The 72,089-nt window shown below is 38.8% G+C and overlaps 1 protein-coding gene across 3 annotated transcripts; it reads right to left on the reverse strand.

Annotated features, from left to right (window-relative positions):
* Positions 1-210: 210 nt before the first annotated feature.
* On the reverse strand, positions 211-47,739 carry smarca2 (SWI/SNF related BAF chromatin remodeling complex subunit ATPase 2). 3 transcript variants are annotated; one of them, XM_079351026.1, is made up of 35 exons: positions 47,572-47,739; positions 47,410-47,475; positions 46,331-46,594; positions 45,612-45,741; positions 44,805-45,224; positions 43,415-43,516; positions 41,235-41,487; positions 40,322-40,448; positions 39,972-40,145; positions 38,874-39,047; positions 37,729-37,896; positions 36,693-36,743; positions 33,400-33,530; positions 32,249-32,306; positions 29,908-30,005; positions 29,516-29,663; positions 26,622-26,785; positions 24,654-24,720; positions 24,440-24,550; positions 23,225-23,467; positions 22,808-22,921; positions 20,903-21,007; positions 19,722-19,808; positions 19,323-19,369; positions 18,255-18,421; positions 16,356-16,519; positions 15,691-15,918; positions 15,327-15,404; positions 14,076-14,294; positions 12,810-13,033; positions 9,164-9,269; positions 8,655-8,756; positions 6,946-7,072; positions 6,167-6,300; positions 211-2,087 (listed from the first exon to the last, which is right to left on the reverse strand). In XM_079351026.1, exons 3-35 carry the CDS (start codon positions 46,562-46,564, stop codon positions 2,058-2,060), a joined length of 4,785 nt encoding a protein of 1,594 aa, XP_079207152.1. In that variant the 5' UTR covers positions 46,565-46,594; positions 47,410-47,475; positions 47,572-47,739; the 3' UTR covers positions 211-2,057. The 3 variants fall into 3 exon arrangements, with proteins under 3 accessions (XP_079207152.1, XP_079207153.1, XP_079207154.1); XM_079351027.1 differs by having other exon boundaries at positions 47,410-47,478; XM_079351028.1 differs by lacking the exon at positions 43,415-43,516 and having other exon boundaries at positions 47,572-47,738.
* Between the last annotated feature and the right edge of the window lie 24,350 nt (positions 47,740-72,089).

Below are 72,089 nucleotides of genomic sequence, written 5' to 3' on the forward strand. Positions count from 1 at the left end.
CCCAGGGACTACAGATGTAAATTAGCTTAAAGCTAACTCTAGCACAGGTAAGTGGTTGTGTACTGTCCCTGTCAAAATAAACAAATACATGAAATGTGTGTAAATAAGAGTTATCTCCCTATTGTTAATGGCTGAGCTTACGTAGCCTACCGAATTTTTTGAATAATTCTTCAATAATGCATACTTGGAACTTGAGTCTTTTTAAAAAAAAATTGAATTCTTTTCAAGAATTTGAATACATAAAATATTAAAGGACACGGTCATAAACATTGAAATGTAAAAAGTTTGTCAAGGACTTGTTCAGAACTTGTAGACATCCTGTTTCTCAAATACACTTGATCTTGTATAATTAAATTACAAACAGATGGTAGCAGATGGTAGGAACGTTTCTAAGGACAAGAAATAAAATAAACATTTTCTGTGCTGAAAATCTGTCAGATTTTATTTGCCCTTGGCCTTAAAATACAACCACAAAGACACTGTGCAAAGAAAGCAAAGGTTAAGCCACACTATGGAGAGTCGGCAAGCACGTTACACAAACAAAAAAGATATAGCTGCATGTACAGAGGATATCGTCAAAAGAGGTCATGCTACAAGCAACATTAGAATCAATAACATGAGGGCTAATACAGAAACACAAACACATCAACAAATGCTTAAACCAATACAAAGTTTAAAATACTGTTATATTCAATGTTATTTGAATCTGTTTCTAATCCCATAACACTGTATTTATTGTTGTTTACCATCTTTTAAGTCTGAAAAAAATCCAGCAAAATTTTTGTCATCTACATTCAGGTTGTTGCTGCAACCATCACATGGTGCAGCAAGCTCTCAGAAGCTTTAAAAAGCTACATTGACTGCTACTGAAAACGCTGGTTTTATTTAACAAGACAACTTGTTTCCCCCGTTAATGCGCTACCAACAAAGAAATAGATTCTTCTGAAGGTCTGTCAATCAATCTAAATACTCCAAACACTTCTTTTTAAGTGAAGAAAACTGTTACAACAAAGTGCAGAGCTTCAGCTCTGATCAACAACAACATGAAAGATACATGGGTACTCACCTTAACAATGTGCCACCTACATAATACAAGGTTACACTCATTTTAATAAAAAGCTGTAAAAACAAAAGCACTTTGAGTGGAACAAATTTCATTGGGCAAAAGTGACATTTTGTTGTGCTGGCTGTAAAATATAATAATTTGAGAAATAGTTGACACTTTCAAAATTGTGTTGTTTCAGTCATGACTGTCAGCTAAGTCACACTCCCCATAGTTACTGATGCAAAGTCAGTCAAGCTTTCTATTTTTCTTGGTAATAACTAGATATTGTTTATTAAACTTATATAATACTTTAAAACAAACACTCATTTGCAAAATATGTTAAAGCAGATGACACTGTTATCAGTGTCCTACACCTTCCTGCTCCTTAATGTGGAGCCCTGAGACATGACAGGACTGCAGAGCTAAGACACAGTTGTTTACCTTTAATTGGATTGGTGTAAATTTGGGGCGGGCTTTAGTAGACACTTCTCTATGTTCTAAAATGTGGTTCTATGCAATGTCAAGCAACTGATCCAAAAACGTTAAACTTGATTGATTGCCATCGTTTTCATCACCAGCAGCTCTTCAAATTGACTTAGTTGTTCTTGACTATATATACTTTTACATTTTATTTCTAAAAATCTGGCGAGTCATATTTAATTCTGCAAAAGTGCAAGCAAATACAAAATGAGCAAAGCGCTTATGAAAAGACCAAATCTTTTTCTTTTTTTTCCCCCGTACACAATTGAAATCTTCTTTGAAGCACACAGTTAAAAAATATACTACAAAATTGTCTTAGAAACAGGAATACAAGCTGATTGATATTGCTGTAGCTTATTGATTATTTGTAATATCTTTCCAAGCTGGGAGGTGAAGGTGCAACGACACAACAAAGACTGACACACAAGAAGACAAATTAAAAAAAATAAAATACAGAGAATAACCCGAAGAGACATTGATGGAAAATAACGTCCTTTTGTCTGTAAGTGACACAAACAACATCCTCACGTCCTCACTCGTCGTCACTCTTGTCGGACTGATCCTGCAGAGAGGGAGAGATGAAGAGCACGATAAGAGGGGAGCGATTTACCAGGCAAACAATGGAGAGAGGGAGAACGCTGTGTGATGAAGGTTTATCATCTGTGAAAAGCATCAACATGAGGTGGCATAAGGTCAGCACAAGATGAATTTATGAACACCCTGAAATAAGAGAGGGCTCTCCAGATGATGGAAAGTGTCTGAAGGTGAAGCCAGTGCCCTTTCCTCACATAATACTCTTTCTGGATGGACTCTTTTTTTTTTCTCTATGGAGAGGCTTGTTGAAGGAGCCTACAGGAAGAAGAGGACTTTAAGAGACTCAGCTTTAAATGCATGATAAAAACTTCAAGTATAGGTAGATATGCAGAACAATAAAAGGACTTTGCTTAGACCAAACAGCACCAACGCAGACTATGTTACCATGACTGACAGGTGAAAAAAATAAAAACACTATTTTTGTATTCAAAGGGTAACGTGGCTTTTGGCTCTGCTCAGGTGAAGGTCTAATTTTGGCTGAGCTGTTTCTATTAACCTCATGCACCTTACAGGCCACTATCACTGCCGGCATGAATAAAATCTCTGATCCTTCACAACAGTTCAAGGTCAAACTGAAGCTCCTCTCTTAAGCTGAATATTGACCCAGACTAACTGGAGGGGATTCTTTTCAGGTCCGTAAACGTGTAATATTAGAATACAGCTCCTTTCTGTTTTTCAGCTCTTAAGATGGATTTATACCTCTCCTGTCTTAATGATGCTGTGTTAGCGAGCAAACTTAGCAATACCAGCCCCAGCTTTAAAATGATGCTCAAGGTTGTGTTGGCAGGATCTGGATCATGTTGGGAATGTAACACTCAGACAAATAATTACAGTCCAGGAAGTCAAATTTGGATCTTAGACAGTGATCATCAACTGGCGGCCAACGGGCCACATCCAGACCCCCAAAGCTTTCCATCCAGCTCCCAAGAATCTAAATGATCTCAGGTGATGAAACGCAAACATACAATCATAAGGCTCAAACACTTGGATTAGGTGACACAAACTTCTTCACATTGGGCTTTGTTGAGCTGTCAGGCCTATGTGGAGGGACGTTTTGAAGTCCGGCCCTTCTACATATGTAGTTGATGACACCTGGTCTACATTTTAAAAGGCTTAAAGCCAAAACACTGCATATACTGTAAGAGGATTTAAGAAGTTAGGACTCGGGACAGTTGTCAAAGAAACAACTATTTTAACTTATGGCTGTGTTTTTCTTTACAGCATTCAAGAACTAAAAGTCAGAACTGCAATCACCTTGTAAATGTAACCACGAGTTAAAGGGAAACAGTGGCTACAGAGGTCCTTGGTCCTTCCTTCTATAGACCCAGATTTTCATTTTGGGAGAAACCCGAGAGGGACAAAATGAATAAAGTTATCAGCTCTCAGCCTGTGGTAGTCAAGTATCACTGTGGAGCAGATGGTGGTCTGAATTAGGATTGTTTGACAATCGATAACGATAGTAAATCTTCAGTAAGTTCTATCTGAGTCTTTACATGTAAGCAAAAATCATTTTCATTCCTATTAAAACATTCACCAGAGTGTTTCGTGCTAAATTCAATTCAAAAAACGTTTTTTGTCCCCGGGTCATACTAACAGCATTCCATTCAAAATGATTAGTATGAACTAGGTTAAGAGATAGATGTTTAAGTTTTACTTTGAAGGAAAAAGACTTAAGAGTCAGCAGGACCGAGTGCGACGTACTCTAATCTGACTGTGTGTCAATGTGATTTATTACAGCCTCATTGGTTGACCTTTTACTCACACATACGATACTTCAAATGAAGCACCAATTCAGAATCCAATTTGAACTGAAGAAGCTGCCAATCAATATATCCTCAACAAGAGGCTGTCTCTGATGGAACGCACTCAGCTGTCGTTATAGAAAACAAATTCCATCAGACCAAAAGGGAAGGCTTCGAAAAGATGAACAGACCTGCGTTTCTGCTTGTGCTTACTTCTACTTTAAAAAGGGTCGCACTAAGTCATGGAGGACAAACTCTAAATGAAAGGCCTGTAAGCAAAAGACTGTGGTCATGTATTACAAGCTATTAATACGCGTGTAATAACTAGCAGCCTGTGCAGTATGCTACCAATTATCATGCTAATAAGAAGTAGTTAAAGGGATAGATAGATAGATAGATAGATAGATAGATAGATAGATAGATAGATAGATAGATAGATAGATAGATAGATAGATAGATAGATAGATAGATAGATAGATAGATAGATAGATAGATAGATAGATAGATAGATAGATAGATAGATAGATAGATAGATAGATAGATAGATAGATAGATAGATAGATAGATAGATAGATAGATAGATAGATAGATAGATAGATAGATAGATAGATAGATAGATAGATAGATAGCTAGATAGCTAGATAGCTAGATAGATAGATAGAAAGTTGGTGAATATGGTGACCTTATTTTATGCAAACACCTTGAGCAAGACATCTGGATCCTGTCCACCAGATGTGTCCTTTAGACATGTTACAAAAGTATGGGGGCTCTTCATGGCCACACAGAATTTAGAGCAGAATATTATTTCACTATAAACTTATAAATCTTACCTACTTTTATATTCTCTGTTGAAATGCTGTAAACACTGGTACGATAATTCACATAGGGCTAAGGCTAAATTTTTCCAGAAACACAACAGGACAAGTTAAGCAGGTGATAGTAAGAATTTCTGTGAATACGTTCAGTTTGGTTACACTTTGTAGAGGTGACTTTACTGTTAGCAGACTACGTTCTATTCTGAGAAGCTATGACCATATTTGAAGAGAAGAATGTCATATGAGGTATTCCAAAAGTATAAATGTATGGCCTCAGTTGACAGTAGAATGAGGAATTGTTCTTCAAATAGAGGTTTGACATTTAAAGAGTAAAGGTGATGTGATTCTCTAGACCATGTATAGAAATATCCAAAGTGGGAAGGAATTTATGACACCTGTTGAACTGTATATAATGGCTCCACACTGAACATTAAATTGTCTATCTTTCAGCCTGCACAGAGTCTCAGTGTTGTCTGTTAGATTAGAACCACGGTCGTGATATGCTGCGTTAATATTATCCAGTCTGTTGATAGATTCAGCTTTAGGGACATTTATATCATTCAACCCATCAGCAGGGAAAGGATCTGCCTGCAGGGCTGTGAGTGAGGTGCCATGTTGAGTCTTACTCTGTACAACACCTGCATGTGCTGAGTAGCACGCCTTGAGAGGGCATCACCCTTAACTCGTGGTAATGTATGATCCCTATTATCATTCATCCTCCATTCAGCAAGATGAAAAGGGAAACTAGGGGGTAATTATATGAAGAAAGGGTCATTAGTGGTGGTTACTATGGCTTTAATTTGTAATGAGTGGTTTAATTGTGTGCTGACGTAAAACGAGATGATGGTGGACCGTCTTTAGAAGTGCGGAAAGGAAGCGGAGAAGCACAATACAAAAAGTGTGCTTTAAAACACACTAATGACTAAGAGATGGATTCAGAAGAGAATATATTTGATGGCTTACGGAACAAAAGCTTGTTTAAGGTCACTTTGCCATTCCCTTGATGTTTCTCTTTTTGTATTTCAAACCCTTCAGCTCTTTTTTCACATCTCGTCTGGATCCTTTTACGTTTAAAATCCTTTGTTTATTTATACGATGTGGAAAGGGTTGTTATAGGTTTGGGCTGCAGTATGTACTCGTGCTCTGTACAGCTAGAATAAGCTCTTAAGAGTATTTCCTAGAAAGCATAATTAGAGTTTAAAGATACCATGATTTAACAGCCTGTGACTGTCAACTAAAGTGTGAATACTGGAAGAAAACTAGTGGTGCTCTGAATCTTGAGGACCAGAATAGGTCCAGAGTTTTGGATGAAGATTTTTAAACAGTACTCAGGCTGTTTAAATCTTTTACTTACAAATGAGTTTCTCCCCTGTTCGCGTTCATAATCATATTTAAATGAAGGAGACCCGCTGAGGTTGAAACACGCAAACAGCAAGAAGTTATTTTGGTCAAAAGATATGCTGATGATGCAGTGAAGTGAAATGACCTACATTGTCATCCTGGTCGTCTTCGCTGTCGTCGTCACTGACCACCGGCTTGGCTTTCCCTCGGCTCTGCCTCTTCTTCCCTTTGTCACTGCTGCGTCCCTCCTTATTCAGCTTGATCTTAACCCACACTGACTTGGCTGAAAGAGAAGTGATTTAATCTCCTACCACACAAGTCAAGAGGACATGATAACATCTGCACTTTGATGTTTAACTTTGCTAAAATGTAAAGTTCTATTCAAGCTTGTTTGTTTCATCAAAGAATAGATCTATGTCAGATAGAGCTGAAACACTAAGACAACATTTTTTTTTTAAACTTTCCCGTTCTATCCTTATTTTTTTCCTCTTGAAAACAAACATCATTGTTAACCGTCTATAACATTTTCAACCGAAAGTCTTTCTTTTTTCATAAAATGCAGGTGACAGGTATTTAAAGTTCCAAACAGGTTTTTATCCCCCTAATATTCCCTCCCCGAAAAGAACAGCTTTGAACAAACACTGAGTGAACCTTGAAAGGAGTTTCAGCTGTTTTATACTTCTTGTCTTTATCAACATCTTTTCCTGTAGCGCAGAAACACAGGATTTAGTAGTAGTGTCGATCGTCTCTAAACTCGAAGGTTGGTGTGAATCGGAAGGTTATAAAGCACTTTGAGTCGTCAGAAGACTTGAATAGCGCTATACAAGCTCCAATCCATTTAACAGTGGAACGTGTGTATACCTCGACTAAAACAACATTCGGTGTGTGTAGATGTTTGTGCGTCTGTATAAATGTCCTGAAGGTTTACCATCTGACTCAGACTCCTCTTCGTCATCATCATCCTCATCGCTGTCGTCTTCACTCTCTTCGTCCTTGGCAATCTTCTGCCTGGCACTCTTGAACACGGACTGAAGGACAATCGAGTCTTCATATATCTGTAGGGGGGGAAAAACAGTTTGTGTGAGCATCCTGTAAGGCACAAAGTAAAGGGGATGTGAGAGAAAATGAGGTAGTGGGCAGCGTTAATAACAGAGGAGAGATTAAGCAGCATTGGAGAGATGAATGGTTCAGGGGTAAATCTTTTGGGTGGGGGGCTTCAAAGAGCACTATCATTATTTTTATAAGTACAAGGCTGCATTTTATTCTATGTTCAGAGACAAAGTCTACTACCGTAAATTCCGGACAATAAGCCTTTTTTGTCACATTTTGATCACTGAGGCTTTTACAAGGATGCGGCTTATTTATGGATTTTTGCACCATCATGATGGAAAACACACGGAGAAATGCATATGATGCAGCTTTCAAGTTAACGGCGATCGAACTGGCTGTCAAAGAAGGAAATAGAGCTGCTGCACGTAAAGTTGACACTGACAGCGACAACGAAAAAGAGACTGAGGAAGTGAGTAATGAAGTCATTCTGAGCCAGTGAATGGATGGACTTTTTCTTGTGAAATATATTACGGTCATCTTTTTCATCAGCCGTGTTACAGACATGTTCGATAAAGGATTTCCACTAGGCTTCGTATTTGCGGATGTTACCGGTAGCCTACGTATTTAATTAAAAGTTAAAACAACGTTTTTGTGTCACGTCTTTCTGTGTAAATAGCTCTTGTTATAGCGTGGACACCTGCGGCTTATAATCAAGTGCGGCTTATATATGTACAAATACATTTATTTACCTATTTTTAGCCGGTGCGGCTTATATCCAGGTGCGCTCAATAGTCCGGAATTTACGGTACTTTTGAACCTTTCTCCGTCTTTTTGAATAACTAGTAGCTAGTGAAGACAGAGCTGAACAAAAAAAGAAAAAAAAACAAGGAAAGGGAGCAGAGAGAGTACCTCTCAGTGTATTAAACCGTGTGCAATCAGCAATTTATTTGGCAAGAGAAATCCCTTTCGAGCAGAACTTTAATAACAAATGTTCCTTTTCTATCCACACAGAAACTGTTGTTAAAAAGTGGAGAGAAATGAGTCAAAAGTGCACGTCACGAGCAGTTCAGACCATAGACTGTAAAAACAAAGTGTATGTAGCCTCATGGTTTGTAAGTGAGATGAATGCAGAACTGCCTCAACTTTTATTTCTTTTTCACAGTCAGGAGAGAACAATTTTATTGGCTGCATAGAAGTCTCAATGTTGTGTGCTGTAGAGGAAAAAAGGGCACACTGCCCAGGATAGATGATTTGCTTCTGCTGCCACCTTCAACATGTGATTCTTTGCAGATAGATGTTTTCATTATGCTCACTTCTTGTTAAAAATAAAAGTAAGGATAGCAATGTGACACTCCACCCTCTGAAAACTAACGAACTGTGATGGTCACTCGAGTGTTTTTTTAAACTCATCAATGTTCAGTTTATGAAGGATAAGAGTTATTTATAATATGGGGTTCATTTGACTGACAGGTGGCTCTAAAGGTCCGCTTAAGATAACAACTGGTTTGTACAGTCTATGGTTACACACCACGAGGGTGCACACAAAGATATCAAAAACAAAAAAAATCATTCTAGAAGCGAAGAGACCTGAGATCCCTCCAGGTTGAAGGTTTGGGCGTTGTGACACAGCAGCATCACATCCTTCTCCAGGTCTCCAACGCTCCGATATTTATGGTTCCTCACTCGATCCTGTTGAAAGAAAAAAAAAACAGCAGCATGGATCAACAGGCTGATTCATGCTCAAATCTTTAAATGTTCAAACAACATGAACTTTCTAAAACTAATACAAGCTGGAAATGACTCAAAGGACACATGATAGAGAGCACAACCCTGAGATTTATTCATCAAGTCGGACTATATTCACGTTTTATTGATTCATTGATTGATCCATCAAATGTCAGAAAGTAGATAACTTTGGCATTTTAATATTTTTTAAAGTCAGATTCAATTTATTTGAAAGAACTTTTGTTTTAAATCAGTGACCCTGAACGTTCGCCTTTTCTTTTTTTCCCTTTTTTTTTTTTTTTTTTGAATCAGATGCATTATTTTGCTTTCCCCTCCCAAACACTCTTCCTGTGTCATGGTTGAGAGCACACCTTGATCTTTTTGAAGTCCACAGGCTTTCTGATGAGTTCATAATATTCTGGGAGCTCCTTCCTGGATGGTAACTGCACAAAGACCTCACTCAGTTGTCGTCCGGCCCTGTAACACAAAATGTCCTAAATTTTAAACTGATGCTCTCAACTAAATGTATCAGCAAAATATAATTCACACGAAAATCACACGGGAGAAAGTTAGGTGTAAAACTTTTCGCTTTAAATATCTGGTCTTTTCATATGGAAATGACAGATAAGCAGATGTGAAGATGTGGGTGACATTCACTGAAATGGAAAGTGAAAGAAACTTTTGGGTGAAATTCAAATCTGAACTTCAATTCATCTGTGCATAAAATAAAAAAAAAAGGTTGATAAGAAGTGTGAAAGGCATAGCCGTTGGTGGCTGTGGTTCAGTTAATAGAGCCTGAACAGGAAAGTCGAGTGCATGACCGCGAGCTCCTGCAGCAACATGTCCGATGAGTCCTCGGGCAAGACTCCTAACCTCAAATTGCTCCAGCTGCTTCATCGGCAGCGTATGAGTGCGTATGAATGGGATTAGTTACTTCTGATGGTCACTTTGCGTAGCAGCCTCTGCCATCAGTGTGTGAATGTGTAGGTGGGACTTGCAGTGTAAACGCACTTTGAGGAATCAGCAGTCTAGAAAAGCGCTCTACAAGCTCAGGTCCATTATATCGTGAACACAAGTGAGTCAAACAAGAATACAGAGCGACCTCTGATCAGTTCACATCATTTTATTTATCTGCGTCTCTTCTCTTAATTAGGACCTATAGACTGGAATAGTGATGACGTATTTTTTTTAGGCAAACCCGGAAGTAGGTTTGCCATGGGTTCTATTGAGAATCCTCCTATGGGATTTCTGAAGCGTTAATGTCGTCGAGAGAAGTAAAAAGCTAACGTTATGCTACGAGCAAACTACAGCGCGGTCACTTTATTTTGACGTCACAACCGTTATGCTTCTTCGATCTATTCAGCGGTTTTGACAAGCTAGCGAGACCGTGGCTTACATTTTTTTTATTAACCTAATATTTGTAAGAGCACTGAAAAATATGACTGGAGACTGTAAGGCGGAGGAGTGAGAGAGATTTTCCAGTGTAAGGACGTTTAATGTCTCTCACAACCCCTGCAGTCTCATTTAGCTTCTTGTTAGCAACTGCTGTTTTAAGGTCACGTAATAAACAAATTCACAAGTCGGGGTCTTAGCTAAAGTAGTTTATCTCGTCGAACAAAACATCAACATCTCTTAAGCTAACCACAAACCAAATCAAAAACCCCATCGACTTTTAGAGGTAGGAACCCATGGCCCTAAAATACTGAACTCACTTCCTGTGCCAGTCCATTAACGTTCGTGAAAATAGATCCACGATCAAAGTCCTACAAAATGTTAAATCCTGACCTGAAACTTTTCTTCGATATACTGATTGTAATTTGTCAGGTGTATTTCCTGTTTTTGTATCCGTATGAATAATGCTGCATGATCAATAACAAAGTGTTTATGCTTGAGGCCAATCTGCCGGTGTCAGTGCGTACGGGGAAAGAATGGCAATGTGGGGGAAAATAGAAAGAGACAATGAAGAGGTCACTATAGGCAGGATGTTGAATAAAACACACGAGTGCAGAGCTGTTAAAGGGTTATTTTGAACGATTACACATATGACTCATTTTTTGACTCATAAACCAAACGTGTAAAATGCAGCAGGGAGAAGAACACAGTTTTACATGAGTCCACTGTAACAGGGAAGAGAAAAAGAATCACACTGTCCTTGACCCTTCCTCTGAGGGGGATGAAGACTGAGATAAATACAGACAAGACTGAGTTCAAATGCAACCTTCTACTCAACTACTTCCCCCAGTGCCTAAAATGTGCTGACACTCGGGAGAAGAAAGATGAACTTGTTCACAGTTAAGTGCTTTATATTCTCAAGGCTGTGGGATTGTTTTCCTGTTCAAGACATTCGAAACATTGACAACTTTATTTTGAAAGGATTTAGCTTGAAGTTGAGAGGAAGAGAAGCGCGTGTAAGTGTCTGAATATAAACGTTCTTTGTAATGTTAAGCACCTGGCTGGAAGAGACGTAAGGTACAATCAAGAGTCCACTGCGGTGCCTCTGAGCTGCAGGCTACAATTCACCATGCAGAGACTTTGCTGAAACCGCAGGAGGTTGCTGGTCTGTTTCAAATGGGATTTCACATATTTGATGCATGAAGTGTGATGCCTTTCAGCCCAGCGTTACGGTCGTCAGGACCTCTGGAAACAGACTAAACTGTTGGAAAACCACCGGAATTCAAAGAAATGTGATGATAAAGTGTGCGACTGAGCGGACCTGTGATGATTCAAAACAGCATTTGTGCTTCATCAAAGGAGTCTCAGCTGTTTACTCTGTTTACTAGAAATCTCTACAGTTCGGCCTTATTTATTTTATTTTTAGGCCTGTTTCACATTTTTCTGTACACAGTTTTAAAAGCTAGTTTAACTTACTGCAGACTTGGGAATCAAAAAGTGCTAGGGGTTGGGGTGGGGGTGGGGGGGGGTTGATTAAGATGCTCTGGGATGAACAACTATAGACTAGGAGAGGAAAGAATTTGACTTTGGAAAGGCAGGTTCCATTTTCCTGGAAAAGCTCCGACACACTAGTGAGCCAGTGCATAGTTTAGTAGTGGGAACACAAAAGCACATGTTCTTTCACGCACGAGTGCATTTTACAGAAACACACACACACACATGCACACACACACTTAAGGATTTTGCACATGGGTAAAAGAAAAAAACTGTCGCAACAGAATCAACCAGAAACACAGAAATTAACTCGGAGGACTGTTAGACTTTAAAAAGACATGGATGTTTTCACACAGGATGTTTCTTTTCAAAGACATGCCACGGACAAATCTGTGCTTTTGATTGGAAAATCAAAGCAAAACCTGTGCTGTGCTATCGTCCTCAAAGTACATCCCAAACAATGCACCAAAAGCCTTCGTGAAAATGGTCATTTATGCTTTCATCCACAAGATAGAGAGTATATTAAGCTCCTGGTAAATGTGTTCCACCTTTACTTAACCTAAAGTGTCTAAAATCAGTTCATAGTGATTAAGGTTCATTTGAGCTGCAATCACTAAATCTGTTTTGCGCTGACTGCTGATGCCTGCCTAGACTGTTGCACCTCCTCCACCAAAGCGAACCCTGGGGACCATGTTGACCTCGGCGTATCGCTCACCTTGCTTTCTCCAGCGACGCTAATGACAATCATTTCTGTGCACGGTGACCCGACACTCATCAGTGAACAGGACGGTAGACCACTGAGCCTACTGCAAACGGTCACGGCGGTGTCAAGTTTACACAGCAGCGCCACGTCAAAACTTTGTCATGTTGCAGATTGAGCCATGCAGTATTTACTAATAATACTTCATGGCTGCAGTGTGATTAAAAGAATTTCTTCTTTTAATATAAATAGGTGTAATGTGGGGTCGTCTGACAGGATCTGAGACACAAGGTTAAAAAAATAACCCTAACGAGTTGGAGCATACTGGATTCATATTGACATGTTTGCAAACTGCAGCCAAATTGTATCAGCTGTGGATGAACCTCTTCCAGGTTGTTTTTAGCTCGAGGTGGAAATGACGTCCTCCTTACCCGTCTCTGTAGTTGATGACTGTATCGATGATGGTGTTCATTTGCTTGGTGAGCTTGGTGGGGTTGGGCGAGAGTTTCTCAGCTGGCGGACGTCCTCGTCTCTTCTTGGCCTTGGAGCTCCCATCCTCTCTGCTCGACGAGTCCTTGTCCTGACGCCTCTTGCGTCTGCGCTTTTTCAGACGGATCTCCTCCTCCATCTCTTCCAGGTTTCCATCCTCAATAGCCTGGAGTTGGGGGAAAAAAAAACAAAAAAATATAATATATATATAATATATAATAATATATATAATATATAATATAATAAATGCAATCAGATTTACAATTTCAAGGCAAAAAGGAAATGAAACACCAGCAGAAAGTCCCGTAACTGAGGTGGTGTTTTTCTTTGGCTTGTAAGCTTTCTGAGATATTCTCCTTTGAATAATTTTTAATTTCTTAAGCTTTGCAAACAGGTCTCCACATAATTATCTACTTTTAATTAGAGCCTCTCCTCAACTACAGCCAACACTGTGTCACCTTGGTCTCAAAGCTTTGTTCTATTCTCGCTTCCCCGCAACACCTCAGCCCAAGTCAATAAAAGGGATCTTCCACAGTGACCTGTCTCTCCCGTGTGCCACTGCTTGTTTGTTGTGGGTGACTTAGCTGCTGTTTGCGTCAGCCTTAGGGATATGGAAACTATAAAGTATCTATCTATCTGTCTATCTATGTCTGTCTGTCTGTCTGTCTGTCTGTCTGTCTGTCTGTCTGTCTGTCATGACTGACAGTAAAGAAAAAACATGTTTGTTGTGTGTTGTTTGTTGTGTAACTTGTTCTTTGGAGGGCCAACAAACTTCTTTTTTAATTAGTGACTAAAGATACAAAATGAAAAATGAATTACACTGCATGTTCAGGGTAGTCGTTTGAATACAAATAATGTGAGATTATATAAAAGACTCTAGGACAAAGACTGAATACCAAACAAGTTTTGTGTTCCAATAGTTGTTGTGCAGGAAAAAGTGTATAGCTTTAATTACACAGAATACCTTTGTATCAAATCAGACAGTAAATTATACAAAATTGCTGTAATTACAAGTTAACAAGCAGAAAAGAAAAGAAGATTTTCAAATCATAGCAGGCCCTCTGCACTACTTATATGTGCTCTTACATTTCGCTGAGGTAGATTCAATGTTATGGATTCAGATAAATGTAGAGAGTGCTGTGTGGGTGACTGTTCAGGAGATACAAAGCAGAACAGCATTTCTTCTAAACAACAGCTCTATATGTTACCCGTAGCCACTGTTTTTCAGTCAGTGCGTCACTGTAGTCCACGTCCCGGCGGCAGCGTGATCCTCGCCCAAACAACTTCTCTTCCTCCTCTTCGTACGTGAGCCGTTCAACCTCGGCATCGTCTTTGATGATCCAAGAGGGCAACTCGTCCTCCTCCATGAGACGAGGCTTTCGCTTTGTGTTCCTCGCATGCTCCCGACGGCGGTCCATATCCATACGCTACAATGGAGACAATAAGGAACAACAGATCAGTAGATTCTAAAGGACCCTTAAGACTGACTCATACCGGAACCAAAGGGTTAAAGGATTTCCTTTTCAACGTATGTTGAATTCAGTACTCAAACTATGAGGTGGATGTACTCTACATGATCAGGCCATATTGTGCTTTATTCCTCTCTCTCTTCATTCACTCTGTGAAACAGAACCTCCATTCCTTTAGCATGTTCTTATTTCAGTGGACATAAAAGCCTGGTGACTGTCATCGTATCTCATTACTACTGACACAACAGTTACTATACAATTTAATGTCCCTCCATTCCCAAGGATAGAGCTGCCATCTAACTACAGTGTATTATCCACATGCAGCTTTTTTCCTACTTCACTCATTGTGTTGCTTGACTGAATTGATTATCAAAAAGAAAAGAAGGAGTCAGACAGCCAACGTTTCACGAATGCACACAATGAGTACAAGGACTGAAGGAGTGCGCCCTGTGCGTCTGTGAAGCAACAACAGACCTGAGTTTAAGCGTACAGTTTAAGGCTGAATAGATCACGTTTAAGTTTAAGTAAGGAACAAGTAAGCTTTAAAAAGTCTTAACATGAAATCGACAAGTCATTGGCAACCCTTGGCAATGATTATTTCCAAACCTGCAATTATTCAGCATGGAAGCAGCCAACATGAGCTGCTGGAAGCATCAGGAAAGATGGTAACACTTTCCAAGCACAGCTGGTCACACACACACAGAGCCACATAGTGTGAAACGATGGGAGTGATTAGCTGTCAATGATGTGGTGCTTCTGAGTGTTGTTACCATGGCAATTCAATTATGAACTATAGAAAGAAGGCCCTGATAGGGTACAGTTGTTGCTAAGTATGACAGTTTCTAAACCATTGATAGATGTTGAAAAGAACAATGAAGAAGTAGGACAACCGACTGTTACACATGTTTTCTTTGGTAAACGAATATTTGAAGACGTTTAAGCAGTGATTTAGAAGTCCATTTGATCAGCTAAAAAAAGTGTTTTTCTTACCATAAAGAGCTCAAACTCATCTTCATTGCGGGCTATCATCTGGTTAAGGGTCTCATCATCGGGGACTTCATCTTCTTCCTACAGCAATTTGGGGGAAAAAATAAATCAAAAAAATAAATAAATCATAAAAAAATAAATAAATCAAAAGACTCCTTAAAACATCCAAGTCAGAGCTTTTCAAGTTTCAGGGGAAAAAATGAACCAGTAATGTTGCATTTAAAAGAAATCAGTCTGCATACAGATTAGATCAAATATGAGTAAAATATCTGACAATCTGAATTCATTATAAGAAAATGTTCGATTAAGCACAAAAAACAGATCCACATCCTCAGGTGCCCTTAACTCCCAGATACAATAATGTTACCTCGTTCTGCTCCTCGTGCTCTAAAATGGCCTGCAGGAAGGCACGTCGCTCGTGGCTGGAGGACTTCTGGTCAAACATGCCTGCCTGGATGACCTTCTGATCCACGTTCAGTTTGTATTTGGCAGCTGCCAAGATTTTCTCCTCCACGCTGTTCACAGTGCAGAGACGCAGCACACGCACCTCGTTCTGCTGACCGATGCGGTGAGCCCGGTCCTGAGCCTGAAGGTCCTGCAGTCAGCCAAAAGATAAACAAGGGCATTTCAGCTGCATCGACAGTAAACAGAATATCATTCCACACACATCAAGAGTCCATTATTGCTCATTAAAAAGCAATCGCACCACCACTTTTTTTCTCCGTCAGTAGGTGAAATCAAAGCAAAAACACACACGCTTAGTTTTTGGCTCTGACAAACCAAGCCTATGTCAAAGAGCAGCTGACATAAGCACACATCTTATTGGAAACATAATAATAATACATTTTATTTGTAAAGCACTTTACATTTTTAAAATCTCAAAGTGCTACAGAGTTTAATATGCAAACACAAAACATGCAGGTGGGTTTACTCCTTCAGTGGCATTTACCAGAAACTCTTTATATGAGCAACAGTCATGCATTTACAGCGTCCATACAACTATCATCTTTTACAATACAAATACACACACACCTGGTGTGGATTCCAGTCGCTGTCAAAGATGACAACAGTGTCGGCAGCCTGCAGGTTGAGGCCGAGGCCACCGGCCCTGGTACTGAGGAGGAAGATGAAGTACTGAGATCCTTCCTCGTTAAATTTCTTCAGCAAAGCTGCTCGGTCATCAGCCTTAGTTGTTCCTGAAAACAACAAAAAGGGTCACTTTGAGTCTGTGAAGTAAACTTTGATCAAACCGTTTGAACTTTGTCTTGATCTATTGTTTCAAAGTGTATTGATTTTTTTTTTGTTTTCGGGAAAGTTCAAATGTCCCGTTGCCCTTTTCCTGACCAATTAAACTGTTTCAAAGTTGTTTTGTGTTTGTTTAACAGTTAGTAAATAACTTGTAATTATCTTCGTAATGGTTCAAACTTCAGAACTGGCTACTGTCTTGGGTTTCTGCTTCTTTGTGATGTACTGCTCAATCTCTTACACACAGCAGGGGGTCAAGGAACAAAAGAAAAGAGACTCAATATCACAGCACATATTTCACTCGGTTTCAAAAGGAGCCCAATAGTGTATTGCTAACATCTCCTCCGACTCCGTCTCTGTTTCCAGAACTGTCGGCTGATAGCATTTCTTTTTATGTGAGATGCTAAGTATGGTTATCTTGCAGAGTTCCTCAGACACCTCTGTGTGAAAGATTAGAGTTATTTTATACTGAGGAGTCTGACACAGCTTAAATAAGTAAGTGAAATTGATTTTTTAAATTACACCAAATAAATGAAGGGATCAGAATGTTGTAGGAGACTCGTCGATAAACACTCATACTTCTTCATTTAGTATCTGTCTGTTGTGTACATAGAGCTTGTTGTGTTGATGTATTATGGTTGTGATACTCTGTACTGCAAATGTGATACATCAGCATGGGCAGTTTCAAATTTCAGTCTTTTGTTTTTTACCTGTAAACAATAATAAAAGATTTGTGAAAACTAAGATTTGAGCAATCCCGTGTAAAGTGAACCCTGATATATGGTATATAAAGTCACCCTGTTGAGCCCTATGGAGAAACATTCTGCAACTCAAACATGCTGAGAAGGAAAAAAAACAAATGTTGCTTTCACACTTGTACAAAAACTCCTGAAATCTTGTTGAAGTTTCCAGGGCTTGCTGCATGTGTAATCGCAAACAGCTGAATTCTTCACTCACACCCAGAATTGTAAATGCAAACCTGACTGTGTGAAGTAACGGAGAGCTGATATCAAGATGCAGCAGGAAGAATTGTGAAAAATTGAGTGAGTGGAAGCGGGGGCATGTTGCTCCAGACACAAAGATTTATTTGCGATATAAGAACTACACTTCCCACAATCACAGAGTGTTTCTGATTGGTTGAGCTTGCTGTTACCACGCAGTGTCCCGCCTCCTGGCGCCGTATGCAAACCATAGACTGGAATGCTAATAGATAAATCTTGCAAGCAGGCTAGCTAGTTCGTTAGTTAGCTAACACAAAATGTAATAATAACCATGTCATTCTGCAGTCAATGTAGTTCATACTTTCCACAATACTAACTGCAAGCGGATAGCATTAACAGCATACACACTGTAACAACAACACTTTTAAGAAGAAACACTATAATCCACAATGGATTGTGGGACAGGTAGTTCCTTGACCTTCGACACAGTTTTGTATCTTTGCCTTTTTTCAGTTTTTTGATGCCATTTTGATGCCGAATTAAATGTATTGTAGTCAGTGGGCGGTCACTGTTGAGCTCAAAGACCCATAAACCAAGAAAACTTTCTAAACTCTCATCATACTGTGTGATGCCATTAGCAGGCACAGGATGCCGAGTCGATCTGAACACCCGAGAACATCTGGTAACTACACCCTGTTGAAAGTTATTGTCTGATAAATTGACTAAAAAGTGACCATAAGCTTACCATCAAGACGCAGGTACTGGAAGTTGCGGTAGCCGAAGTAGTCCTCCATGATTGTCATAAGAGTGGTCATTTGGCAGAAAAGTAAAACTCTGTGATTTGTAGCCTGAAGTTTTGGTAGGATGCGGTCCAGGAGCTCAAACTTTCCAGAAGCTCGATACAGTTCATGCCTTGTAGTAGACAAAACAAACAAAACCTGATGAATACATATTCATTACTTATAAAGCAATAATCAATAATGCTATTTTAACCTACCACTATCATAGTGTACAGCTTTTGTTTGGGAAACTAACAGACAACTCTTTGTGTTACTTTGTTAAAGAAGTTTACAGCAATGTAAACCGTTCTACGAGAATCAGTTTGCTATGTTTTTGGTTAAATCTATATGATGCTTTGTTTGCCAAACACATACGGTGCTCTCTAGGTACTGTTGAACTGTGGTAACAGCTTGTGATAGTATTGACAGTATTACTTATAGACCTCTACATGAAGAGACAAGGCAACTTGTTATTTTTAATGTGTGCTGACTGTGTTACTGGCTTCTGGGTAACTCTGACTTCCCCCCTCTGTGTCGACAACCATGAGCACAGTTAGTTTAGTACTACGGTATCATCCTCATATCAGAGGCCTGGTTTGAAGTTGTAGTTAGTGTTGAGGTTTTTAGGACTTTTTTGAGTCCTGTTACAGACACCTGGGGCTTCCATTCACTAGTTCATCTGATAATGGTTTATGGTAGAGGTACCAGTAAGGTGAAGGTCAGGTTATCATAGTTCTATCTCAGGTGGTTATAGCCAGAGAACTTACAAGCTAGACCACTGTAATGCTCTCCTGTCCTGTCTACCTGAACGTACAATAACAACAATGCATACAAAAGTGCTGACAAAGACCAAAAGAGAACATATTCTTTCTTGAAGTCAGGAAACTGATAGTCTTCAAGTTGAATTTAAAATGTCATTCCGAAAGCACTGCATGGCCTCGTACCGGAGTAGAGCGCTTGCAGGATAAATAGATAAGTTAACTCAAGTCCCGGTGTGTAAAGTTCATCCAAGTTGTTTTTCTTTTCAAGCTTACCCATTGATGACGCCGTTCGGATAGCCCAAGTGCTCTGCAAAAGATTCCTGTGACAGAAGAGATTTACTGGATTCAATCAGAAGTGACGTGAAACTCTCTCCTGCATCTCAAAGAGGCTGCCCAGGGGTTTCACTTTCAGAACAATTCTCAGAGCAGTCTTTCAAAATGCACGACAGGAACTTTGTGTTGCATGAGACTGACTGCTAATCAGTTTATTTCTAAAATTAAGTCAGTTTATTGACAAGGAAATTCTGCAGGGTTAAGATTGTTAGGTAATTTCATCTCTGGACTAAATCAGACAAAAACCAAAATGTTACCAAAGTGTTTGGACTGTCGACTTCCAGGGTCAACAGTCAAAACACTTGGGAGGCCAGTTCCAGTGATCTTAGCAGTACTCACTTCAATGTGTTGGAACATATATGGGTGGTTGCAGATCTTCTTCAGCTGCATAATGGTGTTCATCAGAGTCTTTGCTCCACCTTTCCCCTGCAAAAAGTTAGAACATACATGAAAGAACTTAAACGCCAGATAACGCTTCATTACACATCCAGTTTTAGCTGAACAACACAATCCTTCGTTTTAAAGCAACAAGTCGGGATGTGGTTTGGTTCTGCCGAAATGTACACTCTGATACTTGCTCGGCCACTCTCTCTTTTTCTCTTCTTCGCTTCATACGTCACCCTCTTCATCCTTTTAGCCTCAGCCATTGTATTGTACCGTATCAAACCGTACAGAGATGGGCTGACGGGCTTCTTTAAAATAACTGAAGGCTTGTATGTACTCGTGCCATGAAGGCCATACACACTTCTTCGGAGATGACCTCGGCCACTCCCAAAGTTACATAGTGCAGTAAACAGGTGAGCGGGCTGCGCCCTGGACATTGTCCCTGTTGAAATATATTGAGCTATTATATCGACCGAAGGTGGAAAAGTTACAGATTGTTGCTTTAAATGGTGTTTCTGGCTTCAAGGACTGTTTAACCTCCGTTTTTGATCTGCTGTAGTTCTGCTCTAATTCCATTTCAGCTCTTGACAAAAGTATCTGATATATCTGTTGTAGGTCTGTATAATGGTTGTAAGTCTTTCTTATCATAACAGCTGCTTGCAGCGACCAAAAACAACATGACAAGAGCAGTAAGATTGAACCAAAGCGATACAGTTGCAGTCGATGGATTGTTATCATTAACTTGGTTGTCGTTTCATATGCATGAACAAGCCTGAAAATAGTGGAGAAGCTCAATGTCATTGCATACTCTTGTTATAAGTTAAAAATGTTACGATTTTAAATCGTCTATTCCAATTAGTTTGAAGACCTTTGCAGCCTTCGTTCTCAGGTGGTGTAAAAACACTCAGCTCCTCTAAAAGATACAATACAATTTGCATTACGCTTCTCATCTTTGGAAATCTAAATATTGAACAGTCCATGGAAAGAACAGACTGTCAATCGATGAAATAAAACTCAGGGAACCTCTGCTATCAAACAACAGCAATCAGTGAATGTGGCTGTTCTGTCAGATCGAACGACTTCAATTGTCTGCCACTGCCGGCAGTGGAGCCACAGGGGTCTGTCGGTGTGTTTACCTTCTTGTCTTTCTCTGAGCCGTCAGTGAGCAGGATGCCCTTCTGCATGTGGCGGTACAGAACTTTCTGTATGGCAGACATGTCACATTTAATGACATACTCCACCTGAGGGAAAGATAACAAACACAATGAATCAGGGAGACAAGGAGTCCTTCCGGCAGGAAGCATGTACGAGCTGACATCAGCTTCTTCATGAAAGAACATTTTTACAATGAAGAATACAAGCAGGATGAAACAGTCACAGTATGCGCCCACCTTGATGTAGTCTTACCAAACTATTACATTCATCAATCTATTAACTATAAACCATATCTGAAGAATATAGACCCTGCTTTGACTGATCATGGTCGCTTTTAAATAGACGAGTGTGTCCCTACAATGCTTTAAAGTTTTCTGCACAAGTGTTCATAAGATGCATGTGAGAGTCTCGTAATGCGGGTTGTTTCTCAAGGTGTAGAACGAGCTAACTACACTTGGTAAAGTCCATGAAATATCCAGCAAAGTTCAATTTCCTTTTTCATATTAAGTGTTTTCAAATTAGAATAAGAAATCAATAAAGGCCCTGCAGCACATTTTAATTGGCTTTTATGACCAACACGACTGAGGTGCATAACTCCCTTCACCCAACAGTCAGAGAAGAGAGACACACAAAAAAAATGTCATTAAACAAAAATGTAGTAAACCCTTCTGAAGGCAACCGCCTCACTAACCATTTTTGATTTAATGAAAAGCTCCTATCTCCTTTTAAGAATACCGACAAAACCTCTTTGTTGTTAAAAAGGAATATTGGTGAAGTTTCAAGATATACAAAAACGTAAACATCTACTTTGAGTTTGTGGTTAGAACATCGTTGAAGTTTGAATTGCAGTAAAAAAAAAAATTTAAGAAAGCAAAAATAAACGTTCCAGTCACTACTGATTGGAATTTCTGTTAGTGGACGAGTAGGCTAAGGAAAGTACACGAGTTGAGTTCATGTTTAAAACAAAACACATTCAGGATGGAGGAGGAGAGGAAGAGGAGGACGTCCCTGCATGTCCCGTCTCTCTAGTGAAGTCAGAAGCCCCAAAAAAATTATAAATAAACTTTTGTTATTTATAGATTGAAACCCTTCGATTGTGTAGCATACAGCCCTTTCAGCTATAATGCTCTAGGAAAAGCCCATTTGTGAGATGAGTTCCCATCATCATAGAATAAACAAGCTCTGTGTGAACGCGACATTGTTCATCATTTAATTAAAATGATTTCTGCTTGAGCACCCTGCTGAGTTGATATAATAACCTAAATTGCATTGATTCTAGTGAAAGTCCAACACAGTAAGAGAGTTAGACCCAGAAGCTAAGTTAGAAACAATTATACTGTTAAAGGAATTATTTCCCTGGCAGGGGCCATAGACAGTCCTTGATCCCTATCAAACACTTAATCACATTCCTCTGTGATTAGCTTCACAGCAGTGACCTGGTGGACTCATCAGTGTGTTTTAATTAACATTTTTAGCTGGAAAAGTCGCCCGTTTCAGCAGTTTTTAGGTCTACAACCTTTAATATCTGCTGAGTAAGTAGGGGAGCGTTACACTCAAGGTTGGAGAAGAAAGTGCCAACAAAGTTTGGATTTAAAAAGTGTACTAAACGAGAGCATGAATACTAATGCTCACAGTCTCCCTCAGCTGTGTGTGATGATGATGTGATGTGACTCCGTTTGTAACAGGATCAGACCCATGTAGTAATGAAACAAGATTTAAAATACGCAACTGGGAACTACATTTGAAATGACTTGGATCTAAAATGGTCATATTAACTAAAGTTATATTTGAAACAGAGTACATTTACGTAAATGTGTTTCTACACTGCAAACCCTGCGACAAATCATGCTTCAAACCTGAGCACATACATTCAGCTTAAATCTCACCTTCTCTGGCAGCTGAGACTCCACCTCTTTCTTCAGTCTGCGCAGCAGGAAGGGGCGGAGCACCTTGTGCAAACGCCGGATAATAAGGATGGTCTCCTCCTCATTTAGGTCAACCTAAAAATGTCAATGGGATAAAATGTCATCGAAGAAAAAGAGCCACTTGAAAAATATACAAACATAGGAGATATATTCCAATTGTTTAAATTCCACATTAACAGTTTTTCTGAGTCCTACAGACTGCCGGAGAGGGGAATGTTCTTGTTTTTTTGGGGTGGTGAAACAAAGGCAGTGTGCTTGTAAATTAGACTTTAGATATTGTACCATTACAACCATTTGTATGCTTCCTGTCCACTTTAAAATAATTCCACCGAACAGGAAAGCAGAGTTTACGTCCAGCCTGTTTCTGCTAGTACTTACCCTCTCTCCTGTCATGGCGAACGGGGCGTTGAACCACTGTTCGAAGGTGCTGCAGCTCTTGAAGATGGTGGGCAGCAGGAAGTTGAGCAGAGCCCACAGCTCGGGCAGTTTGTTCTGCAGCGGAGTACCGGTGAGGAGGAGGCGGCGAGGGGCGACGTAGTGGGTGTTTAATACCTGGGTCAGCTTACAGTGGTGATTCTTCATGCGGTGGCCTTCATCCACAATCATGTACTTCCAACGAATCTGTGTACGAGAGAAGACCTTTTTTAACTTTTCTCCTCCACTCTGAACTAGAGACACACACACAGAGAACAATGTTTGAATGTGAATTTGAAATATTGATCACAACAGAGCTCAGGAGCAGCTACAATTTCAAACATTACATTTTCTTACTGTGAGCACCTTCAGGGTGAACAACACTTCTGCATGCAAACAGGATTTGTCTATTCCCTCTCTTATTTCATATTCTGATAATTCCTGTTTGTGTGTGCAGATCTTTTAAACATGTGAACATATTACCATAAATTCCTTCAGTGCACACTTTCTGCTTTAAAAAAAAGTTTCAGCCCAGTGCCTTGGACGGGATGAATACACCCCCCTTTAAAGAAAACACTTTAGAGCGTGTCATATTGTTCAGTTACCGTAAATAGGAATTAAGAGTAATAGACCCGGGAAATTCTTGCTGCAAATTTTTCATTCCTTCTCTTTTCGATCAAACATATAAACACTTAGAAGAAAGTCTGACTCCATTACGCACCATTTAAAGTCACTTTCATTGCCATGTTCACACAGGAGTTATTACAGCCATTGTTGTTTTAAGTCATTCATGTTCATGAACGTGTTTCATGTTAGGTGATTGTTCTGTGTACTTGCACCAGAGACTCAACCCCCCCCCCCCCAAAATAAATAAATAAATGTAATAAACACATAAGAGACATGATTTCTACATTCACGTCAGAAAATTTTACACATCTCAAACATTTTGACGTTCAAATATTAGCAATGGTTTCTTTCTAGACAACAAAAAAATGAGCCTTTCTAAGATGCTTAAAGTCTTATATTTGATGTTTTAATCAAACTCAGAGCCTCTCTTGTAGACTTGTGATTAAAAAGAGTGTTTGACTATCTGCAGTAACCTTTGAACAGAGTGGAAACAAAGAGTGCGATGAGAAAGGTGAATTAAAAAAATGAGGTAAAAGCTTGAAACTCTTTTACCTTTGCCAGTATGTGCTTGTCTTTGATGATGTATTCATAGGTGGTCAGCAAGACATTGAACTTCCCGCTGCGCAGTTGAGGCACAAGCCCACGACGCAAAACAGGGGTGCCCTTTCATGTGCGAGGAGATAACAAAGAAAGAAACAAGGTGCTTTAAGGAAGTTAAATGAAATCTGACCATCTTACACGAGAGAGAAAAAAGGGTTAGTCTTACCTTGTAAGCTATTTTCACCACAGTCGGAGCCCACTTGTCGAGTTCATAGACCCAGTTAGACAAAGTCCTGGGAATAAAGAAATCAAATCAATGATGATGAAATGACCACAGATGTCGGGTTGACAAAGAAGAAAGTGGATTTAGAGCCAGTAGGGAATCACTCTAACTCTAAGACATGGAGAGGTAAAAAGCAACTTGGGTAACAAAAAAATAACAAAGGGAGAGCTCATTGAAGAGTAAAGCATGAAGATAAAGCTGGAACATCTTTGAGTGACATCAGGAGAAAAAAAAAAAAAGCCTCTTAGTGTTGAAGTGTGATAGCTTTCCAAAGAGTTAAAGCGATTTCTGCTCTCACGTCGGGACTCTTCTTACAGAGGGCTTTGTTGAAAACTCAGCCCCTGTTGGCAGATCAATCTCTTCTGCCCATTAACTTTGATTTCCCAACACGAGTCTCTGAATGACAGAGGGCAAATCTGAAGCTTTCCTCCACTTAAATTCACTTTGCATATAAAAAAAAGAACATTTCACACAGCGGCCCAGAGCTCCAATTTAATCTAGTTTTTTCTTTTTTTCTTTTTAATGTGCTTACTTCTACTGCTAGAAGCAATGCATCCGTCATAAATGATGAAAAGATGAGAGACAAAAAAAAAATTTGTTGAGTAAATGTAAACGTGGGCATTACATCACCCATCTCTCCCAGCAAATCTAAATCTACAGAGGCTAAGTGGATGAAATCATGTGCAATGTTAAAGGAAAGTGAAACGACTGGCTGAATATTCCACTTTGATGCTTTTAATGGGGAGTGGATTTGAAACAACTACAACCCACATCCACTCTGGAGAGGCTGCCTCTTGTTGCTTCAAAGCAAAGGTTTGAGTGTCTTGTGTTTGAAGAATTTGGAGGGATTAAGGGCAGAAAAACAGCGAGGGAAATCATACCTTTTTTTTTTTTTAAATCGGGAAGCTGAATGAATGATTTAAGAGTCATATTCTTTCCACATTTTTTCTTCTCATGATTTTCAACCAGAACTTTATCTTTCTGACTAGAATAGTAGGATAAAGGTTTCTAAAAGAGATTAAAAGTAAGGGTTGTAAGGGCGATTCTTAATAAAAGGTCATGTATCCTTTAAAATATTTCAACAAACAATATACTGTACCTCATCATTCTGAGGGAGACACTTCCTCATAATGACAATAAAGGTTTATTTGCTGAATGGGAGTCTACAGCAGACCAGACGTATATAATACAGGGGACGCTTGTTTGTGTAGATTCATGGTGGTTTGAAAAATAAACTGAAGCAATACTGAAGAATTCTGAGGCAGGTTGGAAATGTTACACTTAAATGAAAGAAAATTGATTCTGACACATGTCCTGCAGTTATTGCTTTGTGTCAAACTTTATTTACTTTCCACGTTTTTAATTTCCTCCATCTTTTTTTTTAAATCCACAATATTGTTTAAAACCAGTTTTGATAATTCAGCAATAAATCAGCTAGGTGTTCGTCACAGTTATATGTAAAAATCCTCATTTTGTCTATAATTACTTTTTCTACCACAAGTATTTTTTAAGTGTGTATGTCCAATGGTAAGATACAGCCCTTCTGAGTCCGGTGTTATCTGACTAATAACTTATTGCCGTTCTCGAGACAGTCTGTGGTTGCGGTTAATTTTGATTCATCGCTCCCTGCAGGCAGATGAGTTTTTCACACCTGACACTTGAATGTAATTTCAGTTAAATTGCATCTGTGTCTCAATCAGGGATGGGACTCCTGACTCCTCTGCTCTCCATTATAACTCCATGTTGTGGTTTGGTAATAATAAAGGTGGATGTTTTTCTAATCTAAAATGATATTCAACAGTCATTTTGAACTGTGCACATCGATCCCTTGCTGAAAACGTTTCAGGATGTCATAAGAGTGTGTGATAACTGATAAGAGTCGTGATAGATGCAAGCTGAGAGGGTACTGACGAGAGAGGAACTATGATGAGGAAGGGGCCGTTGATCCTCTTGTACTCCATCAGGTAGGTGATCAGGGCGATGGTTTGGATTGTTTTGCCCAGCCCCATTTCATCAGCCAGGATGCCGTTTAGATTGTTGTTATACAAGGACACCATCCACTCTAGCCCTTGGACCTAGATAGAGAAAAATAAAGGCATGCTTTAGAATGAGCCTGCAAGAATTATCATTGACACAGAGTGTTTCTTCACATCAAGAAGCTATTTCATATTCTCCTGCAAGACAAAAAAAAAACTTAAAAAATATACAGATCAAAACGTAGGGCACGCCATCTTCAAGGAAACTGTCGGGGAAAAAGTACCCATTGCCTCTAACTGCATGTCAAAATGCATGACAGTTTTCAGAGGTGAAATGTTGCCTTGTTTAAAGGGCAGACACAGCAATCGAAGAGGATCAGGGGCTTTTTTTTTTATCATGGAAAAAAAAAAATCTCCCTTGCGGGCTCAGGCGGCTGGAATTCTAAATATGTAACCAAAACACACTTTTCAGGTCAGGTTCTGCTCATTCTTGCTAAATATGTCCTGTCACTTAAAGTTGTGACAGCCTTAAAAGCAAAATTGCTTAAGAAAAGGGCTTCAGATAAAGACTATTATTGTCATTGATTGAACTGCCGAATCAGTTCTAGAAAAAAAACATTTGATTTATCAGATATAAACATAGAAAAACCCATAACAATCACCTGGCTACTTAAAAGAGGGCTGCAAATAACAATTGCTGATGCCATTTATTAAACTGACATTCAGTCCTTTAAATGATCACCAGACAAAGAATAAAATGTGTCAGGTTGACATTTTCAAATAGCTCGTTTCGTCTGACTGGAGAGATGCAATTTACTATGCCATAATGCTCACGTCAACTTGTTCAAGCGTTGTCACTTTTACAGACATTTGCTGGACGACATTTCTGAAAGTTTTGCTGAGGTCTCGGAGGGCTTGTGTCATCTTGGGATGATCCTAAAACTCAGCCTTATGTGTCTGAAGGAAGTTTTTCTCCCATCTCACCATGTTTTCACTAGACTTCAATCATGATGTTCTCTGACATCACCTCTGTCAACCGTCAGTATTTTAACTCTATTTTTACTCTAACTAGCACCGAAGAAGAAGCAACAAACCCGGTGGCTGAAATGCTGTAGGTGCCGCTTGTGACCAGGAGGTCAAACAACAGCTAAATGTGTGGAAAAAATCATGGCGTGCATGAAAGCCTCGGAGGTGCGAACGTGTGAAAAGCAGGACCTCCAGACCCAAGAACTTTCTTTCCCACTGCTGTCCGACTCCTAAACAAATGACGGGCATCCCATGCTCACTGTGCACATTTTACATTCATTTTTTTGCACAGTTTAAATTTCTATTTGCACTCAATACTATGTTCACATTCCCTTATTTTTGTATATTTGTATATAACATTATCTCTATTTTTTTCATCCTTTTTTAATTGTTAATATCCTAGTTCCTATTCATTGTGAATGGCAAAGTAAGAATTTCATTGTGGAGGGAAACAGGTTTCCTACAGTGCACATGACAATAAACACTTTGAATTGAAAAAAAGATAGATTAATATTTCTCATGGAATTATTTCTGTAAAAGTAGGCAGGTATTTGATAATACATGGAGAACTTAGTTATACTGTTAGCAGAGAGAGAGAGAGAGAGAGAGAGAGAGAGAGAGAGAGAGAGGGGAGGTGAAACTAAAATAGGTTAAAAATGACTTTTCTCCTTCCAGTCACGGTTTAAAAATACAAACCGTTACATTCATCAAAAGAAGAAAATTTAATGTCTTTTAAATTGGTTTCTGAAAATGCCATTTGATCTCATTGCCACTCTGGGATTTTATTTCCCAAGTGATTCAGACGAGGTAGCAAAACATCAACAGTGCCATTCCCCTGAGGCTTTGAGGAAAACAATCAGCTCAAGACAGTACGGAGAAACAGGAAAAGGCCAAAAGGCACAGGCAGCAGAACAGGAAACTGCCAACCAATTACCAGCTGCATGTTGTGTCTGACAGCAGAAAGCAGAGATAACTCCTGTGGAAACAGGCTGTTTTCAGGGTTGAATTTCTAAGTAATAATAAAGTGAATACAGTCTGTATGAACCTGTATCTTTCTATTAACTCTTGAGGGCAATTCAGTTTTATTTTTACACAAACTGCTGTCCAATTATTGTAAAGCCGAGTTCCTCTGGGAGCTGCCACCGAGTCTCATTTATAGCTTAGCCCAGTATATATCAGAGGAGTGCTTCCACTGCAGCCTCATTGTTAGAGAGAAGAAAAAATCTAGGCAGCATCCAATTGGCAGTTCCCTATCTCTAGTGTTAAACCATCCTTCACTGCCATTTACACTCAGGGACAAGACTACAGTGTCACGCTGGAAAATAATGAGGTGGCATTGTTCTGAGCAGATAGCTGTCTTTAAACTTCATCGAATGACTGAGCGTTTAGGTAGTGAGCAGACCGTAGATGTGATCAGTCACAGCTTCCATCCAGATTCTAAATCTATGACAGCAGCTTCCCTCCTGCTCGGGAACAAACGATGGAGTCGTTTAAAAGCTCTTCCTGCTGATTAGTTCAAGGACAAGCTATCATCCAAAACTGAAAGGAAGCTTTCGAAAAATGCTTTTCTGCATTCATGATGCATGTTGTTGGAAAAAAAAATGGTGTGAAAATAATCACATTTGGCTGCTTAATAAATCATAAAAACCTTCCATTTGAAAGCTACTGCAATCACAAAGTACAAATAAAATGATATGTGTATAACCAGATTTTAGAACCTCTGTGCAAAAGTGAGCAATGAAAATGCCACCAAAGTCTTAAAAAATGAGCACAAACTCAATTTGCGTACGTGGATCTTTGTACCTGGTAATGTTTCAGCGTGCCGTTGATCAGCAGCGATGACTGCTTGTCCACTCGCTCGATGACAGCATGGGCGGCGCCGTAGTAAGAGTGGGAGCTGGTCTGTCCTGTTGGAACGCTGTACTCGTCGTCCACATCCTGCTTGACACATCTGAACGTGAAACAACAGAGAGTAAAAAACCCTCGTACAGTGTTGAAACTGCCTTTTTTTTTTTTTTTTTTTGGAGAACTGTTATTAGTTTCAAGGCTCAACAAGGAGTCAAACCAGGAGTCAAGGACTTGGCTTTATATGTGACAATGATATCTTTGTTTTTAACTGACACAATTCAAAGTAAGAGAACTACAAGCCAAGTTCATCTCAAGAGAAAGAGCGAAAGTGAGGGGGAATACAATACTCGATGACGTGCTTGGCATCCACCACAGACTCGTCCTCTGGGTTGGGACTGATTAACTTCTCCTCCTCTGCCTCTGCTTTGGAAACCTCCTCTTCCTCCTTAAAGGCAAAGTTGATAAAGCATGACTGAGCGTGTGATTAAAGCAATAAAAGAAGAGACAGATGAAAGTAACTCCGATTTAGACAGGGTCCAAAATTAACACCGGTAAAGCGCCAAATGCGGGTAGATTTTCCGTTTGGCGAGGAGAGCTCGCCGCCACATTCCAGGAAAAATAAAGGCCAGTAATTTTTTTTCTTTTAATTCCTCAATTTCCAGATCGACAAAATTAATAAACTATGATAATAATAATAACAATAATAAATGTTGGGTCCAGCCAGGATGACAAAGCTCAGGCTGTGTCCTTTGGAGAGCAGGACAAAAGACTCTTTATCCCAGCATGCCTTGCAGGTACTAACAGAATGCTTTGCCACACCTAACACATAGGTGTGAAGTTTGGGAGGGTTAAAACCGGCTGTGCCCCTTCCTCTTTCTCTTTCAAACGTCGTCTGGCGACGTCCGAGGATACCCCATCTGCTTCCTGTTTCACAACACGCTTCTCTTTGTTTAAAAGTTTTGGCGCGCAGCTAATCCAAAGGCCTTGAAGCATACCGACCTGAATTCCGAGCTCAGATCATCCATTTGAACGCATCTCTAAGAAGAGCGTCTTATTTCTCCCGTATTAAAACGGTATTGAGAGAGATTGTAAGGATTACATCTCGTTCCGTCCTTTAAAGAAAGGACATCCACGGAGATCACCTCGCTCGACGGAGGACACTACGGCCCTGCTCAACACCCTGGACGCGCCACCATCACCATACAACTGCAGGAAGACGCGAAAGATCGTTCCGAGGACCCTTTGCTTCTTTCATCAACCGTGGACAAAACAGTTACAAGTGAGGCTTAGCTAGGTCTGGGCAGTTAGATATAGAGAGTGTGTTTAATAACTGAGTTATTATTGTGAAACGGTGATAATATTTGCTTGGTGTTTGACCACTGCGTCTTAGGTTTTATGAGAGTAAAACCTCTTTTGTTTTCTTTATTTGTGCCGCTGTGTCCCGTGTGTTTCTCTGTGAACTCTCGCGTCATAACCGGGTAATAGACTCATTATCAGAAAGACTAGTGTGAACGCCGTCTGATACAAATCCGGCCACTGGCTTCTGGTAAGTGAAGTTAACTATGCTCTGAGTTGTACGTGAGTTCCAGGCTGAGATTGAGCTTCTGAGGTGCGCTATTTTCTCTCTCTCTCTTTCTCTCTCTCTCCCCACTTTTTACGCACTCACACACGCACCTTTCGGCAGACGCACACACATAGAGATCTGTGGCTTTCCAGACGCTGCAGAAACGTAGATCAGGTAGAGACAGAGTTTGACTCCGTCTCTAGACAATAGACCAGGTTAGGAGACCTGTGTTCAGTGTCCGCCATCACGTGACCACGCCGCCATTATGATCTCTCCCTCTCCCTCTCACTCACTCGCACAGAAACACGCACACGCACACGCACACACCCACACCCACATACACACACACACGCCACGCTTGTTTGTTTATGTTTGTCTCTGTAGTTTAGTTTATAATAGTTGTTTGTTTGATTGAGTTTCATTGATTAACTTGTTGCTTTGTTAAATAAATTCTGTTATAATTTAAAGAGCAGTTGTTTGTGATTACTGTGTATTTGCATTGTGACTTAGGATGGGTGAAAGGGCTTTGTGTTCGGATTTCACACCTTCAATTAAATACAGATTATTAATTATTAATGATATTGGTATTTAATTAACTAATTTGAGACTGATATTTGAAATATTTTGGTTGTTCCCTGTTTACAGGGTGGTGCCCCAAGGTTTATTAAACTCAGTTTAATAATAATTATTGATTTATTTTAATAATTAAGTAAACTTAATTATTAAATTTAATTCGACAACTAAATGTTATCATAAAACCCCAACATAAGTTGCCGCCGTGGTAGGTCCCAACATAAATAAGTGATTGATTAAACAAAACTTAATGCTTTCTTAATTAAATGTGCTGTAACAGATGCGTATGCCACACAAAAACACAATTTGATATTTTGGCCGGTAAAAAATATGTTGGCCGGTGAATTTTTTCATCTACCAGCTACCTTGGTCGGTGAGTCATAAAGTTAATTTCAGACATTGAAGTGAGTACAGCTTCATCCCCCTGGTGGATTTGTGTGTGTGTGTGTGTGTGTGTGTGTGTGTGTGTGTGTGTGTGTGTAATAACTTTTGCATGATTTGAAGAACTGCAGGAGAGAGAAGCCTCCTGTTCATTTGTGAAAGTCACTGACCTCCTCTTCGTACTCTGAGCCACTCTCTTCGCTGTCTGACCGAGGGGCGACTTCATACCTGGGTATTGAAAGAAGGAAACAAGGCAAAAAGAAAGATCAGACAAACAAGTCCAACATATATTTCAAGCTTCGGCAGAATACACCAGCAGCAGGTACCAATACCTGCAGGGATTGGATTCTTCCCTCAGTCGTGTCAAACTTCAAATCTGTATAAATCTGTATTTGTATAAACCCTAATGCTAATTAAAAGCGCTGCAAAAGACACATGCAGATAATTCATGAGAAGACTAACAGGAAGAAAAAGGTTTGAAACTAACAAAGCAGAAACAATATTTTACTATTGAAAGACTCTCTAAGTAACAGACATCACATTTCAATACTGAGGGGAATGAGCCTGGAAATAAAACATGAGATACTTTGTTAGTAGCCCATATATGTCAACGATTTTATTAAACACACTTATTTCAACATGTCTAATATCAACAGTACGAATGGAAGATGTTGAGCCTAAAGTATATATTAGACTCAAAAGAACATTTGATTTAAGAAAATGTTCCCGTGGTTTTCTTTCCTACTAAAAGAGATACCTTCATTTGTTCGACAACACATAGTCTGTCTGCATTTTTTATTTTCCAGTTTACTGTTTCTCAGGTACTTCATTAACAAAATGAAAGTGAAAATGAAAGTGAAAATGTCTGCATCCACGCAGGACGGATTCAGTCAGGCTGTGTTTGCCCTTTCTGTTTTGGACTCTGATTAGGAAAAGGGGTCGCGTTGAAGGCAAATGAATTAATACACTCCTGTCTTGTTTTCCCCTTCCTGAAGTGGCCATATATTTCTGTGCTTATCGGTAACAGCGTGCACACAAAACAGAGTGCTTCTTCAAGCAATTAATCAGCATGAAGAACTGTGGTAGCAAGAACATTACATCAGGAAAAGTCAGCAAACGCGTACGCGTATCACTTACTCAGGTGCTGAGTCATTAGAACAACACACAGACTCGCAACACAGATATACGTTTTTATTTGCTAAATACTGAAGTTGATAATCGGGAGCCATAGTGCTGCGAGGGAAATTCATTTTTGATACTTCTGACGAGTTGAAAAATAACATCCTTACTGTAAACGGAACTATGACCGGAGTCTACTCACCCTGGGTTCATCTCCAGCCAGGCCTCCAGCTGGCTGGATTTAGGAGCGTCCGTTCCCTGGAGGACTTTCCCCGTCTCCGTCTGGATCACTTTGACAGGCAGCTCACTCATTTGGCTGCTCTCATCCATTGGCTGCAGAGCAAAACAAACAAACACCATATAGGAGAAATATGTGAGCGGATACAAAACTGAAGCCTTGTTTGTACAGTTTTGATAAATGTACCATCTTTGTAATTGAACCACATTTTTTAAACTTCGATACACCATACATACACACAATACACATGTGCTGTCGTGTCTTAGCCACGCTGTAGCAGAATGATTTTTTTTCTTTTTTTAATGATCTCATTCTTCATTCCGACACGAGAAGGTAGAAGTACAACATCTCCAGAAATCTCGAGGAGTTTAACCATCAGAAGCTGCAGACTTGTTGCTGCATATGGAATTCATGTAGACAGACCAAACATGCCAGATTGCTTCAGGGTGTGTTCACACCAGAAAAGTCCTTTAGTCTGCTTTCTTTGGTTCGGACCAAATACAATGTTTCTTTTTTGGTTTGGTGCAGTTTGTTTTCACATTTCACTTTTCGCAAGAGGCCCAGTATTCATAAATAAAACCACATGTGGGCGAAGATCGTTCAATCATTGGATAAAAAGGTTTAGGGTGGGGTAAAGCCGTAATCACAAGATGAAAGTAAACAATCATGGAGAACGTGCATGCTGCACTCGCTGTCCTGGTAGTAAACATTTTAGCAACAATGTCATCCATTTAGTACAGGTACGAAAATATTTAATTGTGTAAAAAATGTAGATCTATGTGTGGGCAATCAACCGGTGTTATGATGAATGTGGCCGAGGTTATAAATGACGTATGTGGCGCAGGGGAAAGGAGGAGGATCAGACTGCCGCGGGGGAAAAGCTCCAGGAAAACTCTGCTGCAGCTGCGGTTCTGTTCATTGTCTGTGTGATTTAAATGTATTGGATAATAAAAGAACAGAGCAATGAAACACCAGTGAAAGTGTCTGAAAGATAGACTAAAGATTACCTCCGCGTCTTATATCAAAGAAGTAGGCAATAGAAACAAACAAGAACACTGTGCTGCTAACCAATCTATTATTTCCCTTAATGCGCGAGGCAATGGGAGCCTGTTATGTCCAAAAAGCCGTACGATTTTTAGAGCTGGGTCGGACTGAGGTCTGGTTGCTTTCACACCTCAAACGAACTGTACCAGGGTTCGTTTGGAAGCGAACCGAGACCACCTCTTCGGCTGGGTCTCGGTCCGGCTGTTTGGTGCGCACCTGAGTTCGATGGTTTGTATTCACACCTACTCATGAGGTCCGCACCAGGGTTTTAGTTCGCTTCAAGCGAACCAAACAAGTCAGGTGTGAATACACTGTTATGGAAAATTTTACTCCATTTGTACTATGAAGGTCTCATAGAATCTGTCATATAAAATGCATCTGAAATGTCTTAGAATACTACATGCACAGCCTATCGGGTGTTTTGTTTCCCATCATTTCTCTCCCTTTATTCTGTTTCTCACACTCTGTACATGTGGGAAGAGTCACCAAGACTCTTTCTCACTGGACTCCAGCTCCTTCTCAGCCTTGGGAGATGGTAAATAGTCATGTAGTCTCTTCTCTCACACTAGGGGATAGATTTTGCCCTGCCAGGTGGGCAGTGGCCCTATGTGGCGTGATGGGGAAGTGCTCTGTGTAATGTGATGGAAATGTATAAGTTTTCATGTTTGCCTTTTCTCGGAGCCTCTTTCTCTCCTCACCATGTGAGAGAGGGGTCTTCAAATGCTTATTTTGCCTTCGAATAAATGTTCATTGAGACCAGATCGATCTTGGGGTTTGTTTCTGAATAGATCTTCTGACTCTTTATTTTCACTCTTTGGTAATGGGAAAAATTCCAGAACAACACCGTCAGATTTCGTTAACAGGAGAAATTTCTGCAGGAGTGCTGATGTTAATCTGATGTCAACTAACACATGTGACTCTCTGCCTCTAAAACTGGAGGAACAAGACAAATGTACCTAGTACACTTAGATTGGTATATGGCAGGCTATACTCTGCAGGTTTCTGTTGCATTATTTTCGTTATTATTGTCGCACAGGGAGGAGTCTGTGGCTGACAGGATAATTACTTTCCTTTTTCCAGCTGACGTTCAAAATATTTGTTCCGTCTCTGTCAGAGGACAGTGAGCGACTGAGGTAAAGTACAGGTTTGGCCTCACAGCAGCCGAGCAATAATTCTCAACACAACAACATTCACTGGGTGGTAAAATATCCTCAAATGATGAAGAGCAATTACAGCCTGAGATTTATCTGTGAAAAAGTTCAAATGTGACTTTGCACTATAAACTTTTGGCCCCTGAAGTTGTGAACACACATCAAACGTGTCGGAAAAGTCCTCCAATCGAGTCATGTTCCTGGACACAGGATGAAGCTAAGTGCAATATTTACACTCCACCATCACTAATGCCTGAGGTAAACGCCTGTCTCATCATCCTCATAACATCTCCTTAATGGTCCAACAGCTTCCTCCCTCTCTCTCTGAGTCGGGAGGCTGATACTGTGCAGCACTGAACCTTTGTTTACAAAAGAAATGTTACGAGAATAAATCAAAACAGTAAAGCTGTGGGCTCAAATATGAGCTAAGACTCACTTTAAACATCGTTTGAGAAGCATGGAGTTGTAGATTCAGTTCATATCTGTCTGTGGGAGCATCACTACCCGTCACATCATTTCACATAGAACCATTAAAAAAGGATTTGGAACAACAAAATAGAAGTGTGCAGCTTTGAGCTGAAGCTTCAGTCTTTATAAGAGTATGAAAATTGCTGCTCATTGTGCTTTCTCTCCAGGAATATTAAACGGTAATTAAAACATTTCCATGAATAGTTGTAGTTTACAATTAATTTCATGTCAGCTTTGAGCAGCACATTTTACCTCATGCATCATCACTGAATGTTTTGATACTGCAATGGATGAAGCACAGACACTTCTCTCAATAGTACATAGAGAGTCTTAGGTCGCCCCTGCCCGGGTGTCTCATGTGACTATAAACTAGCTTACAGCCTCCTGAGCACATTATTCATGACCTATTCACAGTAACAGAGCTCAAGAAAAAGAGGACAGTGCATCAGAAGATAAGCCAACGCTGGAATGTCATTATTGAATGACTGAACAAACTGAAACAAACAGTTTTTCATGTTTACAGGGTTGGCCCTTGTTTGCTTTGAACCAGCCAAAAACAAAGACCATGATGAGAAGATAACATAAAGCTCCCACCTCTCCATCAGGTCCAAACGTGCTGGTTCCTTCTCCGTCTCCATCCACCCTCTACACATCGAACACAGAAACACACGCAAACCCATTAAGCAGTTCATCCTACTGGAGTTATATATACACACATGTTAGGCAACGTTATGTTTAACGGCATGGCATGTTAAAAGTAGAGTCAAAACAACAGCATCTCTTAGTATTCCTGATTTCATGATTGTCGTCATTTCCTAAATTTTCCTCATATAAAGAGAGCGACAAAATAAAAGCTCAACGTGGTTATAAAGGGTCATGTGGGCTGCTTTGTATGTTCCTTTATACTGCAGCTAAAAATAGTTTTCTTTTCATGAGAGGCTTTTAGCAGAACCTTCATGCTCCACTAAGGTGGCACAAGATGAGTCTTCTCCACTGGCTGAGATCAGTGAAATGGATCTCTTTAGAAACTGCAGGTGCCTGTTCAATGATTAGCTGTTGGCCTGACAGAAGGTGTGAAATCAGGTGAGGAGGTGCACACTGTGTCACTGAATGAGACAGCCTTTCAGAGCTTCGCATCAAGAGGAGGAGGCCATGGGAGGTTTCACAGCAACCGCATTGTCATTCAGGAAGTGAATTGAATGTAATAATGAAGCGTGGCATTATAATGGTTATGAGCAATGACTCATGTCACCATGGTTGGCTCTCCAACTCAGGGCTGGATTGAGTATGTGAAAGAATATAAACCTCATATTAGAACAGCTTTGGCTGTGTATTCAAATGAGGAAGTAATAAATGTAACTATTACACGAATTAATAAATAAATGAACCAAACATTTTTGACTGGTGCAGATAAAATGTCAGTCATTGAAAGAAAACTAGTTTGAAGCTGAGTGTCAATCACAGGATGAAAAGGCCAGGCAGCACTGAGAGGAGGACTTTAAAAAGGTCACATCTGGCAATGATGGTATGTCTTCAAGTTTGAACCTTGGAGATAAACTTTCTGTCAGAAGACTAATCTGACATCTGTTAACTCTAAGCGTTATTCCGTCGCCATCATTCGATGCCATACCTTCTTTTTCTTTTTCTTCTTCTTATCCTTTGCAGCTTGGGCAGCTTTGTGTTCGTACACCAGGGTTGTGAGGTTCGCCACATATTCGTCTGTCTGCTGCAGCAAGTAGGCCAGACGTTTGTCTTTCTTTTGGTCAATCAGTTTCCGGTAGCCTTCCTCATCCTCTGCCTGAGTGGGACGAGGAGGACAGAAGCGTAAGGCTTAAAAGTGGCCAAAACATCATCAGCTTGTTCAAATGATTGCCAGAGTGTGTTCACTTGTGCTGATGCATCTTTTAAAAATAGCAGATCAGTGCAAATACTTTATTAAAAACATCCCTCGCCTGAGTATATCCTTAGTACGAGAGCGTGTAAGTAAGCCTTTATTGATACAGGACTTTTAAAACGTTTTTTACCAGGTACTTCCTAAATGCAAAAAGGAAAAAAAAAGGGAAAAAATACACAGAAAAAAAAAACGTGCAATAAAGGAAGAGTAATTGATGGCATGAATGATTGTCTGTACAGGTGAGTTTTTAGATACTTCTTGAAAATGTCCAGTGTGTTTTGAACGGTCAGTGTCTGCGAGGTCATGAAGCCTGAACCCTCACTTTAAAACATACTTGGTGTATCTGGGACTGTGTTGTTCTCAGACCTTCACTCGTTGAAGTGACAGATACTTATTTACATTTTATTCTAAAATGTAGCTAAGAGGACGATTCCTAAGACTGCTCTCTGTTTTTAATTAGAAGAGTCTTGTGTCTGTCAGTGTCCTGTCTGTACTAGAAGAGAAGCTGGATTGAACTACACGTCTCTTTTTAAGTACATAAAGTTTGTCTAATGTCACTAATTTGGTTTCACTTTAAAGGCGGCGCGACAGTGAAAGACAAAAACATGGAAAAAATAAAGATTGCTTTGACATTTCCCTCTGCCATTTGATGTTCAGTGTTTGTCATCCCTGCTGCCTGTGTTTTATCGATGCAGACAGTTCACTGAGTGAGTTAAACTCGTTACACAACGTTTTTCTGACCTCCTGCAGCTGCAAAGTAAAATTGAAACCCTAAAAGTCAAACCTAAAATGACTTCTGCTCTTAATGACTGTGAAACAATATTTTGCAAAGGTGCGATAAAAAAAAATAAAAAAACGTATGTGGACTTTTCGTTGCTCACCATCAGTCTCCTCATCCTCTCCTTCTCGATCCTCTCAGTCTCCTTCTTCTGTTCGCGCTCGGTGTTGGTGTGCCAGTTGGCGATAGCTCTGGTGAGTTTCTGCATTTTACCTGACACTGAGCGATGGTACTCTTTGAAGTCTTTAGCGTGCTGAAGGATGCTGTTGAGATATTCCTGAAAAAACAACACATAAACAACTAGTTGAGGTATAAATACTATTTTGACAGCATTAAGGGTGGCGGAGCGCTGTGCTGCCAGACTCCACTTGGAATTGATTCTCTTCAGCATGGATGGAGCGTTTGATGCCGTCGCTCTCAAACCTTCAGCTTTCTGACATTGTTTAATTTTCTTCTGAGTGTGGATGCCCAAAGTAAAAAAAAAGAATAATGATGTCCTTCGTTTGTCTCTTCAGCTTCAACTGTCAGTGAAAGCTTGAAGAAAACATAAAGCTCAAAGTCAAAGTGATTGATGGTTGTGTTTGTATCATGAAGCAGTTATTTAAAGGGCATTCAAAGAAATCTGACACAGCCGCTAGAATATCACATGGTGGAAAAATGTGCTAATGCTCTATAGGCTCAATACAAAGACTAAGGTGAAGACAGGTGAAAGGTCCTGTGTCCATCTAGCATTTTTAAGAGGTGCTGCATATAAGTCCTGTCTCTATGACAACAGACTGCTGACAACGGCCACTGCTCCGTTACTTTTTATTGTGTTCTTATGTTCTTTTATTTTTCATCTTTTATTTGCCGATCAGACACAGAGGATTGCCGTAGGCGGCAAAACTGCGGGGAATATCATACATTTGTAAAAGAGCCCAGCTGACGTCAACATCGCCTTTCTGAACAGTTGAAAGATTTTTATCTTGAGTGTTTCGGAAAGGCTGCATTTCAGACAAAAGAAAAGAAGCTGCGCGCTGCGCTTTTTCCCCAGGCAGAAAAAATAACACTATCTGGACACAGGGCTTAAGGGTTTGATAGTGATGACAATGTTGAGATGCTTTAAAATTGCCAGCAGTTGGTTCTGGTTCCAAAAGAAAATCCAATGTAAAGATAACTTCTACTTCAGACATTGATATACGGATCTGGATTTGTGCTTCACCTGATGTTTCTGCCTACGCTTCTTCTCCTGCTCAAGCTTCTGTTGTTTCTCCAGCTTCTCCGTCATACGAGCCTCCCTCAGCGTCTGCCGCTTGCTGCGTCTGTAAGCCTTAGAGTTGAGGGCTGTCTCCAGAGTCGTGTCTCTCCTCATACATGCCACCACGTCCTGTCTCAGCTAAAGATAGAACAGGTCCCACTTACAGGTATTTGAAAACTGTAGAAAACTTAATCTATACATTGCATATGTAGACAGTTGATACATTAAACACTGTTATCTATAGGAGTCTTAATCTCTTCAAAAGAGGAAATCTTGTTCTGTGCTGTCACATCAAACATGACACTGTTGTCTACCTGCCGCTGAAAGTTGAGCAGACGCAGTGCCTTGAGCTCCACTGTGGCTTTATTCCTCAGGTCGGGAGGCAGCGATCCTGGCAAACTCTCCAGCTCCTGAATTCGATGTGCTATCCGAGCCTGTAATCTGTGGGAAAACATAAAACCAATGCACAGTTTGATTTTAAGCTTATTTTGGGGTCAAAACAATCTAAACCTCATCAGTCTTGGTGTCAAATCTTCCTCATCTCTCACATCAGAGAGACAAACATGAAACAAGAGGGGTATATATATATATATATATATATATATATATATATACATACTCACATACAACTGCTCCAATGTTGCATGCCTCCATCCCATTAACTAGTCGACTTGTACATCCATCAGGACTCAAGTGAACAGGAAATATACTTATATATGGAATATTTTAAAGACTGCACTGCCCCAAAACTCAAACAGTAGTCCGAGTATGCAGGGGGAGGAGGCTCCATTCTTCATGTGCAGCATTAGAGGCTGCTGTAACATGCACTTAACTTAAATTACATTTAAAACTGTCAAACGCAATATATAAAAAAGACAACGGTTTAAAAAGTGTAACTCGAGAGCCTTGTGTAGGGAAGCTTGTTGTTAATGGTGTGGAAAAAAGTGCAGAATAACTTTTGACAGCAACCAGCTGCACAGAAAAGTAGAATAAGAAGGTTCATATTTAACATGAGTCTTCGTAACACTATCGTTGTTTTAAAAGAGAGCTGACACCTGAGACGACTCGTTCTTCTCTCTCTCTGATCACCTGCAGAACACACAGACGCTACTCCCAACACGGTCTCGAGTGGTAGAAGGTGAGTGCAGATCATTCAGCAGTTTGATTGATCTTAGATTCTGATGTTGATGTACTGCACAAGTTAAACTAGCGTATAGAGATACATACCTGTACTCCCTCTCTTGAAGGATCCCCACAGGGTCCAAGCCCTGGGGTTTCTGAATTGGTGTGATGCGGTTCTGTTTCTGCTGCATCTGGAGCATGGGGGACACCTGCTGCCCAGGAGGCTGGGGGTTCACCGAGCTGCCTGGCATGGGTCCAGCTGGCACAGCGGAGACCGGAGGGGGAGCAGGGGATGGACGTCCGCTGGCAGCAGCGGTGATGTGCTTCTGAATGTTGGCTTGATTTTCACCACTCTGACCTGGAAGGAAACGGCTCTGTCAGTTAATGGGTCAAATTCACAGAGCTGTTTCGATATTGATGTTGTATGCATTCAGTGTAGCGTTTCCTCCCAACAACAGAGAAAGCACATTTTTAAATCTGAAACCAAAAACATGGCGTGGTGGTAATACATGTTTTTAATTTCATAGCCATTATAAAACCAATATTTCAGTTTAAAGGTTTAGCTGCACAATCATCTGTCCGCTGCCTCGTCCGCTTGCAAATGTTTTAATGAATGTAATACTCAGAAGACAAGGACGTCAATAAATAAACAAATCAGTGCTTAAAATTGACAGATACCATCTTTTCATCAGGGACCCTAATCATAGCATCCAACGTTTGTTGAAAAAAAAAAAAAATTTATTTAAGCCCACAAGAAAAACAGGAAGTGAAAATAACCGTTTCCCCTGAAAAGAAAATTGGGACTTTGACATCGAAAACTTCGATGCCTACTAGAAATGATTTCTTAACAACAATAATTAAACTTCATTTTGCCTGAGCTCTCATTAAATTGAAGCGTGTTGTTGCTTTGGGGATGAATTTAATCTTTGAAAAAATAACGTGGGCACCTTCAAAGCATGAGTTGTTCCACCATGTTTTGTATCTCAACCTCAGATTGCAGCATCTTTCGACCCTACCTCGTGCAGCTTCAGGGAATTGACTTTGGCCTCCTATCAAAGAGAATCTGATGTAAGACTACACATCAAACAGCTGGGTGTGTCCCGGTTACTCTTAAACCCGAAGTGTTGAATGAAGAGGTGTGATGGAAGTTAAAGCTAATGAAGCCCGCTGTGACTTCAGTCCACACGTGCTGTTAAAGGTTAAACTTGTAGAGTTCAGTTGCATCCAACGATGAGTTTAAGAAAGCAACCAGCTGTCAAAGACTCCCCCCCCCCCCTCTTTCAAGTGTGTAGAAGACTTTAGTGTCGAAAAAAGAGTGTTGGAGGAAAATCAATTCATTGAGTTTTTAATGCTTTTAAATGTAGATACATGGCATGGCAGATAAACCCCAAATAAGTTGGGCTAACGAAAGCAGCACATTAGCTAGCAACCTCTACTGACCTCCTGTGTTTGATGACCAATGAAGGAGAATTTAAAAAACCAAGCAACAACTCCTTCTGTTGCGTCGTATCTCTTTTAATCCTTACTGACACCTACTGGCTTAGAGTGACTCTATATGTTTGGATTTGTTCTCTTTTACTTACCTTTTAGTAACCTATTAGTGGTTTAAAATTCCACCGTTTTCACTGTAAAGGGCTTCTTATTGTGCTATGTAAATCAATTTAAAGACATTTGTGTTTAAACTGAGTGACAACAGTGTGAACAACTCTGAAGCATGTCTACAAACTAGATCCTCCAATCGTGTTTCTTCATTTGTTAAACAGAACGTGTTTTGATTGGGCGAGACCAGCAGGTGAATGTAGTGAAGAATTCCAGAGCACTAAAACACTGACAGGCGTGCAGAGCAGATCACATCATTACATTCCTTATTCATTTCTTCATTTAGTTTATGGCACAGTTCTTTATTTCTTCTGGATCTCATTTTGAAACATATTTTCATATTTAGTTTTCTCTATGACTCCGACTGGTTGCTTTAGTGATTTTTAAATCTTTTATTTAAATGTCTCTTTTTCTCTCCGTCCTGAACCTTTGATGTCATGTGTGAAGGACTTGCCTTGTATCTGCCGTTAAGCTTACATCCTAATAAGGATACTAAAGAAAAATAGAACAATGTACTTGAAATAGTGCTATCACATTTTAATAAGTAAAAATCGTATTTTCTGTGGATTTTACACATTTCAAAATGTTATGTAAATTATATTTAACTTCTCTGAATAAATAGGTCACTGGTTCCGCAGAGCTTTGTCCCTGGACTCGACATATGAACCTTTACAGTGCTTACTTACCATCAGACCAAGGCTTGGGTCCTGTGCTCTGATTATGTCCTTGCATGGTTGGAGTAGAGCAGAGACTTGTCTGGGAACCACCCATAGGTGCCATTGGCATACCTTTCAACACAGTAACATATTTTAAAAATGTATCTGTTGCAATTTCCTCTGAGCCTTTTTTGTGGAGAAAAAAACTGATAGTGGATCACTGAGGAGATCGTAGAATAAAAAAAAAAAAAAGGTGATCATATTTCCCTGCTTGTTTATTTTTTGTAGTTTTCACATATCTTTTGACCTGCCGAGAAAAGGCAGTTCAAAACTACACCTTTAAAACACGTTTTATAAAATCAAAATCAAAATAAAAGAAACATTAATACCATGTAGGAGAATATGAACTCAGAATTGGGTTTTTTTTGCACGCAAGAATTTCTGTGACACAGATTACTCACATGGTATTTCATTTATTATTCTCTTATAGGGCTTTCACACTTGCAGAAATCTCTTGGTATATGTGAACGAAAACTGTCACATTATCACCTTGAGTTTCTCCTGCCAGACTCCTGAGAGTTTTTTCTGCAGCCAGTCTGAGACAGCTGATGTGAGAACGCAGCAGGATCTTTTCCGGAGAATTCACCTCGAGCCAATGGGAGTGGGGAGTGGCCTTTGTATCCTGTGACTGCTGCACGGTGCATAGAGTGCACCACTACGATCTCTGTGCACGTAATTAAAGGTCTGTGTTACGTTTTTTTGTTCGCCCGTATGTTGCTCTCTGCTCTTTCATTGTAACGTAGCATTAACGTTCAAGCAAATATTCTCATTATAGCGTCGTAGAGTAAACGTTATTGTCTTTGAACAGCCAGGACAGGAGAATATGTTCCTCCTTTTCAGGAGTGCATATGTCAAACCGGTTTAAAATAAAGACTACTATTTTCAAATCACTGTTTTTCTACATTTACAGGCTGATATATCTCTAAATATACTGTAAGGAGATTTCTTGGAGGGTTTGACCATGAAAACCTATTTGAGATAGGAAAACATATTTTATTGATGATACAATTACAACTGCTCTGTCAATGCAAGCTGCCACACTGTCCATGGCAGACTCCATCAACTGCCAGCCTACATTACAGATGTGGACACTCTCAGGTCAAATTCTTAGCAGCACTGAGATATGAAGCATCTGTGTTTTCAGGCTGCCTGGCTTACATGTCATGGGGGACACAGAGCTTATATTAAAGTATCACATGAGTTAAGATCAGTTGGATTTAATTGTAAAAATACAACCATACTATTGTTTTATAGCTATACAATACATTTTAGCTTAAAGAACCCATTACTGTTGTAAGTCACAACAATATAAGATGCACTTAATTATAGCAAACTAACCTGTTTATGTTATTCAGCTTACCTGGAGGCCTGTTGTAAGGACTGGCACCAGGGGCCTGTTGCTGTTGCTGTTGCTGTTGCTGATGCTGCTGCTGCTGCTGCTGTTGATGCTGATGTTGCTGCTGCATTGTGGGTAGACTCCTCTTACCCTGAACAGCCAGTTGGAGGTTTTCAGGCAGAGGTTGACCACGCCCAAGGATCTTGTAGGCCAGGATCTGAGCTCTGAGCTGCTGAAGCTGCACTGGACTAAAGGCAGAAGGGCCTCGTCCCTGCTGGCTCATGTTGGGCATGGCACCCTGCGGATCCATGGACATCATAGGGCCTGACTGGGTGGGAGGCATGTGTGGTGGTGTGGGCCCCCCACCACCACCTCCACCTCCTGACATGGGACTTGAAGCATGCTCATGGATACTCATGGGAGACGGATGGGGTGACATGTATCCTACAGGGGACAAGAAGGTGTTTTCAGTACATCCATATATTTCATAATAATCCAATGTTTCTCAACCTGAGGATCTGAGCTCAAGTAAGAGGTTATAAACAAAATCTAAGGGCTCTAGATTATTATTAAGACGTAAAGAATGAACAAAAATTATGTTCATAATAATACAACTGGCGTGTCTCGTTTAGTTTTGTCTCTCTTCTTGAAACAACAGTATCAAAAAAAAAAATAATCTGAGAAATTTCTTATTTTAGATGAATGTCATGTTTAATCTGTAAGCCTACTTTTTAAGAGTTTGCATGCATTTTAAAGAGAGGAGCTCCTGTCTTTAAGAACTACTCAGGTTTCTCATTTTCTTTCAGGTAACAACAAAGGGAGAAGATGCACCTTGGCTGTGCTGGTCCATAGGACTCTGTGGAGGCCCCATACCGCTATGCAGAGATCTCATCCCCACACCTTTCATATGACCAAAGTGTATCGCGTCTGCCATGGTCTTGTCGTTCATCCCCTCCATGGTCTGAAAACAAGCACAAAAACATTTATTAGAAATGTGCAAATGTAATTTCTCTAAGAGCTTTACTCTAACACGTGCCTGAAATCACAAAAGGAAAAAAAGGAATCTAACCCTACTCAGAGAAAAAAAATAAACACCTTTCTTTGTCCTGGGCCATTCGACTCCCTCGACTCACACATATTTCAGGACTGTAGGAACTGGACATTTTCAGTTGTAATCTCTCTTTTTTTTTGGACATGAATGTATTTAAGAGGACACGTGATTTAAGGTATGGCACAAATAAACATCCTTTCATTATAAGCACAACAGAAAAAAACATTTATAAAAATAACTATTGTTGCCTTATTGAGCACAAATCTGGTCACAGAGACACTTAATATAAAACTATAAGTTTGCTATTTCTCTAACTTATTTGTGTCTATCACATAATGTATTACATGTACTGGATTGAGCCAATAAGTTCATGTTGTATTAGTCATGATCTTGTCACAAAATAAACCGTAATGACTAAATCTGTTTTAGATCTATAACACAATAGTGCTCTTGTGAAGATTTGACATAAAAACATGATTTAGTAACAAGCATATGGTACCTTGTGCATAGGATACATTGCATCCTGAGGGTATTCATTTTGTCCCTGGCCCTGCATGCCATGAGGTGCGTTGGGTGTTCCTGGTCCAGGACTTGGTCCCATCATACTATGGACAGAACCTGGTGAGGGGTCCGGTCCAGGACTAGGGCCCAAGATGGGCCCTGGGGACATACCAGCCCCTGGAGAGGGGCCAGGATGGGACATACCACCAGAGGTGTCTGAAGGGGTGGACATCTACTGAACTGCTGGAAGGACTCCAAACAGCTTCAGAAAAAAATGAAAAAGGATTTTAACGGTAATTACCTTTTTAAAGGCAGATAGAATATTGAAAATATGAAATATAGATACAAATATTTCCGTTACTATTGCTGCGTAAATTATGATAATATTGGAAGAAAAAAATAATTTCTCAGGTGGATTTTTAATAGAAATAAAGAGGGCCTGTAAAACAGCTAGTTAATTATTATCACACGACTGAGTTCACAGGGCGTCCTGGTCGTCTAGTATTAGCAACAGATGTTTACATAAGATTACATTTTCATTAGACTTTAACACACGTTTTGGACTGCTACCCAAATGAGAATAATTAGCTGATACAATGACTGCACGTTGACAGCATGTGTTTCCACAACACAACGACTCATCTCTGTTATTCTCCAGCAGGACTGTCAAAACACGTACGTCTATGTTCTCGAAATCTCTCAACAAATCTATCAACGATCAAATAGTTAGTAAAATACAAAAGCGGAGTGTCGTAAAGGTCTATTTGTATTTTTCCTGTACATGTACAGTAACGTTAGCTTGGTTACTTTCACTCTGCTGAACTAACTCTGATTGGATCATGGCTTCCCCAAAAAAAACGGGTGGCCATCACGGATGTTGCAGTCACACAAATTTAAACTTTGGGTAAAAGTCAAGCATCATGACATGACCTTGAGGACATTACAAAAGGCATATATAGACGTTAGATGTCAAATTGAGATGCGAGGACCACAACAGAAAGACAACCGGGACGTTTTGAAGATTGCGTGCAACCCTCGGCCGTAGAGGAAGTCCGCTGTTGCTAACAGTTAGCTTACGTTGCTTAGCATAGCAGTTAGCCTGCTCGCTGGTCAGGGAGGCGCTGGCTTTGGTTAGAAGATCTCCTGCTTTCCGCGTCAGAAAGTTTGGACAGTTAGCTTATACAGTAAGTAGAAACATATCCACATTGATCAGAAATGAAGTGCTGTTGGTCATTTTACCTTTCGGCTAAACTGTAACTGCATTCAATCAGGTTAAATATATTATGATTCTTCAAAATATGACTGCTGTTCAGAAGTTCACTCCCCCTCTGTGTTGACATGTTAAACATTCTGTCGAGTCGCCATCACTGATTTGTCAATGTTGCCGGAAATCCCACCCCTACCTTCGCAATGATTGGCTATATTAGTCGCCAATCATCTCGTGTCGCTTCTTGGGCGTGTTTGTATACTGTAACTTTAGAGTTCAGTAGACGACACTGTGTTAATCTTTTGATAGAAAAATGGAGATCTTGTTTGGGGCCTTCACCATGTTGTAATATTCTTGTAATGTATGTTTACTATTTTAGGTTAGCACTATTGCAAACAGAAAATTATTTTTATTTACCAGTAGGTTACTGCTAAACAATTTACTGTATTTTAACAATAAATAGCCCAAATCTGTTGTGTTGTTTTAACTGATTATTTTAAAATCATGCTCGGTTAGTTATAGTAGATCATAAACACAAAGAAGTAATATAATTTAAATGTTTTGGGAGTAAATACTTTAGTAGAGTATAGAGTTTATACTCTATAGACTCACATCCAGAAGATTTCTTCTTTTCTGATTTTAAAGCCAAAAAAAATGTGAAAAAAAAATACCATAGTATACAGTGCAGCAAAAATAACGTGTGTTTTTACGTGTATGCATACATATATGTTACATTGTAAATTTGGAAATAAGTATTTACAGAAAAGGGGACATTGGCATATGTTACATTAACACTGAAGACACATGGAAGTTATCTGACTTTTTAACCAAATATCAGTATCATTTTAATTTCATTTAGGTGTTTAAACCAGTAAATACAAAGGCAATAGCTCAAACATGTTCTTATATTGTAAAGCTAATTATTTAACTGTTAAGAGGGAAATGAAGAGGGCAAAACCTTTTAAAATAGATGTGCTCTTCCCACAGTAAACACTAGATGGCATTAGTGACCAACCGCAACTCAGTAAACAGGCCTCTACAGCTCTGAGAAGCAACACAGAAACACCTGGCAGGCTGGTAATAAATGACCACAGACATCTAAGCTCTAAATAAACATGCCAAGTGAAGAGTGATTGAGTGTTAGTCCTCATTTACAAACACTAACTTTGTGAGTCTGATGATAGCATAGTTTCAAAGGAAAACGATGCAAATATCACACAGGTTTAGTCAGGCTCCATTTGCATCCTCCTGATATCAGAAACCTTGTTTTGTTTCCATCATGAAAAGATCTAGCTTTTTTCTTTGAGATCATTTGTTTTTTTGTTTTTAAGCTGACAGTTTTTAAAATATATGCCCTGCTTTTTTCAGCAGTGTACAGTTCATCATGTGTCTGCATTTACATCAAAAGTATCTTATCCAAATAACGTAAAATAAAAACAAGAAAGTGTTTAAAAACTGAAATATTCAAACATTCTTTCCTCAATCTTTACTTGAAATAGTTTTGAAAAATGTGGGTTTTGTGAAATAACTGAAAATCCAATAAGGAAACAACTTTAAAAATGTGGTTTCTTTCATTGTTTTGTTTGTTCAAACTTGACATAGAAATGTAATACTGTCCTGTTGTTTTACTCGTAATTCATATTCTTCATTTGCATTTACCAAGTGTCTTTTTTAAAATAAAGTTAAATCAATAAAAACTAAACAAAACTAATGTCTGTGTGTCTTGTCATCTCTCCTTTAAAACATTTTCAAAACAATATGAATTATTTTATGAATTAGGTTTTTGAACTCCTTAAAATAAAATAATAAGATACAATTAAAATGTACATATTCAATTTAGCTCAGCTTTAAACACACACAACCCACTGGATGTTATGATTAAGTTTAGAAAAATGTATTTCTATTTATTTCAAAAAGGGAAGCTGTCTAGCTATCCATTGTTGATGACACTTGGATGACCTTGTAAGACAGACAAAGCACTGCAGCCTGTCAGCTCATCATTTGAATAGCTCACATAATAATAAACAAAGCCATGCATTTTAACTTTGATCTTAACTTCCCCTCCTCAACAATCCTGCCTTTTCTTACAGCTCTCCATAAAGGATGTGCACAGGGTTCCTGGATGTAAATTTTTACTCAAATAAATAAACATAATTAACTTTGCGGTCAAAGCCACTGTCCCCCATCAGATCAGCGAGCCAGGAAAGACTCGGCCGCAATCATTTGGCAGTGAAAGGACTAGTGGTTGTGGCTTCCATTCACCTTGAAACCCTCCGTAAAAGGCTCCGGTGAATCAGTGGCGTGATATTTTATTCAAAGTGTCTAGGGTTTTAAATAGATGGGTTGAACAATGGAACTCTCTTTTACGAATGCAAAGAACGTCCCTTGAACTTTTTTATCTTCTTGTCTTTGGTAATCCCCTCATGCTTTATATATCTAGAAATGGAAAGTAGAATACATTTGAATGGGTCAAGATGCTGACATGTTGTGTGAAGAAAAAATTCAGCATGAAATACTTTTCTCACGCTTCGAATTCTGTGATCTTATTTTTTAACATTCCAGTAGAGTATTCAGTCAGGAGATCTAAGGTATTACACACACAAACTTTAAAAGGTTTTATGATTGTAGACTGAAGAAAACAATAATAATTAAGATTAGTTTACTAAGTGTGCAATTTGAAATATATTTGCTTTTTCTGAATATGAATTGTGGAGAGAGAGAATGGGGGATGATGTGCACCAAACAGCATTGTGAAGTGAACCTGCGACCTTAAGCCTTTGTAACAACCAGTTAAACTAGTGATTTCATATAATAGCATTAAAATGCTTTCAGTGATCAAATGCTTTTGTTTTGTTTTTTTCTGCTGAATGATTCAAATGTTTATTCATATATTTATTTAAAGTGAAAATTAATTTCTGTTTCTCCACCTTTTTGGACAACAGGAAAAACAGGTCCAACAGCATAGTAAAATAGCTGTAGCAATTTGAAGATGCTAAATTGTGTTTGAAATTACAAAAGATAAGAACAAAATGTGTAGATAGATATATACATTAAAGGTATGCATAACATAATAAGCAAGTAGACTTTTCTACACATATTTTGTCATATTGTAATCACCTTTAATCCATACTGTAAAAGTCAACATTTAATCTTTGCATGAATGTGGACCGAGGTTTTCACTCTAAAACACAATAGTAACTGTAAAATACAACTTGTGCAAATATTCCAATATACTGCACACATTTTGATAAGGAATTGATTACATCAAGAATATCAATTCAATGTATCTGATCTAATTAAGGATCTGATAGCTTTCAATTGCAAGAGATTCACAGTTGATAGCTAGAGTATATAGTTTGTACTGAAAAGATAAATCAAGCGTATTTGTGAGAGAGTAATGTCTTGATTTTCTTTACCTTAATGTTCATGCATTACAGGTACACTAAGCTACAAGCAAGCCACACACACAGTCATGTGTTCATGCCAATGCAGTGTGTAGTTAAAGTGGGTGTGTGCAAACAAAGGGAGTGCTATAATGAGTTTTACATGAGACATTAGGAATCAAGCTGTTTGCTTTCTATTTAAGTTATCTGATTGTCCTATTTGAATAACTAATGCTTATATTGTGGTGTAGTAACTTTATATTCAGAGTCAAATGATGAAGAGATGGTTTAACACGAAAAAGAAAAAAGAATGAGGCCAAATTTACGTTTAATAATTTCTTTAAAAAAGCCTAAACCACATTTTGTTAACATTAGCTTTGTTGTTACTTGTTAAGGACTTTGAATGTCACCCTCCTCATTCCACAAAGCATTGTACCATTGATGTTTGATTGGAAGCTCAAAGAAAAACAAATGTTTTTGTCATTCTCTTTTTTTTTTTTTTTTACTTGTTTTTCATCTCAGTTAGTCATCTTTGAAGTCAATCTGTTCATCTTTTACATTTGGTTTTAAAATGTTTAAATTAAAAATATTTTCATGTAAGTGAAAATATATTCAGTCTATTTTCTGTTTATACAATTTTTTTGTCAGTATTTAGCTTAAACTCATGCATGTAAAAACTCAAAAAACTAACAAAAACGCAAGTACATGCAACCCGCAACCATCGAAAACACAATTCAATATTGCAGCATGTAAAAAGATGGAATGGAATAGAAACCTTTTGTGCTGCACTGTGATATTTTACACTCCTCTTCTCCTTTAAGCTTTTTATTACAGTGTTTATGGCCATGCTGTTTTATCCATTTCTGCAGTAATGGTATCAGGCATTTAATCTTTTCATTATCTTCATTCAATTTCTTGTTATCTAGCTCTGTGTGTTTGTGTGTGTGTGTGTGTGTGTGTGTGTGTCTGTGTGTGTGTGAGCCTGCCTGTGTGTGCATGTGTGTGTGTGTGTGTGTGTGTGTGTGTATAGGTGTGTGTGTGTGTGTGTGTGTGTGTGTGTGTGTGTGTGTTATCCTAATATAGAGGTCTAATACTGCATAACGGGAGAAATCCAAATTCATTGTGCAGTGGTTCTTGGATATGTCCATTCCGGACTCTGCCTGCTGTTTTGTCTAAGTAAATGATTTCCTAAACATCTTGACCAGTGCTTGTCATTTCTCTTTAAGTGGTTCTTGTGGAAGGAAAACTTCTGGAAGATTTACGGGCAGGTGTACCATGCCCTCCCTTATCACTCCTCCCTCAATCTCTGCCTGCTAGTGCTCAATTTGCTGGAGTTGCCTTTGAGTTCTCCCCTGGGACCAGCGTCTAGTCCAGAATAATGGGGCTGAGATCTTTTTCCAAGATGGTGTCGGGGTCATGAAGGAGGCTGAGCGGAGAGGAAATGCTGTCAGTGGAAGCTTCTTTGTAGTTGCTTTTGTTGCAGGTGTTCTGCCATTCACTGTTAAAGCGTGCTGTTTAATATTACAACCTGCTTTACATCTGGTGGCCCTGGCTTTACTAGAGCAGCAGCATGATAGTGATCAGGGGTAAAGCAGCCTTATAATATCTTTTGACAGATTACAAATAAGCACAGATGTTGATTGTCAGCAGATGATGTTTAAGCAATCTGCAGATACTGGTAAGCAGTCAAAAAGAAAATCTGGAACAGTTACATGGAAATAAATCTTAACTTTGCTTCCTGCTATCAAATAATGACAAGTCCTCCAAATTAGATCAAATATTCTGAATATATTCCCTTCAGAAGAACACATATAAAGCTATTCAAATGTATGCCCTTCAACAGGAAGGACAATTTACTTAAAAGATCAAATTAAAAAAATCCTCTTATCTCACACCACTATGTTCAAGGCAAGGTTGTGAACTCACAAAAGAAAAAATATGTGGGTTTGAGGCGAAATAACTACTTTGTCAATAGAAAGGTGGCCTTGTCATGGTTTAAGAAATGTCTAGATTGGGATCATTATGGAAAAAGAAAGTGGACTGGAAGTAAAAAATAAAAATAAAAAAACTTTTGGCTCCCCCTCTAAGACCCTTTAATACAACTTCTTATTGTCACCAAAAGAGACAAGAGTGTGAGAGCACCTGAGCATGTGTTGAACATTTGCTGAATCCAGTAATGATGGTATAGTCTCCATCTTGTGTTTTTCGGGTTTGTATGTTTAGGTAGCAGAATTTTCAGTGAGCTTTGGTAAAATCCGCTGTAAGACAGAATGTATTCAAACAAATATACAGAATTTCTTCGAGAATGATCTCATATTGGGCCCACTTTGTGATCTTAACTGATGTTTAACAGATCCACAATAGGGAGCTATAGCACTTTGCTCTGGTGCCTGTGACCCCCAATATAACGGATGCTCGAGATTGGGAACCTCACTGTCCTTGGAGGTGGTTTAAATATTTAACCTTGAGCACAACCAAGCACACTATCAGGCATATTTAAAATTTCGTCATTTATTGTGAGAAATGCTGCAAGCAAAACAACCATAATCTCTTGAAGTACTTTGGGAAAAACTGTTCAACAATCTGTCAACATTTTGATGGAAGAAGCAGCACTATCGATTTTTTCTGTCATGTGTCCCAAACTTATAAAATAGACACTTGTTAAGTGTTAGGAAGGAACCATGGGACTGCAAATCTTAACTTTGTCCATAAAGAATTTGTTTTTTATTTCTTTTATCAGTTATTTTGATCAAACAATTATGAAACTAAATATTAATCTTAAACGGTGTCTTTAGTTTAAAAAAAATGAAAATGCTGTACATAATTTTACTTTTTAAAGGGGGATTAGTGTAACATTTTAATTAAGTAGTGTCCTCTTCTTTAAATGCTGGTTGGAATTAGATGTAACTGATGAAACAGGCAGAGCGGTTAGTTTGCCTCTTTTTCACCCAAATGTGTTCCCATCTTTTCCAGCCTGAAGCAGGGGTTCGGCCAAAATTGAAACGCCAGCATGTGTTTTGAACTTGTCACAGTGAATCTCAGCAGCTCAGAGGGGGGATGAAGTCAACCCTGAATACCTGCCCACCATCAGTGCATGGTGAGCATCTGTGAGCTGTTAAGACCACTTCATCTCAACCACATGCACAGGAGAGGGGTTAGAGGTGTTAAGATGTAAAGAAGAGAACAATGTGTCCATCTGTATTAGTCAAGGAATGTGTCTGTTGGTGAATATCCAGTGTTAAAGGATGAAATGTGTAAATGTGTTTTGGCTTGTAGTTTGTCTGAATTGATGCAGACAAAAGATACAAGAAGCTCACTCTGGTATAATAGGCTCACTGGAACTAATAATTTGTTTCCACTCACAAAATTTGGCGTTTGACGATTCAGCAATGAATGGCTTAGTCTATGGAAAAGTCCAGTTCAGTCCAAAATGCTCTGGCAGACTGAATTAAAATAAAGATGTCTTCAAATTTAAAATGGAAAGTTTTACATTTCCAATAGGCAGCTGCTTCTGTTTTGTCAAAATACATGGAATTGTGAGGTCAAAATGTTTTCCTGCTTTTTGACCTGCCGTGGTTTGGAAGCGAGGTGTCAAAAGGCCAAAGATCTCCATGTCTGGAGGATCTGTTTGTTGTCATCCAACTCTGTTCGAAAACACACTTGTAAGTATTTTGTCTGTGTTTGACAGCTGTCTGAGATAATCAATATTATACAGAAAAAGAGAAAGTCAGAGTTTCCTACCTCTGTCCTCTCAGCCAAGATATGTGATAATATTGACTGAAATGATCATTTGTGGTATTACCGGTATGTAATACTTTCCCATGGAGTTTGACTTCTAAGTAAACTCTGTGAATTGGGGGGGTGGTGAACAGTGTGTCACATACTGTATATGTTGTCTGTTTGGGTGTTGGTTTGTTTGTTTTTTATTGTTAAGGTTCTTCTAGGTATAAATATTCTTCACTAAAAAGGAAAAATATATACTGTCTAAAGTTGTTACATAAACTTTGTCTTGCCCGTTACTTGTTGTGTTTTAAATTGTAACATGTCAGTTCACTCTGTCCTTGATTACAACACCTGACCTCATTACACACCTGCTCCTGATGTATGTCATTAATGGTTCACAAACTGCTTTTTTTTTTCATTTTCAGTTGCTGGATTGTCTCACCATTGGAAATGTGTTGCTTCATAGCATGTTGTACCAAAAAGTTGATTCTGTTTTTTTGTCTGCATTTTCCCTCATTGAAATTGTATTTTATCAGACTTCCCTCAAATGTTTTAAGTTCCTCTTGAACTTCAACTTGTGTCATGTTTTCCCTTGGTGTCGTAGTCTTTGTTTTGTTCCGTTAAAAAAAAGTACTGATTCAATTTGTTAATAAGAAGTGTTAATTGTTGTCCCCCACCCTTTCCCCACGTCTTATTGCAGTGATTTCATTTTTGGATGCTGATACAAGTTCTCCTTGTCAACCTTGTCAGTCTTTTTATGAGAAGTATCAAAGTAAACATTTAAATAGCTGCTGCTTTTGAACAAAAATAGCCCCTTCGAGGCAAGAGACCATTTCCCCCACACTTTTATTTATAGAATACATCTACAATTGTGCAGTTGTATCTGTGGTGCCAAATTTACAAAAGGGGACAGGATGTTTTCTCTGCACACTGAAAAGGACAACTTACAAAAGACCTCCACTGAACAAAGAAAATGATTTAGATGATTAAAAAAAAAAGGTTAGAATTCAGCCTGTATCTTCACAACAGGTGACTGAAACTAGGTGTTTTCTTAAAGGTCGCTTATCTATCTTTTAACCATTGTTTTTGTTGTTGCTGCTTTTTTTTTTGGTCCTGATCGTTCTTTTCTCCCTCTCAGTTTCAACAGATGGCTGTTCAACATGAGTCTGGTTAGCTCAAGGTTTCTGCCTGTTAAAGGAAGTTTTTTTCTTGTCACTGTAACTTTGATGAATGTTGCTTATAGTGCTGGTGATGGATTAATGGTGTGTTTTTATAAATAATGTAACAATGAGAAAGGTCTTTTACCTGCTCTTTTGTAAAGGGTCTTGAGATAACCTTTGTCGTGAATTGGCACTAAACAAATAAAGATTGATTGACTGAATTGATTGCCTCCCGGGGAATTGAATTGGATTGAAATTGATTTTTTGGCAGGGATGATTTTATTAATGCTTATATATACTACAAATATCACAGCAACTAGGTCTCCTTCTATTTATGCAACGCTTTATTATATGTTCCTTATCAACCTAGCATAACTTTGAAATGTCCAATATATGTATTGAAGTAAAACTAGAGTATTTCTCTCATATGTTTTGGAACTAAAGGTGCAGAGAAACACGTCAGGTAAAGGAAAAAAATCTTCATTAAAGAAAAAAAGTCACTTTGTGTCACATGTAATGGACATAAAGATTTGACCATAACACAGATACTTATAGAAACTTCTTCTCTCCAAAGTCAGTCATTCGCAGCTGAATGTATCAGCTCACTCTTTGGCAGGTTACAGAGAAGAAGTTTACATGAGAACCAATCAGTGAACATCTCTGACTCCTGTGAATGTTCCTCCTGCCTAATGCCACAACAAAACCTGAGTCTGACAAATATGACAGCTCAATCTGTTAGTGGACGACAACAAGTCATCACAAGATTCCAGTGCAGGGTGAAAAAGTTACACACACATCTGCTCTGAGAGAGAGGAGGGAGAGAGCCTTTTGAAAGCTCGACAGAGGCCTTTAAATTGCAGCCGGAGAAAAGAGGGGGGATTTGTATTGTGAAAGGCCTGAGAGCAGAGAGGTGGGGCACTTTGACAGGCTCTTTGTGAGCCGGGGAATCACTTATTAATTGCGTTACAGGGCGGTTGCCGTCACTGTCAAAGAGCCTCGGTCTGCAGTTCCAGGTGAAATACCACAGGCTTGAATTTAACAACTAAATACTTATCTCTGGTATTGTTACCTTACAGTGAGAGTTGAGTCTCGAGAGAAAAGATAAAGGCTGACAGAGCATGATCCCGTTTGTCAAAAACACGTCTGTCGTTACCTCAGTAATGGGTTAAGCCTTGAAACCTGTCAAATAGCGTGAGGTTGACAAAACATACATCATACTCTTTACTCTGATAAGAAATGTGTGCATTAGAGCAAGTGATAACCTGTATAAATACCTACGGCTAATACACAATGAAGTGTAAGTGTGTTGGTTTAAGAACCACCAAAAAGACACTTTTTGGTTCTTTTTGCACACGTGATCCCCATGAAAAACTTAGGGAGTAAAGCAGAGAAAGAAAAACAGAACACAACTGACAGTGATTCACAACAACTAAATCCCCAAAACAACTGAATCTGTTTAAGCTCCATGTGCCATAAATCAAAAAGCAATATTGAAATAGATTTAATCTAAATGGTCTACACTCAGAAAAGACAAATGCAGGCCAAAGCAGGAGACAGCAATACTAGAGGTAACTTTATCTTTTGTTTTATTTCATTAACTTAAAGGAATAGTGCACATTAAACAATATTTCTGTAAACATGTCAGAGTTAGCCAAAAGGCTTTAGTTTCCATGTGTAGTCACTGCGGATTCTTAGAATATCCTCCCCAATTTAAATTTTGCTATATTGTACTTTGTTATACTGTATCTGTTTTTCTGTCAACTACAGTAACATCATACATTATTAATCATCTGTCGGTTAATAAAAGAATAAAATAAACACAAACTTTATTTTAGTATCTGCTTATTAGAAACTTAAAAGATAGACATGGTAGAATTCTATATTTTAAAGGATCATCCACAAAATTCTTGAAAACGTATTCACTGGCGTTTGCGGTGTTCAAATCTATGGATCCTAAATTTCACAGCAAATAACTGCTTGCACAAATTGTTTGGTCTTGCAGCAGGTCAAAACAAAAGATTTATGGGCAGTGGCATTGCGCGCGTCCCCATGCATTGAGGCAACAGTCCTCGTGCGGGCGACCCGGGCTTGCGTCCGACCCAGGGTGATCCTTACCAGATGTCTATCCCTACTCTCTCTCTCCTCCCTCTGATCCATCCACTGTCCTGTCTAATAAAGGCCAAAAAAACAAAAAAGATTTACAGACTAATTTGTCATAGTCAAACACTTTTACTCCTCCAACTGGGGTTTTTATCACTGTCCAAAGTGAACTTCTCATCGAAAAGGGCACATCACGAAAACCTTGTATTTAAATCCTGTAATACCCTGCTCTTCACGCTTCGCCAATACTTGGTTTGTTTTTCACACTGAACACATGAACTGAAAAACAACACTGAAAGGTTTGCCGACATAAAATCACTTTGATTCTGTTTTCATTTTTAATCAAATAACAAAAGTTAAAAGAAGGAACATCTCTGAGACTCCATTTGGAAAGCCGACCATACTTGAAGTTGCCGCAATGATGTGTTTTCCAGAGGTGTAGCCATACAGCCGGGAACATTTGCTCTGCATTGTAGACAAATTGCAGTCCATCAGTGAAATGTAGACAGGGCTGGCTCTGAGCCAGAGTGTAGCGGGCTCACTTCTGACTTCAGGAGAAACTCACTTGACAGCCATAGCAGTAAGGAGGGCATTAACACATGAGCAGTGGAAACCTGTTGATGAGCACTGTCAATAGAACAGCAGCCTGCCACATTAACGCTGCAGAGAAATAGTTAAATTCAGTGTTATTCATTAATGTCAAAATGTGTCAACACTGCTAGTTTTTTAAGTATATGTCTGACCAGATGTTTGAGCTCTTGCTGATTGAGAAAAGTTGAGGAAAAAAAAAACAACAAGGTTTCTTCTGTCTTAGATTCAGTTAACATCAAACCACATTAAATGAGAGGATATGCTGCATGATCCCCATTGGAATTAATGCATTTAGGTCGGGGTTGGGAGTATTTGACTGTTCTGTTCTGTGTTTGTATTTTAATCTCAGTGTACTGTGAGGAGATTTTAAATGCTTTTGAAAGAAGCGTCATGTCTTACTGTAAACTTTTGATTTTTTTATAATTTAAGGAAGAAATAGATCTATTTTTGTCTGTGTGTGTGGGGGGGGGGGGGTGTTTTAGAATTGAAAATTTGAGTTTGTAGGTTACTGTGACAAACACAGGCTGTGCTGCAGGGAAGTTCTCACCAGATGCTCAATACAGCTCTAAGTGAGCGTGACACTGATGTTTTTAGTTTTCATATTTTCTCCTTTCAGTGTGTTGAAAGGTTTTCACTTCCCTGCACCAACATGGCACTGAACACTTTTTTTAAGAAACATATAGTCAAAGCACTGAAACCTGTTTTCATGTTCAACCTCTGATTTGATTTTCTATTGAGCAAATCTGTACACAAATCAGAAAGCTGGACGAAAGTGTTGAAATTCTTCAGGTCATGTCATCCTTTTGATTCTCGTCTTTAAAATAGATCTCCCTTTAATTAACATTGGACCAGATCTGAGTAGAGCAGAGCAGACTTGCTGACAGCTCTGATTTTGTTGTTTCTTCATGTTACTTTTAAAATATTCTGAGTTAACAGTAACACGGTGTGACTTAACGGGGAACAGGTGGACCTCCTTAAGCTGTAAGAAAATAGCAAAAGCATAACAAGGCCCCTGTGGTTTCCTAAGTGTGCCCTCATTTACCGTATATACCAGCATATATCAGGGTTATAATCATTAACAAGCAGTTCAGCAGGAGTTCAACACACACGGTGAGCATGTGAAAGCCTGTTCTGAACGGGATATTTTGGTTTCCCCTCAAACCACACGAGAGAAGCTGACCAAATGTTATGGTTTCCTCGTTTCACAGAGCTCAACAGGAACACTTTCTTTTGACTGCAGAGGGAGAAATCAAACAGGATTGAATTGCAAATAATGTCTCTGCTGAAAATTCCCCTCAATTGCAAACGACTTAACATGCATGACACATATTTGAGTTCTAATGTTGAAAAAAAAAAAGGCAAGCTCCTGCAGGCGCCATTGTCCCAAAATAACGATTAAGGCTTCTATCAAATATCAGCGTGGATCTTAAGAGGCTCTGGGGCATCGTATTGTCCTTGAACGCCTCACTTCAACAGAGAAACGTGATCACGCCACATTAAGTGCAACCATTAGACTTTTTTAAACATACAGTAGCCTTTCTCTAATATCCTTCCTTTGTGCTCTTCAAACCTCAAAGGGGACACAATCTTAGTCCCAAGAATGACACCACTTTTTAAAGCAATCAAACCTAAACAAACACTCTTAAAAAGTTGAGTGCACTCAGCTCAAACTGCTTGAGAAGTCCCCCCTGCCCCTTCTTCCCAGTGCCACAATTACCCCTTTTAGGATTGGCTAATCCTGAAATATGGGCCTGTGACTAATGGTGGAATTTAGCAAGAAATCAGCTCCAGTTTCAGCAGCTTTTATTGACTCTAATGCATGATGCAGATACCTTAGGCTATGATGAATGAGCACTAGGATACTGTCAGCCCTCCTCCTCCTTCTCCTCCTCTTTCTCGTCTTTCACTCTTGCTTTTGTGCAGGTGATAATGAAAAGTGTCAGAGAAGCACGAAACAGGCCTTTTCACTCGCCTGCCAATAGAATAAGCTGTTATGTCAACATCCATATTGAATGGGTTCTGTTTTGATTCTTGTTTTATTAGGTGAGGTCCTTCAGAGAACTTCACTTCTTTAAATACCTTTCACTTTCATAAAGTGTATCTTATTTTTTCTTATTTTGAGCGTGTGCCAGCCCGTTCTAATGTTTTGCTACAGGGGGATCAAGTACAAAGCTTTAAGATCACACTTTGGCCTTGACTGTGCTGCACAATGTCAATCATGGTCTGAATGTGGATCTGTGCTGCTTCAACAGTGGTATGGATATGTGCAACTTTTTTTTTTTAGACTGACAGATATTGTGCTGGTGAATTAGTGCAAATTGCTTGATTAACCAACCTTTCAAATGTGTTCGTAGTAGTGGATAACAGATTTTTTTTAAAGGGCTGAAGACAAATATTTTAAGGGGTTTGCACATGTGAAGGGTAAAATGTGTAGAATTACCACATTACATAACAAAACCTTCAGAGCAAAGATTACACAAATACAATATGAAGCCCTCAATTTGAGATACTTTAAAATTAGATTAAACTGAATTAGAAAAGTTATTGCACCCATTGAAAATATAACATTTTCTTTAAGTATTTGTTTAAAAATGGGTGGTGATTATTGTCATATTTTTTATAACAAGATTGACTTGGTTTTTCTAAATAATGTGAACGGAAACTGGTACTGTAGTTGAAGTTTTTGAAGAGGTTTCACCTCTCACCTGATTCACACGTAAATCCACTGTTATGATGATAGTTTATTGTTTACTCTTCTCTTTTACTCCACTCCCTTCATGTCAGGACTTTTACATGGAAATCATTCTTTGCAGAATATACAAAAAATACACAAAATTACAGGTTGTCATGTCAAAGTCTTCAGATCTCTGCTGTTTACAGGCCATGTTGTGGAAGACATACTGTTTTTTTAAATGAATAATAAATGTTTTCTTGTAAAAGCACCTTTAACTGATTACATTGATTATTTCAGTTGCACCACAGAGGGTGTACCTGCTTTAATAATGAAGCTTTAGATGCACAGTGTATTTTCTCTCTGGAGCAAATACATCATCACACACAATTATCCTGAAAAGACTGAAAACATATTTACATAAAACACACAGACAGCAGCCTCCTCTGCCTCTGTGTTTGACATCAAATAAGAGGTTCTGATGAAAGAAACTGTACCCTTTATAAAAACACTGTTGTATAAATATAAGTGAAGCATGCGCTTGGTGGATTTTATTTAATGAGTAAACAAGAGTATATTTCATTTCAACAAAAAAGAGGTAGAATAAAAAGTGTAAGCGATATTGAGGCAACAATGAGTCAGGTGAATGCCAAGAATTTGAACAGAGTTGTATTTTTGTTATCACATGAAATGTTTGTGGGGGTTTGGTGTAGCTGATATAGTCAAGAAGTAAAACAACGCCTAATTTATGCAAAACATTGAGATTTCTGCCGAATATTTTCATGCTCTCTGATTCCCGTCATGCAGAAAAAGATTACATCTTGGCAGTTGCAAAAGCCAACTGACTGTCAGATGTAACATAACAACAGCCAGAGACAACAGCAATCAGCCGCGCTCATGAAGCCAGAAGGCAAATATGATCAGGTGTTGTTTTAAAAAGCCATGCAAATCAAGCTGAAGTGATACATGTTGAAAGGCTGTACTTTTTAGAGGAGCTGTCACAATTGGTTCTCTGTCGGGTGAGAGATAAGAGCAGAATACAAAATACCTCTTTTGCTTCACATCTCCATGTTTTGAGATGTTGATCCACTATGAACTAAATATGTGAAGAGTGTGTATCTGCCAAAATGTAGCCTGGATTAACCCCTTTGACTCAAGTCGGTCAGCAGTCTCCTCTGCATGGCCCCAGTTAAGAATCAGCCATGCGGTTTATTGACACTGGACCCCCCCCTTTATTGGTAATGTTAAGTACTAATATGAAGTCAGGAGCTCAGTAATGACCCCCTAGGGAGGGAAGCACTCTGGTGGATGGGGCAGATCATGAACTCCAGAGTATGTAAAATGCTCTAGCAGCTGCAGGGCTCTGATGATAAATGCTCCTCAGAAAATCTATGAAGTCATCATTTTGTTGTGACTTGTTTGGTTTTAAAGGTGTAGTTTGTTCAAAAGTAGCAAACTTAAATCACCTTCACCTTTCAAATATAGGTATTTACACTATCACTTTCTGTTTTGTACATGAATCCTTCATCATATTGAGTGTAGTTGTCATAAAACAAAGTAGAAGATGCAGGATGCAGGACTTTTTCCTCACACAAACTTGGACCAGTACTTGACAACAACTGCATGGCATCTGGTCCCAACCAAGATGTTGTCAACCTTGTACCTACCATGAGACAGCCACTTTCTTTTCCAGACTTTACATTCACACTGATTTAACAATCACAATGTAACGTGTTAACAAGTGAGCTTTATATGAATCGTATTGTATCGTGAGTTTAGTGAATCGTTGCATCCCTAACAAAAATGAATAAGTTAGATTGCATTGACAATAAGCCATCTGCTGAAGTTTAGCTAGGCATGTATCATGTAAAAATAAAATAGGTATTTATTTATTTATTTCGCATGTAGTCCAACAGTACACATACATAGCCTGGGCATTAAATAACATATACTATAAGTTACTTAAACATTTCTAAATAGCATAAAGAAATTATATTTTTGAGGCAATCACTGAGTTTTCACTTAATACATTTTGATTTAATAATAATAATAGTGACAATCAAATGTGTTTATAAATCACTATCAAAACCATTGTTACAAAGTGTTAACATAAAATCCAAACAATATTATCAGCCTTAATTAAACCCTTAAAATAAACACGATAATTTTAGTAACAAGGAGGTAAATGATAGAAAAGTGTAACACTAAAATGTAAAAGCAACTATATGTTAAGGAAAATGTATGGGCTTTAACAAAACATTTTTCCTCTCTAAGATGAAATCCTCCAGAGACTTATTACGTCCTATTATTAGTCTAACGCTTATTATTTGCTCCCATGCTCAACACCTTTAAGTTATTTTTTGTAAACAAGGCCTGGGTCTCCTTGGTGTTTTTTTCTCCCATGGGTTTGTTGGTCATTCATTTTGCGCACGGTCTATCAGCACGGGTGTCGACAGAAAGCCACTGGAGCAAAGCCAAACAACATGAACACAGGTGTTGGTGCTGTTCATCTGAGGAGCCATCTTTGTGAGGTCAGGATCAAAGCTGAGACCCTGAGTGTCTGCAAATCATTGAGCCAGTTTATTGTTCATGCTCAAATTTATAGGATGATGGCATCTGAGTATTTCTCAGATAAAGATCACGATGGTCAATAAAATGTTAACACGGTTCCACTCATGTAAGCGTGAAAAATAAAGCATTGTATCTCCCACCAAAGATGGCTGCATCTCCGCTATCTCCTCTATCAGAGACGGTCTTTAGTTTGGGACTGTTATTAGACTGGCTACAGTCGACCATTTGTTCTTGTCACTTCAGTCATATCTGCCTCGCTGGTGGTTTGTGGTGATGGTTTATCATTTATAACCCAAAATACCTGCATGCCCGCACATTAGCACAAAGATGACTTAAGCGTTCACTTTTTTATTTAGTTCATCAAGTTCACAAAGAGCAATGTTATCTATGGATTCAATTTTTCTAACGTGACACCCAAAACAAAGATGTCATCTTTAAATAATTCCTTTTGGAAAAAAAGAGTACATTGGTGAGAATGTGTATGTTTTGGTGTCGTTGGCACTCCAGTGTTCAGGAGAACTCCCAGGTAGTTTTTCTGGACATTGCTTCTCAGTGGCGAGAACAGCACAAAATTAACTGTCTTAAAATGATTCTTCCTATTAACTGGAGTCCTCCTCGCTGCATCAAGTCCTGAATAATTTCTCCCACTTGTCCTCCTTCTGTGCTTCTCGTAGACTCAAAGGATGTGTCACTTCCTTATGTCTCTTGTGATATTGTGTACCATTTTCCAAACTGTTACAATTGTATAGAATTTTCAAAATACTGTATATGTGAAAGATCTATGTTTGCCACTCCACATTATCACCTGCATGGTTTTGTTTAAATCCCTCAATATCCATGAATTGGTGGATTCTGTTTTTGTTTTTTGTTTTTTTCACTTCATGCCAGTTATTATCTGCAATTGTCAAGTTATTATCTGATTCCCATTCTTTTATATAATCAATTGAATTTTGATTTGTAATCAAATCTGATACAGAGCAGATATACTCATTTTAATTCAATATAAAGTATGCTTCATTTTATGTTTTAATGTCAGTCAATAAAATATGTAATTGATTCACATTATTTAATAAACGGGACAGCACAGAGTATATGTCAGATAAAGAGTATTGTTGTGTATTTTTACATTTCTTCAATAGATCACTTCATCTTTTTTTTATTATGGCAGCTTTCTGTAGCAGAAACTTTTCAATCAGAAGTGTTGAGGCTCTCGTGAATTCCCTGATTCATGGATTATTTTACTGAATGGGACTTAAATGTACAAGATTACCATCAAACTGCACTAAATGGACTTTAAACAAGGTTTGAGACCTTCAGATCAATTGCATAATGTTAACTGAGGTGGTAAATGAACTCACCAAACTGCTAACCATGGTTTTGTTTCTCAACAAAAGGAGTGGAGTTTAAGTTTTGAAAACTAACTTTTTTAAACTACTCTTTAGCAGAGCTTATATTTTGCTCAAGTCATGCAGTGTGCTTAACAAATCAGAGGGATCCTGAGCAGTTCAATAATCTTAGTTTTTGATACCCGTCGGGTTTGTCCAATCTTGGATTTTTTGTTCATATTGAAATATAGGACCAAACTGGATCGAGCAACAGATTTAATCATCACAAAATTAAATATAATTTGCATGTCATTTTTGTAAAGCCCTTTCTGGTTCTGAGTTCTGAGAAGAACTTACATAAATACATTATTACCAATAAAGCACTGTAATCTACTAGTGAGTGGAGCATCGGGAAACTCTGCATAATTAATTAATAATCATACAGAAAAGGTCAGCAGTGACTTGACAGTCTAAATTTGTACTCAATATGTTATACATTCATTGTTGTGCAGACATGCAAAGTTGCAAAAAATGTAAAAAGAGTACAGTAATTGTACTGTACATCAAACTATACTTAACAAATAGTTAGTTGTTGATACTTTTCACCACTGTTTTTATACGTCTTAAATGCCCCTATCTAACACACTGCACAATAAGTATGTCTTATGTACAGTAGATGGTCCAGAATATAAATATATATATATATATATATATATATATATATATATATATATTTATTTATATTCTGGACCATCTACTGTACATAAGACATACTTATTGTGCAGTGTGTATATATATTTCAATAGAATTTTTTTTTTTTTTTACTTCATCTGGGTGGTCATACGGAAAGCTCGAAGTGAGGTGTGAGCAGACCTACACATGGCACAGTGTGCACCTAACCCCCCATCTCCCAGGAGGAATGACAAATGGGCCCAACACATCAATAAAGTGTACGTCTTTCACATGTAGAAATACCAAACTATCAGTCACACAGCAGGCAGCAGGACAGAGTCTACACACTCTTCTACACATCCTCTCTGAACATATGTGTTCAAAATGTGTGCAACCTTTCTCTCATTCACACCCTTGAATGGAAGTGCTGTTTGTGCAGACTATAAATCATATATAACCAACTCCTTTGTGTTTTATAGTTCAAAGAAAGCTCTTTTTTGATCTGTGTCTGTTTTACAGGAGGCAGTGCGTTTGTACTTTGAATGTAAAAAAGGGAAATGTCTTCTCAAAAACTTGTTAAAATGTAGAGACAGATCCAGACTTTTTTTTACTGGGGTGGCCCAGCTGGGGCATTGACTTATGGATGGCATGAAGTGTACACACATAATCACACATATACACAACGACAACACACAAAAGCCATTTGTACTTTTGCACTCTTGAGGGGGGGGGGTTGTCTCAAGAGGGAAGACATGCAGTAAAATGAAATGGAAGTGGTAGATGAATCATCAGAGTGTGCAATAAGTGGTATAAGGAGTATTTATTTGTAGTTTGCCATAATCCCAGTATCAAAAAAAGAGTGGAGAAGAACTTACTGGTTAATTGCACAGAGATTAGTAAAGTGGATACAGCAAATATCCACTTGCTGCACCGTCCTCTCACACATAGTCAAGATCAATTCTATTGATAATATCTAGGCTCCTTGCAATTTTAATTTTACATGCAGAAATTGAGTAATGATGGGATGATATCCTAAACCCCCACCAGTCGGAGCTCACAGATGGATGTACTGAGCAAGAGTGAAGTACTAGTGCAGGTCAAAGTTGGTAATGAAAAAGCAGAGGGAGAGAGCGGAAATCTTGCAGCTTAAACATGCCACTAATTGAAGGAGGTGTTGTCAGGGGATTGTTAAGGATGAGGCATGTCAAGTGTGGAATCAGCAGTTCGAGTTTGACTGACTGAACTAGCTCGCAGGGGTCGCCTCATTTTAGGAGACTTTTCAGGGCTCCATTACAAATATGCACAAATTATAATGCAACTGGAACTTATACTTTCTAAATAGAGCCTGCTGACAAACATTCAACATATCATGACTTTAGGAACTTACAAACAGTTACATTAAATAAGCATTGTATGATTAAATAACTATTAAGACTGCGTAAGGTAATTTAGAATGTAAGTTTTTATTTTAATTCAAATTGAGTCATGTTTTCATCTGGGTTTAGCTGAGAATGATGATGTTAGGCCAGTGGCTCATCCCTGTGTATGTATGTGTCTTTCTCAGGGCCTCATTGAGTTACACGACCTTGTGATGAAGGAAGGAGAGGGGGTGAAGGGGGAAAAACACCTGCCTCAGCCCTCTGTCCAACAAAGAGGATATGTTCCAGTGAAGAGCTATCATAAACCTGGACACGGGCACGCAAGCCCTAATCGATCTGATCCCAAGGTGTCCCATCTTCTCTGAAGTTGCTGCCAAGGAGCTTCTCCCCCCCTCAAGACCCCCTTTCATACACCCCCTCATGCCTTCTCCCCCACTGAGTTCAGGTCTGCACAAAAGAGAGCTTGTGCATGAGTGTAGATAATGTGAGATTCTCCTGGATGATGTCTTCCGTTTTGAGAAATAAATTTGAAATTTAAATGACATGATATGAGGCTGTAAAGCGCACGCAGGCAAGCGTCTCTATGGGTGGAAAAAAAAATAACAGAGGATTGTATCTGGATGGAAAGAGGAGCAGCCCTCCCGGGGGAGCGATCCATCTTGTACTGGAGCTCTTGTGAAGTGCTTTTTAGTATCAGGTGCATCATCTTGAGAACACATCTGACATTCCTGGCTGAATTAGCCTGAAATTCCCACATAAAAAAAAAACAGAAAAATCAAGCGGAGCCAGGTGGCGAAGCGTTACGTGCTCATGCTGTGTTGAACTAAAACGTTTTGCGTGTCTCTGTTAGAGGAATGTTTGGCCAATTTTAAAGCGAGGTCATTTTTTATTTTCTGCCACAGATACTTTTAACTGGAAGCTGTCAGCAGTCGAGCAATTTTTCACAAACCTGCTGGCTGTCATACAAAACTAATTCTTTATCTTCATAAGCAACATGAGAACCACTTTTTCCATTACACTTTGAGACAGGGAAGCATATAAGCTGACGTCACTTTTGGCAGATAAAAGTCAGATGTTGTTCAGTTACCAGGTGAAACGATTCATGTAACGTAAGCTAAACAGGTTGTGAACCGTTTTGGCTTTTTCTAAATATATTCAAGTTATTGTTTATATTTGACCAAAACATGTACAACCAAAAAAAAAAAAAAGACAAACATTCTCATTTGACATTATATAGTGCCATAGCTGACAGAGGATTTTTCAAAAACAGACAGAACTAAAATGATATAAATCAGTCCAAAATATCCTTAAACTCTCAGAAATAAATAACAGTAATAAAACTGTGAATGTTTGGAAGAAAACAACTCCTGAACAGTGAAGAAGGTATCCAGTAATGTTTCTGTTATTATCTGTTAATATGAGAGTCAAGAGAATGAAGATATTTGTCTAAAAAGATGGACAAACTGTGCTGCGATGACAAAAAATAAACACTTCACTTACAGGGAAACACCTCAAAGTTCAAAAACAGAAATGTTAGCACAAAGTAGTTCCATGATTTAGAATTAAAACAATTAACATCAATAATACTAATATCAATCATGTAATATAATAGAGAAATAAAAGAGAAGTGGAAACTCAGAAAGTGAATTTAAATTTAAAATTAATGTTAAAGTCTTTTTGTTTCCATTTGTAGGCCTATGTCATCTCTCTGTTAGCTGCTGTCTGCTTTTTGTTTTCCACCTTCAAGATTGTATAGGTCCACATGTTGTTGTTCTCTGAGTTTTTTTCAACATGACTTATGACTCCATCCTGAGATGGGACACCCACTCTCCTCCTTAGCCCCCCTTCCATATGGTTTGACTTGGTTACAGCGTGAGTGTGGTGAGATACTTGTTCAAATGTGGTATGTGGCCAATGCACTTGACTGATGTTTTTGTTCTTCTTTTTAGGGGTACATGATACTCTCCGCCTGACCGTGTTTAGCTACAATTACATCTTCAGCTCTTTTATTTGTTTTGGGGTTTTTTTGCATGCATAAAGTTAAGTATGGACAAATGATGTCCTATGTCCAGAATCAACCTTTATCAAAGTACTTAGTAAAAGATAGGATGGCATCTTCACCTGTTTGTCATGACAACAACAACAACAACAACAACAACAACAAAAACAAAATGCAAGCAAACAGTATTCAACAGAAGCAAATAAACTTAAAAGGAGGTTTAATATAAATGTCTAAGTGTCCAGGTTCAGCGTAAATCTCAACGAGAACACCACAGGAAAATATCTTTTCCTAAAACATCCATGTTTAACCACGCTCTTTTATTTAGACCATGTAAGGATTAATATACCATTATATTTTAAAAATCTCTTTTTACTTCAAATGATTCTCAACCATTTGATTTGTAGATCTACTGATCCATATAAAATGTAATAAATTATTACATTTAGAAAGTGGCTACATCTCATTCTTGCATACAGTCTATTGTATGTGCAGCGCATCCTGTTTTATGTAATCATTTACCTGACACTGGCAGTAAAACTCAATTTCCTCTGTCTGTACTTTAGCACACAGGATAGAAAGTAATTAGTATGCTTTTGGCAAATCCCTTTTACAGATGTTTTCATCAGTCAGTTAAGACAAAATAAACCTTTTATTTCAGACACAGCATCACAACATGCTTTGATCGACTTGTTCTCCCTTTTTAAGTTTGGGATGAATCATGTTAGTTTCCTGCTGCATAATGTTAGATCAGGGAGACATTAGGGACTGGTTTTATAGAGGCAGAGCTCTTTTCAGCCAAAGATGCAAACACATTTGAACCAGATCCACAAATGAGTCAATCTGCTTTGACTTTTGTTCAGACTGAACATCTGAGTTTAACATTTCTACAGGGTTTTATCATGATGCAACATATTGGTCTGTGGAGATATTGTCATCCTTCTCAACATCATCTGGAGCGCAAATAGTCTGAGGCTGACAATGGCTGACACCCAGATCAAATCACATTGTTCCGTAAAAAGCGTAATTTATGATCCATTATGTTTCTCTCCTTTCTCTTTCTTCACATCAGCTCTTGACATCCTAACAAAGTAATTCTTTGATGGCAGCAGTTCTCATGACTCCTGGTAAAAAAAAAATCTTTCAGCAGTGAGGGAGTGAAAGAAAGCGTGAAGACCAAACGCGAGGAGGCTGAGATGGAAACTGAAGAACTCATCAAGCTCATTCATCTTGTTGGATTTGAAGGCCCAGAACGCCAAGCAGCAGAGATTTCACACTTGCTCGTTTTTCCATCACACTCTATGAATCATATCAGGTAACAGGATGCATTTTGAAGCCTTACACAAGACATCTTGATAATTATGTTCTTGTATTATTACTTTTTGAAGGGGGATCAAGTTAGTTTAACACTCAGTATAAGCAAAACTAGGATCCAGCCTCTTGGACTGGATGCTTCAGGATGACAAAAAAAAAGACTGATTTATGTGTCTTTGTCACTCTCACCACAAAGCCAAAAGACAGGGAAGTAAAAGATTGAAAGTCTATACCTCACTGAAGAGAATATCTTAGCAAAACATGCCAAGCTGTCTGTATGCCTGGTGAAGTCAGAGAGTGACCCAACTTATTACTGCGGCTGTTGCTGCTGGCTGTGAAATGTAGCTGCTGGAAAAACATGAAGGACAAGAGAGAAACTCTCAACAAGTCACAGGAAGTCCATGGGTTTTATTAAAAATCAATCTAATTGAAGTGTGTGTGTGTGTGTGTGTGTGTGTGTGTGTGTGTAGGTGTGTGTGTGTGTAGGTGTGTGTATTTATTTATTTATTTTATGATTATATGTATACATTATTTCTTTCAGGATGCATAGCCAACTTCATATACTTTTGGATGTGATTTCAATATTATTTTAATGTCGATCTGCTCTATTTAGACCACTGTTTCCCTACTGGTCTAAGATATTTTCCAACCAATAGATTTATGTATTGAAGAACTGTGCAGCTGGGACCTCAGACAGTACAAAGTAAGCGACACAACAAATCTAACATGAAAAAGCACTTGTATTTTTTAACACAATCGTTTTTTTCAGGTACATATTAACAACCCACTGAAAAAGGGTCCTTGTCCTACTTTGGACAAAGAGAACAACGTATTTAGACCTTTTACTTACAGGAACACACCTGTCAATAAACCAGGCAGCTATTGAGGTATCACCTAAAAACATTGATTGGTTTCAAAATGTTTGATTGTAAATGATACATGTCTTGATGTTTGTAATAATTTACTACTACTACTATACTGTATTTCTATGATTCTTTGGGTATTGATTAAATTCGATTTGAATTAATCAATTTTAGTTTCATTTTCTGACATTTACACTTCTTTAAAGCCTTCTTCTGACTTTTCAAGATTTCTCAGTTCATTTCAAATATATATCAACATTTTTTCTTATTCCTGACATGAGCAGAACTTTCATTTTTTTCTCAATATATTGACAGAATAATTAAACACAATTTCAAAATGACAAATGTTAATCATGGCATTATGACCAAAGTATTTGTCTTATTTCTTTTATTCTTTATATTTAAAACATTTCTTGGAGAATGCGCTACAAAAATGTTCACAGTTTATTATTTTCCTCTCATCTGCCACAAATAGTCTTCCACACTGTAGTCACCTATCATTCTTTGTCTTGTTGTTGATGAGAGAAACCTTGATACACTGAAAACAACATTGACAGGGGACAGGTAGAATAATCTCACCTAACAAAGAAGCAATAACTCTTTTTGACAACAGCCATCTTAAAGTTTGAGTTAAAGACTTTTGTGTTTTTTGCAATGGTACAGACTTGTTGACTCATTTTGCACGTTTAAAAGGAAGATTGATGCTCTGTGATGATGACTAAGTGTAGAAATCTTAATGATAAAGAATCTCTCATGTCAGTGAAGTTCAGAGAAACGTCACTGAGTTAAGGAGCAAAGT

Source organism: Symphodus melops (assembly GCF_947650265.1).
Source record: "Symphodus melops genome assembly, chromosome: 1".
Taxonomy (NCBI): domain Eukaryota; kingdom Metazoa; phylum Chordata; class Actinopteri; order Labriformes; family Labridae; genus Symphodus; species Symphodus melops.

What these genes read in the sequence shown, in the direction of transcription:
- smarca2 (XM_079351026.1), bottom strand. Translation starts at nt 46,564, where the DNA reads ATGTCCACCCCTTCAGACACCTCTGGTGGTATGTCCCATCCTGGCCCC. An exon ending in TGCTCAACTTTCAGCGGCAG is followed by an intron (nt 40,146 to 40,321) that starts GTAGACAACAGT and finishes TTCTATCTTTAG; the next exon opens with CTGAGACAGGACGTGGTGGC. An exon ending in AGAGGAGTCTGAGTCAGATG is followed by an intron (nt 6,301 to 6,945) that starts GTAAACCTTCAG and finishes CTTCTCTTTCAG; the next exon opens with CCAAGTCAGTGTGGGTTAAG.